Source organism: Danio rerio, chromosome 22, assembly GCF_049306965.1.
Source record: "Danio rerio strain Tuebingen ecotype United States chromosome 22, GRCz12tu, whole genome shotgun sequence".
In the NCBI taxonomy this organism is placed as follows: Eukaryota; Metazoa; Chordata; class Actinopteri; order Cypriniformes; family Danionidae; genus Danio; species Danio rerio.
Genome location: NC_133197.1, coordinates 39,698,334 through 39,770,422, shown reverse-complemented (window position 1 = coordinate 39,770,422; position 72,089 = coordinate 39,698,334). Strand labels below are relative to the sequence as shown.

The 72,089-nt window shown below is 36.8% G+C and overlaps 3 protein-coding genes across 9 annotated transcripts in view; 1 reads left to right on the top strand and 2 right to left on the bottom strand.

Annotated features, from left to right (window-relative positions):
• The window catches only part of psmd1 (proteasome 26S subunit, non-ATPase 1), a 198,210-nt gene extending 197,204 nt beyond the window's left edge, over nt 1-1,006 (bottom strand). For 4 of the 5 annotated variants that reach the window (XR_012397390.1, XR_012397391.1, XR_012397389.1 and 1 more), the window contains exon 1: nt 808-978. Coding sequence is in view for 2 of the 5 variants with exons in the window: in XM_017353144.3 (XP_017208633.1) it covers nt 808-823 (16 nt within the window). In the remaining 3 variants the exon portion in view is untranslated. Of the gene's footprint in view, nt 1-807 lie in introns of all 5 variants that reach the window. The other variant, NM_201184.2, reaches the window with a different exon arrangement.
• A 2,900-nt stretch (nt 1,007-3,906) lies between these two features.
• On the bottom strand, nt 3,907-8,616 carry LOC562053 (uncharacterized). Its single transcript, NM_001386817.1, has 3 exons — nt 7,864-8,616; nt 4,664-4,777; nt 3,907-4,284 (listed from the first exon to the last, which is right to left on the bottom strand). Exons 1-3 carry the CDS (start codon nt 8,492-8,494, stop codon nt 4,226-4,228), a joined length of 804 nt encoding a protein of 267 aa, NP_001373746.1. The 5' UTR covers nt 8,495-8,616; the 3' UTR covers nt 3,907-4,225.
• A 20,810-nt stretch (nt 8,617-29,426) lies between these two features.
• Nucleotides 29,427-50,168, top strand: ttc14 (tetratricopeptide repeat domain 14). 3 transcript variants are annotated; one of them, XR_012397367.1, is made up of 12 exons: nt 29,427-29,986; nt 31,035-31,153; nt 32,591-32,790; nt 35,333-35,417; nt 37,421-37,550; nt 38,608-38,763; nt 38,924-38,995; nt 42,032-42,151; nt 43,179-43,301; nt 44,232-44,349; nt 47,095-47,574; nt 48,178-48,205. XR_012397367.1 is itself a non-coding variant. In NM_001014314.2 (12 exons), exons 1-12 carry the CDS (start codon nt 29,853-29,855, stop codon nt 49,984-49,986), a joined length of 1,998 nt encoding a protein of 665 aa, NP_001014336.2. In that variant the 5' UTR covers nt 29,463-29,852; the 3' UTR covers nt 49,987-50,168. The 3 variants fall into 3 exon arrangements, 1 of the variants encoding a protein (NP_001014336.2); NM_001014314.2 differs by lacking the exon at nt 48,178-48,205 and adding an exon at nt 49,353-50,168 and having other exon boundaries at nt 29,463-29,986; nt 47,095-47,201; XR_012397366.1 differs by lacking the exon at nt 48,178-48,205 and having other exon boundaries at nt 44,232-45,273; nt 45,429-47,190.
• Nucleotides 50,169-72,089: the final 21,921 nt, after the last annotated feature.

Below are 72,089 nucleotides of genomic sequence, written 5' to 3'. Positions count from 1 at the left end.
AGTCAACGGTTACAGTTTTTTTAGCATTCTTCAAGCTTTATTTTGTTAGGAACCACTTGAAAGAGAGTATATTTAAATTTTGGGGTCAATTATCCCTTTATATTTGTAATCTGTTGTCTATATTTATTATAGGTGACAAGGCATAGCTGCTAAACATCAACCTTAGACTCTTATTTTCGTCGAAATTAACACAATAATATAATTTATATAACACTAACAGAATAATAGAATAGAGTTCTATTAGTACTTGTTCTTCTTACTATGGAAGTAATTGGTTTGTTTTTTTGTAGCATTCTACAAGCTTTAACTTGTGTTCAACAGAAGAAACTCATAAAAGGCATATCTGCTAAACATCAACCTCTTATTTAGAGCACATAACTAATTAGAGGTTAATTATCCATTTATTGTGTAAGTTAATTGTTAATTAACGTTATTTTTGTTAGCAGTGACACGGCATATCTGCTAAACATCAACCTCAGACTCTTATTTTAGTCAAAACTAACACATATATTGCTTTTACATAATACTAAAACAATCAAAACCATGTTGAGACACATGTACAGGAAAAAATAAGCCACGCTAATGTCATAATTTACATTGCTAACGTAAACAAACGACCGATTTAAGACGTGACTTGTATTTGTGAAATTTACACAATAAGTACTGTTGAAGACGCATATGTAGCGTTCGTATACAAGTAATTAAATCCAAATTAAACATAAATAAAGAGTTAAAGCTGATTGTAGTGAGTGGCTGTGGTAGCCGCTAGCTGTGTGACTCAGCTAAATCAAACTGTCATTCACTCACCGGCGGAGGTGATCATGTTTGTTTGCGAGGATCAACACTTCTCCTCCAGCACGAGGGTTAAGTCAAAAAGCAGAAATATGAATAAAAATGAAGACTTTATCGCTGTTAATGAAACAGTGAAGGGCTCGAGCGATCAACCGCTATCACTGCAGCAGCGGCTCAAACTCATCTGACAATGAGCGATTCTGCGCAGGCGCTGACCGTGATGCCTGAAAATGTAAAGTGTTATTTATATGTTATTGAATTCATAAGATATTTTGATTGTACGTACGTGTATTTATATTATTTATGGTTGTTATATTTGATTTTTTTAATGAATATGTGTTCGGTCGGATTGTAAAAAGTGGATGTTTTCAGACAGGCTTTGAAACGGTTGGCCCAATTCAGCGGGTCTTCTTCTCTCGCTGTCTGGTAAAGAGCAAACGGAGCAGTTGATGATTACGACACTCTGTGGTTCAAGCGGGAATTAGTTGACCTAAATTAAATTAATTTTCTTTAGACAATTAAATTGGGCAAAATCAATTAATTAAATAGTAAAATATTTTTAAAAATAATGCAAATAAATGATGCGACATAAAACAAAACAAAGTGAGCTACAAAAAACGAATAAAACACAATAAAATGTCAAAAGTAGAATGTAATAAAAAGGTAAAATAAAATGTTTAAAGATTTAAAAATTAAATAAAATGAAATGCCTGTCCAACTGCTTGTTAACGCAAATTTCTAATCAGCCAATCAGATGGCAGCAACTCACCGCATTTAGGCATGTAGACATGGTCAAGACGATCTGCTGCAGTTCAAACTGAGCATCAGAATGGGGAAGAAAGGGGATTTAGGTTGATGCAAGAGGTCAGAGGAGAACGTTTCAGCTGATAGAAAGGCAACAGTAACTCAAATAAGCACTCGTTACAACCGAGCTCTGCAGAAGAGCATCTCTGAACACACAACACGTCCAACCTTGAGGCGGATGGGCTACAGCAGCAGAAGAGCACACTGGGTGCCGCTCCTGTCAGCTAAGAACAGGAAACTGAGGCTACAATTCACACAGACTCACCAAAACTGGACAATAGAAGATTGGAGAAACGTTACCTGCTCTGATGAGTCTCCATTTCTGCTGACTCATTCGGATGCTCGGGTCAGATATTGGCCTCAACACCATGAAAGCATGGATCATCCTGCCTTGTTCACTGTACTCAAATGGCTTCCACAGTCACCAGAGCTCAATCTAATAGAGCAGCTTTGGGATGTGGTGGAACGGGAGATTCACATCCTGGATGTGCAGCCGACAAATCTGCAGCAACTGTGTGATGCTATCATGACAATATGGAGCAAAATCTCTGAGGAATATTTCCAGTAACTTGTTGAATCTCTGCCATGAAGGATTAAGGCAGTTCTGAAGGCAAAAGAGGGTCCAACCCAGTACTAGTAAAGTGTATCTAATAAAGTGGCCGGTGAGTGAATATTACTGAAATAAAATTTAACCAAAATAAATTTAGTACATTGAAACATAATAAAAATGAAATTACAATAAAATAATTTTTTTAGAAAAGGAAAATTAAACTGAATAAAATCTATTAAAGTTAAATTAAATAAAGTAAAAGAAAACTGTAAAATTAAATTACATTTTATTGGACAATTAAATAATGCAAAATCTATCCAGTAAAATTAAATTAGAGTTAGACAGACAGACAGATAAATGGATAGACAGATAGAAGTAAACTTTTTCAGCAGGAATTAAACTAAACTAAAATTAAATAAAATTTTGTTAGTCAATTAAATTAGGCAAAATCAAATGTAATTAAATTAAATTAAATTTAAAAAGTAGACTACAATAAAAATTGCAAAATAGGTAAAATTATTAAAAAAAAAAGTAAATTACATAAAAGTTAATAAAACACAATAAAATAAAAAAATTAAGGAGAGTGAAATAAAAGGTAAAATAAAAAGTAAAAAATATATATTAAAATGAAATAAAACATAAATAATAGACAAAATATAAAATGAAGCACCAAAATTAAAGTAAATTAAAACACAATAAAATAACAAAAGGTGGTACAACAAAATAAAACCGTCAAGTAACATTTAAATATGAAAAAATAAGCAGATTATTTAATTCGTTTTAGTTATATTAATAATAGTTATATTAATTAAAAGTTACATTCATTCATTCATTTTATTTTCGGTTTGGTCCCTTTATTAATCTGGGGTCGCCACAGCGGAATGAACCGCCAACTTATCCAGCATATGTTTATTACACAGAGGATGCCCTTCCAGCTGCAACCCATCTCTGGAAAACATCCATACACACTCATTCACACTCATACACTACGGACAATTTAGCCTACCCAATTCACCTGTACTGCATGTGTTTGAACTGTGGGGGAAACCGGAGCACCCGGAGGAAATCTACGCGAACCCAGGGAGAACATGCAAACTCCACACAGAAACACCAACTGACCCAGCCGAGGCTCGAACCAGTGACCTTCTTGCTGTGAGGCGACTGCTTCACCCAAAATGAAGTACAATAAAACACCATAAAATACAATAAAAAAATAAGTTTTATAAAGTTAATTTTAATAAAAAGGAAAAAACAAAAGAGTAAAATTAAATAAACATCGACATTTTTATGACACTGTTTTAGGTGACACAATAAATTAGGTGAAATCAAATACAGTAAATTAAACTTTATTTAATAAAATTTAAATATTAATTATGCAAATAAATGAGGCAAAATGAAATGTGAAAATAAAAATAATTAAATAACAAAAAGTACAATTAATTCAAATTAAAAAAATGAAAATGAAACTAATTAAATAACACAAAGTACAATGACAAAATTAAGTAGAATGAAATAAAAAAATATAGTATAAAATGAAAAATTCACTCAAATTAAAATAAAGTACATTAAAACACAATAAAATAAACAGAACTATCAAACTAAATTTTAATAAGACGTCAAAATAAAATAAAAAAACTTATTTATACTACATAAGTAAAGAAAAAGTTAAATCAAATAAACATCACTTGGCAAATATTTGAGAAATGATTAAACAGAAGGATGAATGATTCAAGTTCAATGAAATCAGCACAAACTCATGTGTTTTTTTCTGTCAAAGTTCGGTCAAATCAACAGTGTTTTTATTTAAAATAACAGCAATTAATGCATCTCAGTCAGTCACAGTGTTCAGCAGCGCTCACATTAGATTAATTAACCCTAATAAACTCTCTACGTCCGACATATCATATCAATGCATCATGAATAACGCAGCAGCAGCAGATTTTCTTTGTCTTCATTTCTCCATTGTCTGAATCCTCCAGCCGTAGTGCAGGAGTAAATGACCTGTGTAGCACACAGACACGCTCTCCGAGGGTTGTTTTTCTTCCATTGAGCTCTTTTTGTAGTGAAGATAACCTGGCGTCAGTGAGCCACGGCACGCATCTGCAGGGGAATCGCTTCTTCAGCTGGATTTGGATTGGCTGAGAGGGAAAAGAGTATGCGATTTAATCAATAATAGTGAAACAACTGATTTGATCCTGATCACGGTAATAATTTTCTATTAGTTATTGTATTTACTAACATGGAGAATACATTCATTACTGTATTTATTCATCTTAAAGTGATAAGTGCATCCATGCGGCTGTTATCGCAGATTATTACACGGTTGTCTGGAATACCTGGATTCTGATTGGTCAATCGTGATATTTCAAGGTGTGTTATTCCCAAATAACAACCACTGCAACTAATAACACAGACTCCTCTGGTTAGATCATCATCTTGGCTGTCAGTGAATACGTCTATATGCATATTTATATGTTTATCTGTCACGTCAACACGTATGAAGAATAAATGTCATACCTTTTTGCTGAATATTAGTGTTGAAGTCAGCCTGCCCTCTGTGTCCCTTCCTGAAGATTCCTGGTAAACACTTCAGGGGCCAAAACAAACTGCTTTTACTGCCAGCGCCGCTCTCTGGAACCGAGAAAGACCTCATTAAACGCTTTTCTTTCTCTCTTTCTTTCTTTCTAGGGGCTCAATTCATTATAACTCTCCAAATCATGTGACTCTGCCAGAGTTGTGACTAGGGATGCAACGATTATAGATTTTGGTTGTACGATTATAGTCGGAGGAATAATCACGGTTTCACTGTTATTGTGCATTCATTGATTTTAAAATGACTAGTTTCTAAAATCACATGAAAACTCCTTATATTGTAAAGTGTTATTTATTGCTGCTCAGTAACCAAATAATACTGTACAACACTAAATAATAATAATGAACATACAATAGTCCATTTCTCTTTGGACTTCAAAATAAGTGAAAAAAGTTTCTGAGATTTAAACAAGTAATAATTTTAAACTGAAAATGAATTAAAAAAATGAATAAACTAATAAATAATTAAACAAATAAATAAATAATACATAAATAATTCATTCATTCATTTTCATGTCGGCTTAATCCCTTTATTAATCCTGTGTCGCCACAGCGGAATGAACCGCCAACTTATCCAGCACGTTTTTACGCAGCGGATGCCCTTCCAGCCGCAACCCATCTCTGGGAAACATAAACAAATAATAAATAAACTAATAAATAAATAATTAAACAAACAAACAAACAAATAAATAAACAAATACATAAACAAATAATTAATAAATAAATAAATAAATAATAAATAGACAAATAAATAAATAATAAATAAACAAACAAGTAAATAAATAATGCATAAATAGATAAACAAATAAATAATAAACAAATAATAAATTAATTAATTAATAAACAAATAAATAAATAATAAATAAATGAATAATAAATGAATAAATAAATAAATGATAAATAAATAATAAATAAACAAATAATTTTTTTATTAATAAATAAACAAACAAATTAATAATAATAAATAAACAAACAAACAAATAATGAAAAATAATAAACAATTAAATAATTTACAAGTAAAAAATTAATAAATAAATAACCAAACAAATAAATAATAAATGAATAAATAATAAATAAATAATAAATAACTAAATAACAAATAAACAAATACATAAATAAATAAATAACAAATTAATTAATAAATAATAAATAAATAAACATTGAATAAACAATTAATTAATAAACAAACAAACAAATAAATAATAAATAAACAGACAAATAAATAAACAAATAAATAAATAAATAAATAATTAAAGACATACATAATAAACAAATAATTAATTAATTAATAAACAAATAAACAAATAATAAATAAACAAACAAATGAAAAATAATTAATTAATAAACAAATAAATAAACAAATAAACAAACAGTATTTGTCTAATGTAAATCTATTAGAAGTATTTCTCTTTTAAAGGGAACAAAAGCCATGCGCCTCTATTGGAAGCGAATTTTCCTGTGCAAAAGATGCAAAATGTGAACGGCCCTTAGTTAATAGTATAAGCCATAGTTAAACCTTGTGTGTGTGTGTGTGTGTGTGTGTGTGTGTGTGTGTGTGTGTGTTAATGTCGATGTACAAGCTCAGAACCTTAAACTAGTGCACAGTTGGCATAACTTTATCTACTTGCAGCAGTTTTGTTCCATGCCGCTGTGTTGAAAAGCGCTTACGATTAATTAACCTTAATTAATTAAATCGCAGTTAATAGTGAAATCGCTTAATCGTTGCATCCCTAGTTGTGACCTACATAGTAAACCAAAAATATCTCCATGATAAACAGAGGGCTCATTTACATCTGATGTTATTCAATTCAAGTTCATTCATTTTCTTGTCGGCTTAGTCCCTTTATTAATCCGGGGTCGCCACAGCGGAATGAACCGCCAACTTATCCAGCACATGTTTTACGCAACGGATGCCCTTCCAGCCACAACCCATTTCTGGAAAACATCCACACACTCTCATTCAAACTCACACACTACAGACAATCTAGCCTACCCAATTCCCCTCTAGCGCATGTGTTTGGACTGTGGGGGAAACCGGAGCACCCAGAGGAAACTCACGCCAACACAGGGAGAACATGCAAACTCCACACAGAAGCACCAACTGACCCAGCCAAGCCTCGAACCAGCGACCTTCTTGCTTTGAGGCGACAGCACTACCTAATGCGCCACTGCGCCGCCTCATATTCTTTTTACTCTACAAATGATGAGCGTTTCTGCAGGTTTCACAAAGTCAAAATGAAGACTTTAAAGACATTTTTAAGACCATTATGAATGAAATTTAAGACTTATAATATATTTTCTATTATAACTAGTTTGTATTAGCCGCATATTGTAAATAAACTGTCAAAACAAGCCAATTCTAGTTGTATGCACATAATATAACACCTTTAAAAACATCTATAAAAACTGTAATAAACTAAATGTACACACAGCAGTCTGTCCAGGTCAGAGTCCTCAGCATATGTGAATACAGATAACTTTCAAACAAATAATACTGCAAGGATGATGATTAAATCATACTGATAACAGAGTTATAAGTACAGTTTTACTAGGCGACGAAGTGGCGCAGTAGGTAGTGCTGTCACCTCACAGCAAGAGGGTCACTCGTTCGAGCCTCGGCTGGATCAGTTGGCATTTCTGTGTGGAGTTTGCATGTTCTCCCTGCATCCGCGTCGGTTTCCTCCAGGTGGTCTGGTTTCCCCCACAGTCTAAACACATGCGGTGCAGGTGAATTGGGTAGGCTAAATTGTCCGTAGTGTATGAGTGTGTGTGGATGTTTCCCAGAAATGGGTTGCTGCTGGAAAAGCATCTGCAGCGCAAAAACCAAGGTAAAAACATGCTGGATAAGTTGGCGGTTCATTCCGCTGTGGCAACCCCGGATTAATAAAGGGACTAAGCCAACAAGAAAATTAATGAATAAATGAATATAGCATATATGTTTTCATGGATATAGAAAAATTAAGACATGTTTACAATTATTAAAGACAAAATCTCAGTAAATTTAACACTTTTTTAAGCCTAAATTTTTGTTTTAAAACTCTTAAGACCCGCAGACAGCCTGAATGAACGTGCAAATAAACCACAGTTCAGTTTTGTCATGAAGCAATGAATGCTGAATGTCTAACCTGCAGACATTGAGCTCCTGACAGCCCTGCAGGCGTTCAGTCGGATGTCCTGCAACAAATCCGGGCGCTTGCTGACGTAGCGCCCGGTCCATATGGCCTGCTGCGGGTGTCCGATAAACACCGATCGCAGTGATCGATCCAGAATCAGCAGTGAATCGCTGCTCTCCGATCGATCACCGGACGACTGAACGAGTCCCAGAAGAGCCGGCGGGAGCGCGTTTCTCCTCAGCCGCGCCCGCACGTCCTTCAGGATCTCCCGCAGACACACTTGATTAGTTTTATCACACACGTAATCCTGCGTGAAGATGAATATGACGAGCGAGCACGTCATCGCTCTCTTCTGTCCGCCGGTGTTTCTGCTGACGGTTTTACGGTTTAACGGCTTCTCTGGGGGTTTGGGCGAACTCTGAACACACCCTTCAGGATTGCACATGTTTGTTTGGGTTTTGATTTCGCCGTTGGTGCTAGCCACGCTGATTTCTCCGTTGTTAAACATATCAGCGATGAAGTCCTTTAAGACGGGGTCTCCATCAGGTCCGCTCGCAGCGCTGACTAAATGAACGTTACTTTTCCCACCGATTTGATGCAGAATCTCCTGGAATGGATCGTCATGGTCGATTTCCGCTGCCATTAGCTGTGAAACGTATTTAATGCTGATTGTTTACGATTAGACAAAGTTGTCGTTATTTATAAAACTTCATTTTACGCCGAAATCTCGCTGTGAAAGTGGGAGAGGGAGGAGGAACGTCTCCGGCTCTCACGCGTGGGCGGGTTTATTTGCACATGATTGACAGGCTCGCCTTGAAGGTGGAAACTGTTCGTTTCTTCTGATTGGCCTAGTATATGTGTAGGCGGGGCTTATTTACGCATGAATGACAAGCTGGCTGGTATGTATGAAGTAGTGTGCTTCTTCTAATTGGCCAAACCGAGGAATGGGCGGCACTTGTTGCGAATATACTTAATATAATTTTATTTTTAATCTGTATTATCTTTTTATTATATCAAAGTTCTTGATTGCTTTAAAGTTTTATTGTTGTAAGTGCGTAATTTAATTAAAATTATTTAATTAAATTATTTTAACATTCATTCATTCATTCATTCATTCATTCATTCATTCATTCATTCATTTTCTTTTAGGCTTAGTCCCTTTATTAATCCATAAAGCATATGTTTTTACGCAACGGATGTACTTCCAGCTGCAACCCATCTCTGGGAAATTATTTTACCATATAAATCCTAAATAAAAGGAGGACAATTGTATTATTATGGATGCTCTCAATGATTTCTTCATTATTTTGAATGACAGCCTCAAAACAAAAGAGCCTTTTTATTTTGATGAGTTATAATTGTTATAATTAAGCCATTACACTTACATTATTATGAGCTATTTTCTTTAAATTCACTTATATCCTTCATTAAAAGAGAATATAAAATGTTACGGCTAATAAAATCTCTATTAAAAGGCATTAAGCAGATGGTTGTTGTTTTTTTAATAAATAACCAGCTTTGTAATCAATGATAAACTGAAGTCCTGGGTAAACAGTGCTGCTGACCTTTAACCAGTCTGTCTGTTTGCAGTTAAAATGTTTGATCAGAATGACATACGGTGATACAATCAGTGTGTGGTTATTGATACTGTAAATTTGCTGACATTTATTGTGACATCTAACAGTATCAAACCGTTCAGTGTTAACTATCAATATCAAATACATTACAAAATAATAATGTTTCTTTGTTTTAACACAGCTAAGTCAAATGCATGCTCAAAAACAGTGCCAAGACAAAATGACCCATAAAAAAGCCACTAAATTATGCTTGGTTTGACCCACGTCGCGTAATAATAATACGCAAGTCTATATGTCTGCATTTGATTCAGAAGTCAGACTTTTGTGTGTAATAGTAACTGCACCATTAAGCTGATTGATATATATACATACATACATATATATATATATATATATATATATATATATATATATATATATATATATATATATATATATATATATATATATATATCGCTTAAAGTGACATTTAAAGGCTTAACTAGGTTAATTAGGTTAACTAGGCAGGTTAGGGTAATTAGGCAAGTTATTGTAAAACTATGGTTTGTTCTGTAGGCTATCAAAAAAAATCTAGCTTAAAGGGGCAAATAATATTTCTTTCTTGATCCCGAAAAGTCAGAGTTTGCTTGCCTGTGTATAAACAGGTGAAACACAGCTCTTCAGCTCATAAAAATAGAGCATTTTGAAATGCTGGTAATCATTGACATAGTAGAGCAGAAATAAATGACAAAGTTAGTTCTTAACCCAGACTCATTCTGATTACGTACCCATTTCAGAAAAAAAAAGTATGTCCCATGAGCTACTTTTTTGCAGTTTTTGTTTTCGCGAATCCACCAGAGGCCGCTGTGTATGCTTGTTTAGATCTCAAATTTCTCTTGCGAGTGCCATTCACGCCTGCTATATTCATGTAAAACCACCAGAGGCCGCTGTCGACTGACTGACTGACTTACTGATCCCCCCAGTCTCCCCCTTGCCTAAACCCAATCAATAAAAAGCACTGATTGACCTGCTTACCCACTTTCCTAAACCCAACCAATAGTGTTTTCAAAAGTAGAAAATGAAAAGCCCTCTCTGCAGCCTGATTTTACCATAATTTCAGAGTTAACCACATTCTCACCCTGTTATTTACTTCATCGTGATTTGCTCTGTTCTCAAGACCGCCACTGTACGTGTCGAGCTAGCAAACTGGTAACAGCGAGAAATCCATATGGAGGTAAGCAGTCAGCTGGTAAGCGTGAAAAGGAACGGCCTCACACCGCCCCGTAGCATTCATTTTAAAGATAAAATGTAGCCATACGTACTTCTGGCTACATAATTCGCGATCTCCAAAAATATAAATAGGGCTACGCTTTCAGAATGAACCTGTGTTGTTATTACTAGTACATTTACATGTATGCTACATCCAGAATTTTTTTATTGCACTTTTTACCTATAGTCCTAAAAGACTTATCTAACTAATATGTCAGCTTTACATCATTACACACTACACAACTAAACATATTAATACAATTAAATTAAATAAATACATTGAAAATATGATGTTAACCCTTTTCCCCTCATTGCAAATGTAAGATGTACAATTATTATCACAGTCAAACAATATATATATACAATAGAAATAAATAAATGACATTTTAGTGCTTTAAGCAGAAACTAAAAATATTTGGGGCGACACGGTGGCTCACTGGTTAGTCGCCTAACTGCAAGAAGGTTGCTGATTCAAGTCCCGGCAGACCCAGTTGGCGTTTCTGCGTACAGTCTGCATGTTCTCCCTGTGTTGGCGTGGTTTTCCTCTGGATGCTCCGGTTTCCCCCCCAGTCCAAACACATGCGCTATAGGGAATTGAACAAGCCAAATGGCCGTAGTGTATGTGTGTAAATGTGAATGTGTGTGGGTGTTTCCCAGTACTGGGCTGTGGCTGCATAAACATATGCTAGATAAGTTGCAGATTATTCTGCAGTAGTGACCCCTGAAAGTAGGACGGCACATGGTCGGACAGAAGTTTTCTGTATCAGGTCAGCAATTTTTTGGATTTCTTCACAGTTATCTTGATGGTCCCAGTGATGTTTGTTTGAAGGTGCTTGACAAACTGCAATGAAAATGATGTATGCATTACGGTTAAATACACAGTATTGTTTCTTAAGTTATCCCCAAAATAAAAACAAAAGTTTCTACAAATGATTACTGGGCAAATAATTCCAGCTCTATTTCCAATATTGGAAATTAATATACATATTTGAGTAAAAATGAGTGTATACAAATGATAATTAGGATAATACTATGAATCTTGCATATGTAAGTGATTGCTTGATAAATGTATTGTATTGTTTGCAAGTTAATGCTTCTAATTGCACAAAAAAGTGTCAAAGCTTACCTTTTCGATAATTGTAATGATATCGTCATTGCTCAGCTCAGCAAAAGACCTCATTTTGAAAGTTGCATAAGCCAGTGCGGTCATATCTAACAAAAAATAAATAAATCACATCAGCATAAATGATGAAACATACAAAATAATATAATCAAAATGAAGTGAACCACAAAAACTTCAGTAAACAGTTCAAGAGGTCATAAAGTTAGCTTACTTCTTGAAGTTGCTGTTTGAGGTGCAAAAGTTAATGCGGTTGATTGAGTGGTAGATGCTGGTGCAGCTGATGTAGATGTTAACAAGGATGTTGGTACAGTTGTTGTTGGAGCTGTAGATGTTGATGATGTTGGTACAGTTGTTGTTTGAGTTGTAGACATTGATGATGTTGTTGGTACAGTTGTTGTCTGAACAGTAGATGGTAGTAACAATGCTGGTTGAGCTGTAGATGTTGATGATGTTGTTGGCACAGTTGTTGTCTGAACTGTAGATGTTGGCACAGTTGTTGTTTGAGCTGTAGACATTGATGATGCTGTTGGTACAGTTGTTGTCTGAACTGTAGATGTTGTTACAGTTGTTGTCTGAACTGTAGATGTTGGTACAATTGTTCTTTGTGTTGTAGATGTTGATGTTGTTGCTGCTGTTGTTGTTGTTGTTTGAACTGTAGATGTTGGTACAATTGTTTGAGTTGTAGATGTTGGTACAGTTGTTGACTGAGTTGTAGATGTTTGTACAATTGTGGATTGAGTTGTAGATGTTGATGTTGGTTCAGCTGTTGTCTGAACTGTAGATGATGGTACAGTTGTTGTTTGAGCTGAAGATGTTGATGATGTTGTTGGTTCAGTTGTTGTCTGAACTGTAGATGTTGGTACAGTTGTTGTTTGAGCTGTAGACGTTGATGATGTTGTTGGTACAGTTGTTGTCTGAACTATAGATGTTGGTACAGTTGTTGTTTGAACTGTAGACATTGATGATATTGCTGGTACAGTTGTTGTCTGAACTGTAGATGTTGGTACAGTTGTTGTCTGAACTGTAGATGTTGATGATGTTGTTGGTACAGTTGTTGTCTGAACTGTAGATGTTGGTACAGTTGTTGTCTGAACTGTAGATGTTGATGATGTTGTTGGTACAGTTGTTGTTTGAGCTGTAGACATTGATGATGTTGTTGGTACAGTTGTCTGAACTATAGATGTTGGTAGAGCTGTTGTTTGAGTTGTAGATGTTGATAAGGTTGTTGGTACAGTTGTTGTCTGAACTGTAGATGATGGTACAGTTGTTGTTTGAGCTGTAGACATTAATGATGTTGTTGGTACAGTTGTTGTCTGAAATGTAGATGTTGGTCCAGTTGTTGTTTGAGCTGTAGATGATGGTCCAGTTGTTGTTTGAGCTATCGATGTTGATGTTGTTGGTACAGTTGTTGTCTGAACTGTAGATGTTGGTACAGTTGTTGTTTGAGCTGTAGATGTTGATGATGTTGTTGGTACAGTTGTTGTCTGAACTGTAGATGTTGGTACAATTGTTATTTGTGTTGTAGATGTTGATGTTGTTGCTGCTGTTGTTGTTGTTGTTTGAACTGTAGATGTTGGTACAATTGTTTGAGTTGTAGATGTTGGTACAGTTGTTGACTGAGTTGTAGATGTTTGTACAATTGTGGATTGAGTTGTAGATGTTGATGTTGGTTCAGTTGTTGTCTGAACTGTAGATGTTGGTCCAGTTGTTGTTTGAGCTATCGATGTTGATGATGTTGTTGGTACAGTTGTTTTCTGAACTGTAGATGTTGGTACAGTTGTTGTTTGAGCTGTAGACGTTGATGATGTTGTTGGTACAGCTGTTGTCTGAGCTGTAGATGTTGGTACAGTTGTTGTTTGAGATGTAGATGTTGATGATGTTGTTGGTACAGTTGTTGTCTGAACTGTAGATGATGGTACAGTTGTTGTTTGAGCTGAAGATGTTGATGATGTTGTTGGTTCAGTTGTTGTCTGAACTGTAGATGTTGGTACAGTTGTTGTTTGAGCTGTAGACGTTGATGATGTTGTTGGTACAGTTGTTGTCTGAACTGTAGATGTTGGTACAGTTGTTGTCTGAACTATAGATGTTGGTACAGTTGTTGTTTGAACTGTAGACATTGATGATATTGCTGGTACAGTTGTTGTCTGAACTGTAGATGTTGGTACAGTTGTTGTCTGAACTGTAGATGTTGATGATGTTGTTGGTACAGTTGTTGTTTGAGCTGTAGATGATAGTACAGTTGTTGTTTGAGCTGTAGACATTGATGATGTTGTTGGTACAGTTGTCTGAACTATAGATGTTGGTAGAGCTGTTGTTTGAGTTGTAGATGTTGATAAGGTTGTTGGTACAGTTGTTGTCTGAACTGTAGATGTTGGTACAGTTGTTGTTTGAGCTGTAGATGTTGATGATGTTGTTGGTACAATTGTTGTCTGAACTATAGATGTTGGTAGAGCTGTTGTTTGAGTTGTAGATGTTGATAATGTTGTTGGTACAGTTGTTGTCTGAACTATAGATGTTGGTACAGATGTTGTTTGAGTTGTAGATGTTGATAATGTTGTTGGTACAGTTGTTGTCTGAACTATAGATGTTGGTACAGATGTTGTTTGAGCTGTAGATGTTGATGATGTTGTTGGTACAGTTGTTGTCTGAACTGTAGATGTTGGTACAGTTGTTGTTTGAGCTGTAGACGTTGATGATGTTGTTGGTACAGCTGTTGTCTGAACTGTAGATGTTGGTACAGTTGTTGTTTGAGCTATCGATGTTGATGATGTTGTTGGTACAATTGTTGTCTGAACTATAGATGTTGGTAGAGCTGTTGTTTGAGTTGTAGATGTTGATAATGTTGTTGGTACAGTTGTTGTCTGAACTGTAGATGTTGGTACAGTTGTTGTTTGAGCTGTAGACGTTGATGATGTTGTTGGTACAGCTGTTGTCTGAACTGTAGATGTTGGTACAGTTGTTGTTTGAGCTGTAGATGTTGATGATGTTGTTGGTACAGTTGTTGTCTGAACTGTAGATGATGGTACAGTTGTTGTTTGAGCTGTAGACATTGATGATGTTGTTGGTACAGTTGTTGTTTGAGCTGTAGACATTAATGATGATGTTGGTACAGTTGTTGTTTGAGCTGTAGATGTTGATGATGTTGTTGGTACAGTTGTTGTCTGAACTGTAGATAATGGTACAGTTGTTGTTTGAGCTGTAGACATTGATGATGTTGTTGGTACAGTTGTTGTCTGAACTGTAGATGTTGGTACAGTTGTTGTTTGAGCTGTAGATGTTGATGATGCTGTTGGTACAATTGTTGTCTGAACTATAGATGTTGGTACAGATGTTGTTTGAGTTGTAGATGTTGATGATGTTGTTGGTACAGTTGTTGTTTGAGCTGTAGACATTGATGATGCTGTTGGTACAGCTGTTGTCTGAACCATAGATGATGGTACAGTTGTTGTTTGAGCTGTAGATGTTGATGATGTTGTTGGTACAATTGTTGTCTGAAATATAGATGTTGGTACAGTTGTTGTTTGAGCTGTAGATTTTGATGATGTTGTTGGTACAGTTGTTGTCTGAAATGTAGATGTTGGTACAGTTGTTGTTTGAGCTGTAGATGTTGATGATGTTGTTGGTACAGTTGTTGTCTGAACTGTAGATGTTGGTACAATTGTTCTTTGTGTTGTAGATGTTGATGTTGTTGCTGCTGTTGTTGTTGTTGTTTGAACTGTAGATGTTGGTACAATTGTTTGAGTTGTAGATGTTGGTACAGTTGTTGACTGAGTTGTAGATGTTTGTACAATTGTGGATTGAGTTGTAGATGTTGATGTTGGTTCAGTTGTTGTCTGAACTGTAGATGTTGGTACAGTTGTTGTTTGAGCTGAAGATGTTAATGATGTTGTTGGTACAGTTGTTGTCTGAACTGTAGATGTTGGTACAGTTGTTGTTTGAGCTGAAGATGTTGATGATGTTGTTGGTACAGTTGTCTGAAACGTAGATGATGGTACAGTTGTTGCTTGACCTGTAGATGTTGATGATGTTGGTACAGTTGTTGTCTGAACTGTAGATGTTGGTCCAGTTGTTGTTTGAGCTGTAGACGTTGATGATGTTGTTGGTACAGCTGTTGTCTGAACTGTAGATGTTGGTACAGTTGTTGTTTGAGCTATCGATGTTGATGATGTTGTTGGTACATTTGTTGTTTGAGCTGTAGATGTTGGTACAGTTGTTGTTTGAGCTGTAGACGTTGATGATGTTGTTGGTACAGTTGTTGTCTGAACTGTAGATGTTGGTACAGTTGTTGTTTGAGCTGTAGATGTTGATGATGTTGTTGGTACAGTTGTTGCCTGAACTGTAGATGTTGGCACAGTTGTTGTTGGAGCTGTAGATGTTAATGATGTTGTTGGTACAGTTGTTGTCTGAACTGAAGATGTTGGTACAGTTGTTGTCTGAACTGTAGATGTTGATGATGTTGTTGGTACAGTTGTTGTTTGAGCTTTAGATGATAGTACAGTTGTTGTTTGAGCTGTAGACATTGATGATGTTGTTGGTACAGTTGTCTGAACTATAGATGTTGGTAGAGCTGTTGTTTGAGTTGTAGATGTTGATAAGGTTGTTGGTACAATTGATGTCTGAACTGTAGATGATGGTACAGTTGTTGTTTGAGCTGTAGATGTTGATGATGTTGTTGGTACAATTGTTGTCTGAACTATAGATGTTGGTACAGATGTTGTTTGAGCTGTAGATGTTGATGATGTTGTTGGTACAGTTGTTGTCTGAACTGTAGATGTTGGTACAGTTGTTGTTTGAGCTGCAGACGTTGATGATGTTGTTGGTACAGCTGTTGTCTGAACTGTAGATGTTGGTACAGTTGTTGTTTGAGCTATCGATGTTGATGATGTTGTTGGTACAGTTGTTGTCTGAACTGTAGATGTTGGCACAGTTGTTGTTTGAGTTGTAGATGTTGATGATGTTGTTGGTACAGTTGTTGTCTGAACTGAAGATGTTGGTTCAGTTGTTGGTTGAGCTGTAGATGTTGATGATGTTGTTGGTACAGTTGTTGTCTGAACTGTAGATGTTGGCACAGTTGTTGTTTGAGTTGTAGATGTTGATGATGTTGTTGGTACAGTTGTTGTCTGAACTGAAGATGTTGGCACAGTTGTTGTTTGAGTTGTAGATGTTGATGATGTTGTTGGTACAGTTGTTGTCTGAACTGTAGATGTTGGCACAGTTGTTGTTTGAGTTGTAGATGTTGATGATGTTGTTGGTACAGTTGTTGTCTGAACTGAAGATGTTGGTTCAGTTGTTGGTTGAGCTGTAGATGTTGATGATGTTGTTGGTACAGCTGTTGTCTGAACTGTAGATGTTGGTACAGTTGTTGTTTGAGCTATCGATGTTGATGATGTTGTTGGTACAGTTGTTGTCTGAACTGTAGATGTTGGCACAGTTGTTGTTTGAGTTGTAGATGTTGATGATGTTGTTGGTACAGTTGTTGTCTGAACTGTAGATGATGGTACAGTTGTTGTTTGAGCTGTAGACATTGATGATGTTGTTGGTACAGATGTTGTTTGAGCTGTAGATGTTGATGATGTTGTTGGTACAGTTGTTGTCTGAACTGTAGATAATGGTACAGTTGTTGTTTGAGCTGTAGACATTGATGATGTTGTTGGTACAGTTGTTGTCTGAACTGTAGATGTTGGTACAGTTGTTGTTTGAGCTGTAGATGTTGATGATGCTGTTGGTACAATTGTTGTCTGAACTATAGATGTTGGTACAGATGTTGTTTGAGCTGTAGATGTTGATGATGTTGTTGGTACAGTTGTTGTCTGAACTGTAGATGTTGGTACAGTTGTTGTTTGAGCTGTAGATATTGATGATGTTGTTGTTACAGTTGTTGTCTGAACTGTAGATGATGGTACAGTTGTTGTTTGAGCTGTAGACATTAATGATGTTGTTGGTACAGTTGTTGTCTGAAATGTAGATGTTGGTCCAGTTGTTGTTTGAGCTGTAGATGATGGTCCAGTTGTTGTTTGAGCTATCGATGTTGATGATGTTGGTACAGTTGTTGTCTGAACTGTAGATGTTGGTACAGTTGTTGTTTGAGCTGTAGACGTTGATGATGTTGTTGGTACAGTTGTTGTCTGAACTGTAGATGTTGGTACAGTTGTTGTCTGAACTATAGATGTTGGTACAGTTGTTGTTTGAACTGTAGACATTGATGATATTGCTGGTACAGTTGTTGTCTGAACTGTAGATGTTGGTACAGTTGTTGTCTGAACTGTAGATGTTGATGATGTTGTTGGTACAGTTGTTGTTTGAGCTGTAGATGATAGTACAGTTGTTGTTTGAGCTGTAGACATTGATGATGTTGTTGGTACAGTTGTCTGAACTATAGATGTTGGTAGAGCTGTTGTTTGAGTTGTAGATGTTGATAAGGTTGTTGGTACAGTTGTTGTCTGAACTGTAGATGTTGGTACAGTTGTTGTTTGAGCTGTAGATGTTGATGATGTTGTTGGTACAATTGTTGTCTGAACTATAGATGTTGGTAGAGCTGTTGTTTGAGTTGTAGATGTTGATAATGTTGTTGGTACAGTTGTTGTCTGAACTATAGATGTTGGTACAGATGTTGTTTGAGTTGTAGATGTTGATAATGTTGTTGGTACAGTTGTTGTCTGAACTATAGATGTTGGTACAGATGTTGTTTGAGCTGTAGATGTTGATGATGTTGTTGGTACAGTTGTTGTCTGAACTGTAGATGTTGGTACAGTTGTTGTTTGAGCTGTAGACGTTGATGATGTTGTTGGTACAGCTGTTGTCTGAACTGTAGATGTTGGTACAGTTGTTGTTTGAGCTATCGATGTTGATGATGTTGTTGGTACAATTGTTGTCTGAACTATAGATGTTGGTAGAGCTGTTGTTTGAGTTGTAGATGTTGATAATGTTGTTGGTACAGTTGTTGTCTGAACTGTAGATGTTGGTACAGTTGTTGTTTGAGCTGTAGACGTTGATGATGTTGTTGGTACAGCTGTTGTCTGAACTGTAGATGTTGGTACAGTTGTTGTTTGAGCTGTAGATGTTGATGATGTTGTTGGTACAGTTGTTGTCTGAACTGTAGATGATGGTACAGTTGTTGTTTGAGCTGTAGACATTGATGATGTTGTTGGTACAGTTGTTGTTTGAGCTGTAGACATTAATGATGATGTTGGTACAGTTGTTGTTTGAGCTGTAGATGTTGATGATGTTGTTGGTACAGTTGTTGTCTGAACTGTAGATAATGGTACAGTTGTTGTTTGAGCTGTAGACATTGATGATGTTGTTGGTACAGTTGTTGTCTGAACTGTAGATGTTGGTACAGTTGTTGTTTGAGCTGTAGATGTTGATGATGCTGTTGGTACAATTGTTGTCTGAACTATAGATGTTGGTACAGATGTTGTTTGAGTTGTAGATGTTGATGATGTTGTTGGTACAGTTGTTGTTTGAGCTGTAGACATTGATGATGCTGTTGGTACAGCTGTTGTCTGAACCATAGATGATGGTACAGTTGTTGTTTGAGCTGTAGATGTTGATGATGTTGTTGGTACAATTGTTGTCTGAAATATAGATGTTGGTACAGTTGTTGTTTGAGCTGTAGATTTTGATGATGTTGTTGGTACAGTTGTTGTCTGAAATGTAGATGTTGGTACAGTTGTTGTTTGAGCTGTAGATGTTGATGATGTTGTTGGTACAGTTGTTGTCTGAACTGTAGATGTTGGTACAATTGTTCTTTGTGTTGTAGATGTTGATGTTGTTGCTGCTGTTGTTGTTGTTGTTTGAACTGTAGATGTTGGTACAATTGTTTGAGTTGTAGATGTTGGTACAGTTGTTGACTGAGTTGTAGATGTTTGTACAATTGTGGATTGAGTTGTAGATGTTGATGTTGGTTCAGTTGTTGTCTGAACTGTAGATGTTGGTACAGTTGTTGTTTGAGCTGAAGATGTTAATGATGTTGTTGGTACAGTTGTTGTCTGAACTGTAGATGTTGGTACAGTTGTTGTTTGAGCTGAAGATGTTGATGATGTTGTTGGTACAGTTGTCTGAAACGTAGATGATGGTACAGTTGTTGCTTGACCTGTAGATGTTGATGATGTTGGTACAGTTGTTGTCTGAACTGTAGATGTTGGTCCAGTTGTTGTTTGAGCTGTAGACGTTGATGATGTTGTTGGTACAGCTGTTGTCTGAACTGTAGATGTTGGTACAGTTGTTGTTTGAGCTATCGATGTTGATGATGTTGTTGGTACATTTGTTGTTTGAGCTGTAGATGTTGGTACAGTTGTTGTTTGAGCTGTAGACGTTGATGATGTTGTTGGTACAGTTGTTGTCTGAACTGTAGATGTTGGTACAGTTGTTGTTTGAGCTGTAGATGTTGATGATGTTGTTGGTACAGTTGTTGCCTGAACTGTAGATGTTGGCACAGTTGTTGTTGGAGCTGTAGATGTTAATGATGTTGTTGGTACAGTTGTTGTCTGAACTGAAGATGTTGGTACAGTTGTTGTCTGAACTGTAGATGTTGATGATGTTGTTGGTACAGTTGTTGTTTGAGCTTTAGATGATAGTACAGTTGTTGTTTGAGCTGTAGACATTGATGATGTTGTTGGTACAGTTGTCTGAACTATAGATGTTGGTAGAGCTGTTGTTTGAGTTGTAGATGTTGATAAGGTTGTTGGTACAATTGATGTCTGAACTGTAGATGATGGTACAGTTGTTGTTTGAGCTGTAGATGTTGATGATGTTGTTGGTACAATTGTTGTCTGAACTATAGATGTTGGTACAGATGTTGTTTGAGCTGTAGATGTTGATGATGTTGTTGGTACAGTTGTTGTCTGAACTGTAGATGTTGGTACAGTTGTTGTTTGAGCTGCAGACGTTGATGATGTTGTTGGTACAGCTGTTGTCTGAACTGTAGATGTTGGTACAGTTGTTGTTTGAGCTATCGATGTTGATGATGTTGTTGGTACAGTTGTTGTCTGAACTGTAGATGTTGGCACAGTTGTTGTTTGAGTTGTAGATGTTGATGATGTTGTTGGTACAGTTGTTGTCTGAACTGAAGATGTTGGTTCAGTTGTTGGTTGAGCTGTAGATGTTGATGATGTTGTTGGTACAGTTGTTGTCTGAACTGTAGATGTTGGCACAGTTGTTGTTTGAGTTGTAGATGTTGATGATGTTGTTGGTACAGTTGTTGTCTGAACTGAAGATGTTGGCACAGTTGTTGTTTGAGTTGTAGATGTTGATGATGTTGTTGGTACAGTTGTTGTCTGAACTGTAGATGTTGGCACAGTTGTTGTTTGAGTTGTAGATGTTGATGATGTTGTTGGTACAGTTGTTGTCTGAACTGAAGATGTTGGTTCAGTTGTTGGTTGAGCTGTAGATGTTGATGATGTTGTTGGTACAGCTGTTGTCTGAACTGTAGATGTTGGTACAGTTGTTGTTTGAGCTATCGATGTTGATGATGTTGTTGGTACAGTTGTTGTCTGAACTGTAGATGTTGGCACAGTTGTTGTTTGAGTTGTAGATGTTGATGATGTTGTTGGTACAGTTGTTGTCTGAACTGTAGATGATGGTACAGTTGTTGTTTGAGCTGTAGACATTGATGATGTTGTTGGTACAGATGTTGTTTGAGCTGTAGATGTTGATGATGTTGTTGGTACAGTTGTTGTCTGAACTGTAGATAATGGTACAGTTGTTGTTTGAGCTGTAGACATTGATGATGTTGTTGGTACAGTTGTTGTCTGAACTGTAGATGTTGGTACAGTTGTTGTTTGAGCTGTAGATGTTGATGATGCTGTTGGTACAATTGTTGTCTGAACTATAGATGTTGGTACAGATGTTGTTTGAGCTGTAGATGTTGATGATGTTGTTGGTACAGTTGTTGTCTGAACTGTAGATGTTGGTACAGTTGTTGTTTGAGCTGTAGATATTGATGATGTTGTTGTTACAGTTGTTGTCTGAACTGTAGATGATGGTACAGTTGTTGTTTGAGCTGTAGACATTAATGATGTTGTTGGTACAGTTGTTGTCTGAAATGTAGATGTTGGTCCAGTTGTTGTTTGAGCTGTAGATGATGGTCCAGTTGTTGTTTGAGCTATCGATGTTGATGATGTTGGTACAGTTGTTGTCTGAACTGTAGATGTTGGTACAGTTGTTGTTTGAGCTGTAGATGTTGATGATGTTGTTGGTACAGTTGTTGTCTGAACTGTAGATGTTGGTACAATTGTTCTTTGTGTTGTAGATGTTGATGTTGTTGCTGCTGTTGTTGTTGTTGTTTGAACTGTAGATGTTGGTACAATTGTTTGAGTTGTAGATGTTGGTACAGTTGTTGACTGAGTTGTAGATGTTTGTACAATTGTGGATTGAGTTGTAGATGTTGATGTTGGTTCAGCTGTTGTCTGAACTGTAGATGATGGTACAGTTGTTGTTTGAGCTGAAGATGTTGATGATGTTGTTGGTACAGTTGTCTGAAACGTAGATGATGGTACAGTTGTTGCTTGACCTGTAGATGTTGATGATATTGTTGGTAAAGTTGTTGTCTGAACTGTAGATGTTGGTCCAGTTGTTGTTTGAGCTGTAGACGTTGATGATGTTGTTGGTACAGCTGTTGTCTGAACTGTAGATGTTGGTACAGTTGTTGTTTGAGCTATCGATGTTGATGATGTTGTTGGTACATTTGTTGTTTGAGCTGTAGATGTTGGTACAGTTGTTGTTTGAGCTGTAGATGTTGATGATGTTGTTGGTACAGTTGTTGTCTGAACTGTAGATGTTGGTACAGTTGTTGTTTGAGCTGTAGACGTTGATGATGTTGTTGGTACAGCTGTTGTCTGAACTGTAGATGTTGGTACAGTTGTTGTTTGAGCTGTAGATGTTGATGATGTTGTTGGTACAGTTGTTGCCTGAACTCTAGATGTTGGCACAGTTGTTGTTGGAGCTGTAGATGTTAATGATGTTGTTGGTACAGTTGTTGTCTGAACTGAAGATGTTGGTACAGTTGTTGTCTGAACTGTAGATGTTGATGATGTTGTTGGTACAGTTGTTGTTTGAGCTGTAGATGATAGTACAGTTGTTGTTTGAGCTGTAGACATTGATGATGTTGTTGGTACAGTTGTCTGAACTATAGATGTTGGTAGAGCTGTTGTTTGAGTTGTAGATGTTGATAAGGTTGTTGGTACAATTGATGTCTGAACTGTAGATGATGGTATAGTTGTTGTTTGAGCTGTAGATGTTGATAATGTTGGTACAGTTGTTGTCTGAACTGTAGATGTTGGTACAGTTGTTGTTTGAGCTGTAGATGTTGATGATGTTGTTGGTACAGTTGTTGTCTGAACTGTAGATGTTGGTACAGTTGTTGTTTGAGTTGTAGACATTGATGATGTTGTTGGTACAGTTGTTGTTTGAGCTGTAGATGTTGGTACAGTTGTTGTTTGAGTTGTAGATGTTGATAATGTTGTTGGTACAGTTGTTGTCTGAACTGTAGATGTTGGTACAGTTGTTGTTTGAGTTGTAGATGTTGATGATGTTGTTGGTACAGTTGTTGTTTGAGCTGTAGATGTTGGTACAGTTGTTGTCTGAGCTGTAGATGTTGGTACAGTTGTTGTCTGAACTGTAGATGTTGGCAAAATTGTTTGAGTTGTAGATGTTGATGTTGCTACAGTTTTTGATTGAGGGGTAAATGTTGATGTTGGTTCAGTTATTGTCTGGACTATAGATGTTGGTAAAGTTGTTGCTTGTGTTGTCGATGTTGATGTTGGTTCAGTTGTTGTCTGAAATGTAGATGTTGGTACAGTAGTTGTTTGAGCTGAAGATGTTGATGATGTTGTGGGTACAGTTGTTGTCTGAACTGTAGATGTTGGTCCAGTTGTTGACTGAGTTGTAGATGTTGATGGGGATGTTGGTACAACAGTTGATTCAGGTGAAGATGTTGATGTATATGTTCGTTCAATTATGGATTGTGTTGTAGATGTTAATAGGGACAATGGTACAGTTGTTGTTTGAGTCGTAGATGTTGATGTTGTTGGCACAGTTATTGTTGTCTGAACTGTAGTTGTTGGTACAGTTGTTGTTTGAGATGTAGATGTTGATGGGAATGTAGGTACAACAGTTGATTCAGGTGTAGATTTTGATGTATATGTTGGTACAGTTATTGATTGAGTAGTAGATGTTAATAGGGACATTGGTACAGTTGTTGTTTGAGTTTTAGATGTTGATGTTGGCTCAGTTATTGTCTGAACTGTAGCAGGGGTTGTCGTTGATTCAATTGTAAATTGTTCTGTAGTTAATGTAGATGTTTCTGTAGGTGATGTAGATGTTGAAGTAGGGGTTGTTGTTGATTCAGTTGTAGATGTTTCTGTAGGTGATGTAGATGTTGAAGTAGGGGTTGTTGTTGATTTAGTTGTAGTTGTTTCTGTAGGTGATGTAGATGTTGAAGCAGGGGTTGTTGTAGGTTGAGATGTAGATGTTTCACTAGTTAAAGTATATATTTCTGCTGGTGTTGTTGGTGATTCAGTTGTAGATGTATCTGTAGTTGATGTAGATGTTGAAACAGAGTTTGTTGTTGACTCAGTTGTAGATGTTCCTGTAGTAAATGCAGTTGTTGAGGCAGGGGTTATTGTTCGTTCGGTTGTAGATGTTTGTGTAGTTGATTCATTTGTTGAAGCAAGGGTGATTGTTGGTTCAGTTGTAGACTGTGCATCTGATGATGTAAAAATGAGTTTAACAAAGAGCTTAAATGAAGAAATTAACAAAACAGGAAAAAATACAAAATGTATATGAAATGTTACCTAAAATAATTTTTTGTAAGGGTTTCACATTAAACTGTTTTAGCATAAGTTACATGCATTGGTAAACACTGTAAACAGGATGTACATACTTTTAAATTTAAGTTGCAATCAAACGATACAACTTAAAATCAGGAACTTAATTGCCTTTAACCTTTAATAAACAGTCCAATTTCAGTGAAAGAATTAATAAATCATGTGCTAACCAGAAAAAATATATATATTTTGCAAAAAAGAGAACTTAATTATGAGTATTGCAAAGCAAAAGTTTTGAGAATGTTAAAAATCTAGTGATGCACCGAAATGAAAATTCTGGCCATAACCAAAAATTCTGGATGCATTTGGTGAAAAACAAAACTGAAAAATTATTTGTAATAATTATTTGTTTATTTAATATTTTTTTATTGTTTAATGAATACACTGAAATTCCTCCGGATTTCTTAAACCTTTTAATTATGTTATGCACTTTTGAAAGTGAAGTCTCCAAATGTCTTCCTATCATTTTTTGAGGAACATTGTTTTTCAACTTTGCTTTATTTCAGCTAGAATAAAAGCAGCTTTCAATTTTTTATGAACCATTTTAAGGTCAATATTATTAGCCCCTTTAAGCTATATATTTTTCGATAGTTTACAGAACAAACCATCATCATACATTAACTTGCCTAATTACCCTAACCTGCCTAGTTACCCTAATTAACCTAGTTAAGCCTTTAAATGTCACTTTAAGCTGTATAGAAGTGTCTTGAAGAATATCTAGTCAAATATTATTTACTGTCATCATGACAAAGAGAAAATAAATCAGTTATTAGAGATGAGTTATTAAAACCTTATATGTTTACAAATGTGTTTAAAAAGTCTCTCTGTTAAACAGAAATTGGGGAAAAAATAAACTGGGGGGCTAATAATTCGGACTTCAACTGTGTATATATAGCGCTTTTCTGGATATGCAATCATGAATTGTCTTCCATTCTCATCATATATACTCAAATAATTATAGACGTCTTACCTGTTATCGTTGATCTGCTGATCAGTAAAGCCAATCCAACATATAAAATCAATCGAAGCATCCTCCAGGAGTATTGCTTCTAAGCGTAATGCAAGAAAAATTACCCTTGGGAAGCAACCGAACATGAGTATTACTCTCTCACTTAGTAATGAAACATTCTCTTATGCTTAGATTTGACAGCTGACAGATCCTTAAACCCCACCCACCATATTTTATACTAACATAACAGGTTCTCGGAATTTCTATAGAATTTGTTGAGATTTTTGCAGTAAAAACTACAATTATAGTTTAAGTTTGAAAAAGAAAATGCAAGCACTAAAATAGATTTATCCAGCAACTTAAATTATAAGTTTTGAGTTTATTATTAAAGCCATTAGCAGTAGCATATTATTAAGTAGCCATTATCACTATTTTAGGTATAAACAGTTTCACTTTCAGACTGCATTGTTGTGTCAATATACAATGCCACAGTTCCTGCTAATTACAGTAGCTATAACCAACCACACCTGTACGATAAGGATCAAAAGTGTCAACATTGATATTAGGAGATTTAGATTTTAAGATTTAGTTAAAACAATTAGTTAAAATTAAGTTTCCTAACATGTTTATATTCACAATACCAATATTTCAACTTCAGAAGAGATAAGAAATCAATATTAGTGCACTGTAGCTGTGATTTTAAGACAAACGATTACATATATCATCGTGTTTTTGAGTGATTTAATCGTTTTTTTATTCGTTTGCAGGTGAAATAATCAGAATAACTTGCATAATATCTTCTCTTTATAGTTGCAGCCCACATTTTTCCTTTGGCATTTCTTGTCAGTTGGGTTTGGAAATCCATGCACACTAGTTTGTCTACTTTTGCACGTAGAAGTTTCAAGCTTGTACTCTGTTTCATCATTACTATGCTTAATTTACTCCTCTTTGTTTTGTGAGCAACACTATAGGTGTTGTGAATGTATTTCCAAGAAGTGCTACTGAACACCAATCAGGTAAAATAGTGCTTTTACATCCTGAGAATTTTACAATGAGAATTTTCAATTGTTTTCGCCACACACACAATATTGCACGGTTGATGGAAATGCATTGGAATCAATTGTTCAATAAGCAGCATTATTCAGCTGTAACGTTATCATGATCTGAGGAGAAACCTCTCCTGCATTTCATGCTTTTGTGTAAATAATAAACATGAATGTGTGTTTTGTGTTTCTGCTGATACAATTGAAGGCCTCTTGCTTGGATGATCTCCACATTCCAGTAAACCTGAATAATGACAATGTGTTAAAGTGTGTCAGCAGTGTCATGCTATATGCGGAACGAGTAATATTGTTATGAGGAAATAAAATTTGCACCCAAACTTGATGCAACAGCATGACCTGTGATAAACATTATGGCCACAATAATTGTTTTCTCATTCTTTCACAACATTGAAATGCAATGAGAGACATTAAATTCTTTTCAAAAGGAGCTGCTGCCTTAAAAATGTTGTCTAAACTAACACCAAAAAAAGTGAATTTATAGGATTAGTTAGTAGAAAAAGGTGCAGAAATATAACATAAACATTGTTAAAACAGTCCAAATGAAGCTTGATTTGCGCACCAAAAAAACAAACTGTAAAATGACTACAAAATGCTGTGCCTGAGTGTGAAATCATAGAAGTTTTAGCCACTAGAGGGAGTGTATTCACAACAAACAAAGGCGTAGTTTGAAGAGTGCATGACTGAGTGTGAAATCATAGAAGTTTTAGCCACTAGAGGGAGTGTATTTGCAACAAACAAAGGTGTAGTTTGATGAGGGCCTGACTGAGTGGGGAATCATTAGAGTTCTGGCCACTAGAGGGAGTGTATTCACAACCAAAATAAGGCGTAGTCTGATGAATCTGTGACTAAATTCGGAACCATTAGGGTTTTGGCCACTAGAGGGAGTGTATTCACAACCAACAAAGGTGTAATTTGATGAATCTGTGACTACTGATTTTTACTTCTGAGTCAAACGCTGGCGTATGCTACGGCGCTGATGCATAGCCTTTCGTCGTGGCTGTCGGCGTCGCTGATGTGCACCTCTCAAAAAATGTAACTACATGTCGCAACAACGCGTAGCGCAAGCTCTGTGATTGGTCAGCTTGGTAGTGCTGACGAGTCTGGGCGGGACCTGGGCGGGACCGCGCCAGTGTGGAGTCCCATGAAGGAGCTCCGGATGGAAAGTTTTGTTCTGTGTTTACCTCATAGTTAAAGTTGTTGCACGTCCGCTGGATCCTGCCTCAAAATGAGCGAGTTTGAGCCACTTATACATCCAGGAAGTGTTCACGAAAAGCAAAACAGCAGCGAAGAAACTCGACACAGAGGAACATTTACACCTCACTGCCAACTAGAGTTTCGAAAGTGTTAATGCAGACCGACAGAGACAGCTCGCAGAAGTATAAACGCACAGCTACGGGCGTTGCATGCGCCGTGGGTTACGCCGGTCACTTGACGCAGAAGTATAAACCAGGCTTAAATGTGAAATCATTAGAATTCTGACTATTAGAGGGAGTGTATTCACAACCAACAAAGGTGTAGTTTGATGAGTCTTGACTAAATGTGGAATCGTTAGGGTTCTGGCCACTAGAGGGAGTGTATTCACAACCGACAAAGGCCTAGTTTGATGAGTGCATGACTGAGTGTCGAATTATGGGAGTTTTGCCTTTATGTTTTCACAACCAACAAACATGTATATTGATGACTCGGTGACTAAATGTGGAATCATGGGAGTTTCAGCAACTGGAGGGCTTAAATTCACAACAAACAAAGATGTAGTTTAAAGAGTGCGTGACTGAGTTTGGAATCATGTACTTCTGGCCATTAGAGGGAGTGTATTCACAACAAACAAAGGTGAAGTTTGATAAATTTGACTGAATGTGTAATCATGGGAGTTTTTGGCCACTAGAGGGAGTGTATTCACAACCAACAAACGTGTAGTTTGATAACTCTGTAACTGAGTGTGGAATCATGGGAGTTTTGGTCTTCATCAACTCATCAATTTCATCAACTCTTCTCCTGATGATGAGCATCATTTCGGTTTTCACTGAATTTCTACAAAGTATGTTGTAGACTGTAAACTCTCAGACTACTCTGCTCTCATCCATGTTTATTTTCCTCATTTAAAATATTATACAAATTATTAATTAAGTTATTGATATTTTAGCAGTTAGTAGTTTTGAGAAAATATAAACAGATGTTTTAATATAATCCCAACATATACTGTATTTTATAATAAAAGTGATTTGATTTGAGGAACTCCAGCATTATGGGATCAGAAAAATATCAATAATAATAAAAGTTTTATTGTCACTTCACCAGCAGGATGTTTGTTAAGATGCGGGTAAAGCAATGCAAATAAACAGTGACATAAGACCATATACAGCAGGGGTGGCCAACCCTGTTCCTGGAGAGCCAGCTTCCTGCAGATTTCAGTTGCTACCCATATTAAACACACCTGAACCAATTAATTAGGACCTGAACACCTCGTGATAATTACAGGCAGGTGTGTTTGACATGGGTTGCAACTGAAATCTGCAGGAAGCTGGCTCTCCAGGAACAGGGTTGGCCACCCCTGATATACAGAATACAAATATACATAATACCGTGTAAACAAGCATTGCAACCAGCAAAATTAGCATCAAAACCTACTTTACCAGCATATGCTGTTTTTTAAGCGGTTAAGATAGCATATTTTAATGACATATTTATAGATATATAGTATGAAATTCTTATTGCTATTTTTTTACCCGACTGTGACTTTTATTTTGGAAAACCTGCTAGTTTTTAGTCGGTGACTTTAATTTTGAAAACAAGACAACAACAAGCCGTTTCACGCTAACCGCCGCCTCTCGTGCTTTCTTGTTTGTCTTGTGCTCTTGTCGAGTTTAAACAAACTGAATTCAGACTATCACATTTAATACATTGCTGAAGAATAAAACTAATATAATGTTTTAGTAATTTCCGAAGTGGTTAAACGCTTTTTTTCCGGTTAGCTTCCGGTTTCCACGTCTCCCATTTGGCTTTAGCACGTTTACGTTTGCAGCTATTTCTGCAAGAATTCAGACACTTTTATAACTTCTTTAGCGTTTGAGAGAATAAACAAACGATCAACATATCTCCTATTACTTATCTACTGATTACTATTACTTATTCAGTCAGTTCTGAGTCTTTACTCGACGTCTGTGGTGGTATTGCAGCACACAGGGGTGTAAATATGTGTGTTTGCAGACACTGAAGATGGACAGAGATTTACTCCGACAGTCTGTGTCGTTTCACGGGGAAAACCTGCTGTCGCTGTTGAAATGTGAACAGAATGAAAACCCAGACTTTAAACATTTGGCCTCTGATCTCTACAAAAGCCTTAACCAAAGGTAAGAGGAGTTCACAACTGCTGCACGTGGCTATTTTTTATCCCTCATGCCTGCGCTGTGTTGACAAAACTCAAGACTCCTGAAATAACCCATAAAGCACAACTGAAGTCAAGAAAAACATATCGCATGACTTCATTGATTCGTAGTATTTCTGTGTAATGTAATTCTGTATATTCTAGATAAATAATATAAATATTTACACTTTAGAGTCTATATATAATATTATATAATAAGTGTGTGTGTGTGTTTGTTTGAGAATGACCCAGTACCCCAAGACCTACTGTAAGTGTCAATTTGTTTGGATATTAGATTTCTATATTATCTAAAAGCTAAAATAAGCCACATAAAATAGAGGTAACGTTGGTTTTATATTTGCACATTCAGACTTTCCCCTTAATAACATTATTTCATAAAAGTAATATTTCCAAACTCCAAATAGCAAAATCATGTTAGCAGCCAATGACTATCAAAGTATAACATTGTTCACAATCAAATAAACAGTATTAATGTTGTTTTCAAGTCATGCTTGCATGCTAATTCCGATCGAATATTCAAAGTAACATGGTAAACAATATAGAGACTTATAAATGAACGAATGTGTGAATATAAAACCAACTTTACTTCTATCCACATAAATAAGTTTTGTTTGCTTTTTTCGTGATAAAACTATAGCAAATCTGTAATCTGATCCTGAAAAAAATTTACATTTTAGTCATCCAAATTAAGAACTTGTCAATGCATGGTGATAAATACAAATGTAAATATCTTGACGGAAGATGTTCACCCCTCACAGATCTCTCTTTTAAATGAACATTTTCCAAAAAAAAAAATGCTTTTACAATAATATATTTGTTCATATACGTTGGATTAGTCAGTACCAAAGCTAAAACTGTATTTAAACTAACAAAATAACTTAAAATCACAGATGAGTACTCTTAAATATTGGGGGAGAATATTAAATAGAAATTAAATAATAGGAAAAATCTAAATGTATAGTTTGTATGTGTGTATAAAGAAATTTAATTAAATGTTCTTTGTTTTTAATCAGGGATAAAGATGAGCAAAGTCCCGTTCTGGAGCAGTTTATAGCAAGGAAAGCCGATCTTCTGTTCGCGCCGTCATGGAAAATCTCAGAACCAGCAGACGAATGGCAGGAAGAGTCAGGAGGTTCTCAATTATTCATAATCAGATTTCTGCTGTATTCGTTCTTAAACATCTTGAAAAATGAGTTTGCTGTGTTTTAGGAAAGTAGTCAAACATGTGTATAAAAGAATCCATTAATTAACCGTTTGCCATAGTTTGTGATTCATGTTTTTTTATTGAGTTCATCTCTGTGCCACCGACTTTTAATATTGAACACCATCAACTTTTTAATGTTGAAATTAAAGCTGTCACTTACTAGTGAGCATCTCTCTCTCTTTAGCGTGAACAGCCCTGAGAGAGAAGCAGCCGTCTGCCATTAGAGTGTTTGATCTACCTAAGATAATGTCACCAATTAAGAGGATAATAAATGTGGAACTTTAGATGAAGCACAAATGAACAGCGACAGGAGTCATCATAGACACCAGCATTTGACCCTTTTCACACATATAACATTCATTCATTTTCTTTTCGGCTTAGTTTCTTTATTAATCCGGGGTCGCCACAGTAGAATGAACCACCAACATATCTAGCATATGTTTTACACAGTGGATGCCTTTCCAGCTGCAACCCATCACTGTGAAACATCCACACTCGGTCAATTTTAGCATACTCAATTCACCTGTACCACATATCTCTGCACTGTGGGGGAAACCCACACGAACATGGGGAGAACATGCAAACTCCACACAGAAATGCCAACTGACCCAGCCCAGGCTCGAACCAGCGACCTTTTAGCTGTGTGGTGAACGTGCTACTCACTGTGCCACTACACAGATAACAGTAGTCTTGTATTTGAATCTGCCACTATGCTGAAACAAAGGCATTTGTAGCTCCGCCCTCTTTTAAAAAGAGCCCAATCTCATTTGCATTTAAAGCGACAGTCACCAAAACGCCACAATTAGGATCAAAGCCTAAAAGGGTCAGTTTTAGAAAGTTATGAAACGTTATTTGCGTGGTATTTTGAGCTGAAACTTCATATACACACTCTCTAGGGGCATGTTTACGTCTTATTAAAAGGGGCATAATAGATCCCCTTTAATTCTGCATTGGCGTGAATCATGCATAAAAGACTTTTGGCGCTGCCAGTTGGTCCGGGATGCCCTTAACCTGTTTCACTGTGCGTTTTCTTGTATGGACAGAGATGTTTTTTATTTATTTTTATTTTTAAAAAGTCATTGATAATAATACCTGTGTATGAGTGGACTTATAGAGTATAAAGGATGAGCAAAGGATTCATACGGTCCTAGAAAGCCTGGAAAATGCCTTGTCAAAACTCCAGCACTTTTCCAGATTTTCTAGGACCGTATGAACCCTGTGCTCGTCATTTACTCTCTTGGAAATAACGTCATCATTCAGCGTTCACCATGTGCATGTAGACGTATAACATGACTGAATATTTACCTGAAAGTAATGGGATTTTAGTAGTAAAAATGTGTCTGAAATATTGTGCTGCTGTTTCAGAGGCGTTTGCCGTCATGCCTCCGCTGGAGCAGTTCATGGAGGTGTCGTTCGAGGAGAGACGCGAGCTCTTCTACCGAGATGTGGAGCGCGGAGACATGGTCATCGGCAGAATCAATTCAGTGCGAGACTTCGGCTTATTCGTGACGCTGCTCTGCACCGCTGGTGGACTGAAGAGAGACATTGAGGATCTTGAGATCAAGGTGTGCTTGCATAGTTTGTCTCTTTATTGTTGTACCTATTTATTAGACATTCTGACTATATGATGATCTCACAATATTGTGATTTCCACTCTAAGATATGCTCTTTTTAAATGTCTGGGTAAAAACACAACTACCCCCCCCCCCATTTAACACAATATATTTTATTTTAAAGGGCACATAGGTTACCCCTATTTTCATATTTATTATAAGTCTTTTGTGTCTAGTATTTGTACACCTCTAACGCACCATTCACACGGGGCGTCAGCGTCAACGCTTCCCATTCACTTTGAATGGGTGATGTCAGGCGTTGCCGAACTGCATTGTGGTTCCGCCGGTGCCGCTTCAGAGGCGTTGCTCGCTGCAGAAGTTGGGACTAGCTCAACTTTTCAAGCGCCAATGCAAGCATCAACCAATCAGATCGCTGTATGCAAATACATTAACTAGACAGTGGCCTATTGCTGACTGAATTTCATTGGTTGATGCTGCTATGACGATCGCTTCAGCCCTAACTTCAGACACGCCTTCAGTCAAGCGTTGATGCTGAAGCCCCGTGATAATGGGGCGTAATAGCAGCACACACACACACCACTCACATTAGTTTTTGTGAATTGTGGGGACGTTCCATTGGTAAAAAGAAGCTGCACACTGACACTTTAGCAAGCCGACAAAGCCACCAAAACAGCCCTAGCAGGAAAGCTGAAGAACTGTAAAATCCCACCTTCAAATCTAAAGCCACTAATAAAAGGCTATATTCTTAACAAATGGCAAACACAATGGGATCAGTGCCCAGAAAACAAACTTTTTGAAATTCAGCCTGAAATAGGAAAAAAATCTCATTTATTTTTTAAGTCAAGACACGATGAGATTGTTTATAGAAGATGAACCACCAAACCACCAAAATGTCTTTATTGCAGCAAAAACCAAACTGTTAAACATATCGTTGAGGAATGCCCCATTTTTAATGTTATCACACAACAATATTTATCTAGAGAGACTTTATAGGAAATATTTTTAAATGTGAATTCATCTAAAATTGTACAGTTTTTATCAAAAGGAAACCTTAAAAAACTGTTTTAGATTTTTATCTTATATATTTTCATTATTGCTATTTATGTATTTTACCTTGGACATTATTTATTGCTGTTGATGACTTTTAATTGTTAGAATATTTTTATAATTATAGAAAATTGGTATTTATAAAACGTGATAAACTTGATCTATTTTCTTTTTGCCATGACATAGCCATAGAAGCTGAAATGGCAATAAAATTAAAACTCTCTCTCTCTCTCTGACACTTTAGCTCTCAAAAGTCAATTCAATTGGACAACGTTAGACCTTCAAGGTCTACTTCATCAGGTCACATCCCATATATGTTTCCATTGGTTTTTTATGCTGTACAAAAACTGTATTTTCTAACGCACCCTACACCAACCCTCCCCGTCACAGTGTATTTCCACTACAGCACAAAGTCTATCCTTAGTGCTGCTAGTTGGGATAAAAACACGTTATTAAATGTTGTATTTCTTTAATGTTCAGCATCTGAAAGCACATTCATTCAATCATTTTCTTGTCGGCTTAGTCCTTTTATTAATCCGGGGTCGCCACAGTGGAATGAACCACCAACTTATCCAGCAAGTTTTTATGCAGCGGATGCCCTTCCAGCCACAACCCATCTCTGGGAAACATCCGCACACACACACTTATACACTCATACACTACGGACAGTTTAGCCTACCCAATTCACCTGTACCACATGTCTTTGAACTGGGGGGGAAACTCCACACAGAAACACCAACTGAGCTGAGGTTCGAACCTGCGACCCAGCAACCTTCTTGCTGTGAGGCGACAGCACTACTTACTGTGCCCCTGCATCGCCCTGAAAGCACATGCATGACTAAAAACATAACTAGTTAAGACAAAATATGCTTTATTTAAGTTCTTCCTCTTTTAATTTAGCTGATAATAAACTATTTAATGCAGTTTATCACTGCTAAGAATGTGTTGTGTGTCTCATTCTGTGAATCATTATTTCCAACACTCGACTGAAGTCAGTTTGGAGTAAAAACAAGTCTTAAAATGAGTGATTTTCACATTCAGCATCTAAAAGCATATGCTGTTGATGTAGTATTGATTGCAGAACTGGCTTTACTGGTAAAACATCCATGAAAATGACCTTTTATTAATCCCTTTTCATTAATCAAAGCAGCGGCAATTAAAAAAACAACTTTAAGTTTCACATTAAAGTGTCTCTCGGGTGTTCGTTCTTGATTTTAAAATGATTTAGAAGTCTATTTACAGAAAAATAGTAATAGTTTCTGGTGTAAACATTTCTATATTCATAAGGAAATGATTGATTTAAGGGTTTTTCTGGGAAGTTACAATATTGATGTAAATAATGTCAATATTATCAGTCAGAGTGTGCAGTATACACAAGTTTTTCCACTATTATTTATACAATTCTAAATGAGTAGCTTTCTAAACTGCATTGTGGCTGTTTTGTTGAATTGAAAGTGTTTTAATAATGAATATTCTCTTTTCGAAGGCCCTCTGTCCAAAAAGAGAAGTGCCTTCAACCGGAAACCACGATGATCCTTTGTCGTATTACCAGATCGGGGATTTAATCAGAGGTGTGTTTTTTATATTTATTTTCTCGTTCTCAAAAACTTGTATTTGAGCGTTTAATATGTAAAAACATGCTCATATGTTCTGTCATGTTCTTTGATTGTGTGCTCACCTTCAATGTTTAAGCGATATTTAAAACTGTTCAACTTAATACAGTTTTTAGCAAAGAAAAATAGTAGCGTAATGCCTCTAATTTTATAATCAGACTTGATATAAACAGTCTGCAGAAACACTTTGATTGACATTCTCCCTTTGTATGATGTCATCAGAGGACGAAAGCCCCGCCCACTAGTGACCATCTCTCCCTCATTAGCATACAGCTATGCTAACACTCTTTCCTCTAAAAAAAAAAAAAAGCACAATCTCACTTGCATTTAAAGCGACAGCCATCAGAACACCACAATTAGGATCAGACCCTAAAGGGGTCAATTTTAGAGAGTTAGAACATTATCTGTGTGACATTTTGAGCTATAATTTCACACGCACACACACATGCACTCACTCTAGGGAAATCAGAGACTTTTTTACATCTCATAAAATGAGGCATAATAGGTCACTTTAATAAAATCTAATCGCAGTATACGATTTCAAATGACTCTTTATTATAAATTTTTACACTTTAAACACATTTTAATTTAGTTTAATATTAATTTGAGGGTTTTCAAGGTTTGAAAAGTGCTGAGATTTTGGATAAATTGCTTGTTGTTAAAATGCAGCTGTGTCGCTTCTATATTAATTTATGTTACCAAATAGTTTCCCATTTAAACACAATGTTAAACGTGATTCGTTTTTGCTTTTGCATGAAATTAAAGTGTAATTTAACATTTTGAAATAGTAATAATAATAATAGTAATATTTTCTATATTCAGTATTTCGAATAATGTAAAAATAAATAAAGGCTCAATTAAAATGAAAGATGACATTTAAGTAAATGAGGCAATTATTTCCCCTAGAATACTACTCTGTAAAAAAAAAAAAGTTGATTCAACTTAAAATTGTAAGACAACTTGCTGCACGGCTTTTGAGTTGACTCAACTTTTAAGCCAAATATTGTATTTGACTCGGTTTGAGTCGACCTAAAAAGCTCTGCAGCAAGTTGCCATTGCTGTGGCGTCATTTTAAAAGTGGGCGGGACAGCTGTATGAAATCCAAAAATTTGCATTCCTATTCACCTGTTTCTAAATAGTCATACTCTAAAAGTGAGGCAGATGCAACCCCTCATCCCACCCGGTGGCTACGCCTCTGTGTCCAGGTATATTTTCTGGAGGAGTTGATCTGGTGCACCTCTGAAAGCATCTAGTGGACTCAGACACGGCGCCGAACAAATATACGCTGTTTTTCAGCCTTTCTAAAGCACATAAAGCACAGCTATCCTCTCAATAAAATCCATGTTAGCCATTTAGCATTGAAACTAGTGTCGCCAGACAGACAGAAGCCCCGCCCATCATGCAAATCCGTGTCTTCTGTGAATTTAATGCGGTAATGAAGCGAGTAAACTCAAAATGTTGACTCGTCTATTTACGCATGATTATCGATATTTATTCGCGCATGCCGTGTCTGGTGTGAACAGCATAGCAATTGCTTTGCATAATCAGCACTTGCCTCTTCTCGTTGAATCGCTGAATGCCTGCTCAATTGTAAGTCACTTTGGACTAGTGATATCACAACACTGGAATTTCTGAACCAATTTGATACTGAATTATAAAACGTCTATTTCCCGCTAACATTTGAGCGCTGTTGAGCACGTACTTAAACACCGCTGAAACAAATGACTTGAGAAATGACTCGCAAAGGTCATCAGTATACCGCTGTTCACTGAGTGCAAACACAGATACATGGACTCTGGGGCATCAGCAGATCGCTCATATGTCAGGTCACAGACAGAGCAGCTGATAGACGTGGCTTTAATATGCTTCTTGTATCTGTGCTTGCGCTCTGAACAGTATCCTATGAGATGGCCCTATGAGATTCAGATATGATTGGTTAAAGTGTTGGTTTTGTGTTCCAGCTGGAGTGAAAGACATCGACCGCTACCATGAGAAGTTAACCTTGTCTCTGCACTCGTCCTCTGTGTCTCCGCACATGGAGAAAGTCAAGCTGGGCGTGCTGAACAAAGAAGATCTGCCTCTTCACTACACGTACGTCCAGCGCTCTACACTGTGTCCGTATTTTCTGTTCATTTACGTTGTGAATTGCATTATAAGATGTCGACTTTTAATGTTGAATATTTAACTCTTCCGTTTAACAAAGTGTCTTTCATTGTCATTTTTGTAGTATTAGTTAATAATATCTAGAGAAATACGCTTGTAAAATAACAGAAAATCTGCTGCAGTATATTACAAGGTTTTTGTAGCGTATCATACAACACTAACCCAGACAATATAGCACTGGAAACTATTAACAGTGTTCATTAAAGTCACTTTTTACACCATTACCAGTTGTTGGAAGTAAGATCAAGCTCTCATAATGCAATTCAAAAGCATAAAAAAAGCGAAAACTGCAGATTTAAGGATGTTTTGCTGTGTATATGTAACCCCGCGGGTCTTACACCAGCCAACCTGCTCCGAGCTGGTATCGAACCAGCGACCTTCCGCATGGGAATCGGTTACTCTATCAAGCAGGCTAAAGACCATGGCCTCTAGCATCTGTCGCTAGAGCACCTTTAGAGTTCAGAGGAGAGAGGTTTACCTGCATAGCACTTACTGGCTAGCCTCCGTTACACTCACCCCCCTAAACCTCACTCCCATCCGGGTCACGGCACCAATGTAACCCCGCCGGTCCTACACCACCCAACCCGCTCCGAGCTGGTATCGAACCGGCGACCTTCCGCATGGGAGTCGGTTGCTCTATCAAGAAGGCTAAAGACCGTGGCCTCTAGAATCTGTCGCTAGAGCACCTTTAGAGGTCAGAGGAGTGAGGTTTACCTGCACAGCACCTACTGGCTAGCCTCTGTTACACTTACCCCCCTAAACCTCACTCCCATCCGGGTCACGGCACCAATGTAACCCCGCCGGTCCTACACCACCCAACCCACTCCGAGCTGGTATCGAACTGGCGACCTAACCCTAGCTCCATTACATATATTTGCTTTCTATTGCTTTTAAATGATGTATGCTGCTTCTTATACCTTCATATATATGGGGTGAAATGGTTGACACATTCGTCACTTGGATGTTTGTGCTTTCTCATCTTCAGTCGAGGTGAAATCGTTTCCTCTGACAGCAACGAGACCTTCGAGAAGCTCCTGGACGATTCACTGGGTTTGTCGAACCCGTTAAACGTGGATTTCCTTCTGGGCAAACTGGGAATCAGTGACACACAGACTCCTTCACTCATGAGGGGTTTGCAGAGGTGTGTGTTTGGCCTTTATAGATGCTTTTATTTCAGTTAAGCTGGTTTATATATGGTTGAAGTTGGAATTATTAGCTCTCCTGAATATAGAGAGGATTTTCTCAACACATTTCTAAACGTAATAGTTTTAATAACTCATTTCTAATATGTCTGTTCACAGTAAGCGCTTTAAAGAGGAGGATTTTGCTACGACTATCAGAAAGAAGCAGTCTGTTTCCTGGGCCTTAAAATGGTTTGTTTTTAATCTGCTTTTCTACATGATTTTCAATTAGATCATTATTTTATCGATTGACTGGATTTTTTTGCTTACATTTTTACTTTACATTTTGTCATAAAGTAACTTTTAGACATAGTTTTATGAGACAGAATGAATCCTATAGAAGCAAAAAAAAAATCCAAAACAAAGTTTTTATAACCTTGCTTCTCTAATGTGAGACGTTGCTCTACTTTGTGTCTTTAAAGACTTGTTTTTAGTGGTCGACGGGTTATTAAAACTTGGTTTTGGATTTATTTAGCTTGTCTGCTTTACATTTTGTCACATAGTGAGACACTGCTTTAATTATTTATATTTGTCAGAAATGACAAGAAGGCAAGTTTTTATGATCTTCGTTCTCTAATATGTAAGGGTATCATGATCCTCCAAATCCTCGATTCGATTACATTTTCAATTCTAAAGGCTTGATTCGATTTTCGATTATGAATAATTAATTAATTAATGACCAATTAATTATTAGTAGCCTACCGTTTAAACTACCTGACCTGCAAGGTCTTTGTTTTACCCATAAACAAATCATACAGTAAATGAATAAAGGCAAGATACACACATAATTACCATCTGTCAATCACTTTTTTCTGTGGGACTCGTGAATAGGCAGTGATCTGTGTCGTTATAATGGCGTCGGTAAAAAAGACACACAACCAACAGGAACCAGCCAACAGTATCTGAGGTGTTCGCTAAAATGACTAAGTACAAGTGAGTGAAAGATTGAAGCAGTCCTCTGACTGCCTGGACCTGCTGTCTCGAGCGCATGGCTGTGTGTGCGTCTGTGTCTGTGTGGTCACGTGATGTGCATTTTCAGAGGTAGAGAGGAAGGAGGGCTGCTCAGAAATGCTACACGCCACTGTGGATGTCAAATCGTTGTCGTTCTAAAATGCCATTTAAAAACAAAGACAGTGTAAACAGGGCCTGAGTGTGTACTTTTCGCGAGCGGATTTGCAACGGGGGCGGACGGAGGATTGCGATGCCGGTGTTGTCTATTGGGTAATACGTACATAGCAGAGCTTGCAAAACTGTGTTTTTTTTTGTCGACAACACGAACGTTGTCAACATAACTCACTGGAAGTCCAAAATGCTTCCACAGCGGTGACTTCATTGAAAGAGGAGAGGGTTTAAGCTCTGTCGACGGGTCTCCTGCTTCTGCAGTTCAACAAGCACTTCAACAAGCCTGTTTTTTCCCCGCTTGGCAAGCCAAGCTGACGTGACATGGGGGCGTGGCAGCATCGACAATTTTATTTTTTGATTCGATAATCAAAATTGAGCATAAATTTCGATCGATTTCGATTAAAAATCGAAATCGTGACACCCCTACTAATATGAGACGCTGTGCCATTTTTTTGTCCTTAAATTTTTATTTTTTTTGTGGTCGACAGGTTATAATATCTTGGTTTGTGATTTTTTTTAGCTTACATTTTTACTTTACATTTTGTTACTACACATAGTCAATTTTAGACATTGATTTATGTGACAAAATGAAACCTAGACAAGCTAAAGAATCTAGAAAGAAGTTTTTATAACCTTGCTTCTCTAATGTGAGACGTTGCTCTACTTTTGTGTCTTTAAAGACTTGTTTTTAGTGGTCGACGGGTTATTAAAACTTGGTTCTGGATTTTTTTAGCTTGTCTGCTTTATATATTGTCACATAATGACGTTTAGATACTGCTTTAATTATTTTTATTCCACAGAAATGACAAGAAGGCAATGGAAACTGTTTTGATTGTCCAAAATTGGCATTGCTTTGAGTCTCTGATTGCTTTAAAGTCCACATGAACCCGCATTTGTTCTGCATTGTGACGCAGTTCCTAGAGAAATGGAATATTAAATGAGGAAACAGCAGTGGGCGTGGCTTGTTTTTTTCTGTTGTGAGCTGATTGGGTGGAGTAAAGTAGGCGTTTCATTCAGAAAGATGGAGAAAAGGCTTTGTGGAGAGTTATTACAACCTAACAGACTCCTCCAGCTCCCCATTTCTGTTTGTTCACTAAACTGACTGCTGGAGGGGCGTGCTTAAGTGTGTTAGCCCCGCTCAGTAGACTGTAGGAACTATGACGTCAATTTGTATGCAAAAACTCGGAAGCGAGTTAGCATTTTAGCAGCTCCAGTTCCCTCATGCCAAAGTCAACAGGTTTTTTTCCATGGGATTTCAATGAAATCGCTTAAATAATGCAAGATGCATTCACGTTTTTTTCTACGACATAAAACACATCAGTTACAGCACACTCTTGATTTATTAAATCGGTTGCGCTTCTTTTAAACGACGGTAGCTATCAAGTTGCTAAATGGGACTGCAGGCGGTGTCGGGGACATTATACGTCATCAAGCTGAGCTGGTCTGGAGCTCAGCCCGCTTGTGTTGGGCATTTGGATTTGTCTGTGATTTAAGCATTTTCATGAATAGTAGAGTTTGTAGTGTTTTTTTAATTGGGATTTCATATTGTGTGTAGATAATGCCTTCACATGTGACATTTAGTTGTTGATCATTTATTTTAATTAAACGATATAATGAAGAGACAATAACTTACCAGTGCAGCCTGTCTCTCTCCTGCTCTCAGCAATGCAAACGTGTGAATAAATGTGTAAAAATACTCACATATTAACTGTCTTTTTAACGTGATTGAGTGATTTTTCGGCGGTTTTTCAGCATCTAAACACATTTAACTCTGTCATTACTGCAATATTTACACTCCTCTTTAAAATGTATAGCAGATGTGACTGTATGGGCTGCAATTAAACTGAATTTAACTGAAAACAGACAAGAAGTGCATTTTCAGATCTCGATTGAAGATTACAAGGACAAACTTTTTCTTAATGATATGCACAGATGAATTGTTCACAAAACTAGCTATGTGAGCTAACAAAGTCAACATGGTTAGTTTTAATTTCATGTGTACTTTAAATAACCTTAACCTGTATAATCCTGTATAGAACCTGTGTTTTACTTAATAATTGCTGAAATATAAAAGTGTTTGACAGTATGATTTCTTCATGATTTCAGTGTTAAAACCGGCGTGGGTCATTTTAAGTCTGGCCGTCATGTAGATGCGATGAACGAGTACAACAAGGCTTTGGAGATCGACACCAACAACGTGGAGGCTCTGGTGGCCCGCGGAGCTCTGTGAGTCTCCACAAACCCACCATCATATTCACACACATTCTATTCCAAATATTTCCCAAACGATGTTGAACAGATTCAGAAATTTTTCACAGTATTTCCTCTAATATTTTTCTTATTTGTTTTATTTTGGCTAGAATAAAAGCAGCTTTTAGTAAAGTGGTTTCGTTTGAAAGTATAGAATCTATATTTTATGCACATATGAAACTCAAATTTGAAAGTGTACCTTTTAGGTTGTGTGTGGTCTAGCGTGCTGTAATTAATGTTGGTGGTTCCTGCACATGTCTGTAATCATAGGACAAAAGACAAATGTCTCCACTATAATCTATGCAGAAGTTATTGTATTCCAACTGATGAGAGGTGCTGTACAAGCCACAGGGAGCGATCATTGTTTACATATTTCACTATTCTTTTGTTTGATCAAACATAATTCACTGTGTTTGGAGCACGTCAGACATATAAAAGGATTACTTATGCACATCAGCTCAAAAACAGAGGAGAATGGCCCTGAAGCGCACAGCATAAGGTGAGAGATGACAGCTGTCTGTGCTATCTGGGGCTGCTTATTGATCATAAATGTATTGTTTTCACTTCTGCACCATGGAAACACCGAGATTCATTCAGCAACTGTTTGATATGTGAATATAATTCAGTAAAAAGAACGCTAGAACCGTATGAGCACCGGCAAGAGCTTTCATTTGAGCTATAACTTGTTCATGTGTCATATGAAAAATATGAAAATGAACCAATGCTCAATACCCAGCTCGGGTATTCAAAATACTGTGTATTTAAGTGTAAATAACTTTTGTACAGTAGATTAAAAACCAAAGTGATGCATATGTGCATAAAATATAGATTCTACACGTTCAAACGAAACCACTTACAGGGGTCTGGTGCAATGCAGCCCTTTAAATCTGAAAGCGAAAGTCGATGACGTCACAGACCTGGTACCGGGTCTGCAGAGTTTAACTGGTTAAAGGGTTAAAACATAAATTAATAAGTGGCTGAAAGTGTGTTTTTTTTTTCTCAGATACGCCACCAAAGGCAGTCTGGTGAAGGCGATTGAGGACTTTGAGCTGGCTCTGGAGAACTGCCCCACACACAGAAACGCTAAGAAATACCTGTGCCAGACGCTGGTGGAGCGCGGAGGACAGTACGTCTGTTTATTCCCGCTTTACATCTTTTATACCTCACCAAACACAGCAGAAGATACGATTTACAGTCACTTCATTTACGCTAAATTACACTGAATCATTCTGCTTTCTTTAAATATATAGTCAAAACACTACTATCATTAATAATGCTATAGCCCAGCATGCCATGCTATCGAGTCATAATATTTATATGTCTTTCTTTTTTTTGATACTGTATATTTTTAGATGTGATGCAGATGAGTTTATGAAATCTTGCAGCCTATAATGACTGATTTTACAGCAACTTTTCTCAACCTTTGTGGAATTTCTAGTATGATTTGCTGTAAAAATGCACAAAATAAGCTTATAATATTAATGTTTTGACCCACTGTATATATTTTTAGACCTGATTCTGACAAGTCATAGTTTTTGCATGTCTGTCTTTACATTTAATGAATTTTGGCGTGCAAAAACATCAAATTTTGCAGAGACTTTTCCAAAATTTGTGCATTTTTTAATATGTTTGCTGTAAAACTTCAGACAATTGTCAAATTTTTACTTTTTTAATGCAGATTTTTTTACAATTTTCTGCATTTTCAGTGTAATTTGATGTAAAAATACAGAAAATAATCTCAATATTTTTCTTTCTTTGTATGTACTTCATATTATTAAAGTGATGCTGATTAATCATAGCTATTACAATGATGTTACACAATACCTGAAAAGTGACTAACTTCCCTGCATTCTGTTTTAAATAGATACGGTAAGTAAATGTGTTCTGTCACAAATGTCTCCATTAGGCTTGATAATATATTGTTTTAGCTAGAGCCCTGCATTTGAGTCCCTCCTTTTTTAAACCCCTAGTGCCGGGTTTTAACTTAATGAAATGATTGAGAACATTCAAACTTGCTTATATGTGTTTTGCTATCTCTCTGATGATTTCTGCACAGAGTTGAGGAAGAAGAGAAGCTAGTGACGGCAGAGAGTCTCTATAAAAGAGCCCTGGTTTTAGACGACACGTTTAAAGAGGCGGCAGAGGTTCTGGAGAAACTGCAGATCCGCATCCAGGTGAGCTGGAGAAACCTGTCCGCCAGTCCGCATTCACTCAGACAGTCAGCTTCTGGTATGCCTCAATTTAGGCACAGGCTGTACTGTATCTCTTGGTTAACACAGGGTTCCCACACTTCTTGAATTTCAGACATGTGGATTCAAGGCCTGGAAAGAACTTAAGCGCAAATAGTGCTGGAATTAAATTCATTTTATTATTTCAATAACTGTACTTAATTGTCTAAAACTGATTGGAAAAATGCAGAAATTCCTAAACTGAAAATCTTAAAGGTGCTTTATGTAAGTTTCTGACTTTTCTAAAGTATAAAAACACCATAATATGTTTGCAGATATTTCAGAAGCATGCTCAGTGAACATTCTTGTTTATCAAAAAAACATGGCTGATGTCCAATATTCTGCTTTGAACGTGCTTTCTGTGCCAGAATGGTTGTTTTTGTTTTGGCCATTTAACCCGCCCAATGCCAGTTTAGCCAATTATATTTAAGCATGCCGGGTTGCCTTGCTGGAAAGCTGCACATTTCATTCATCCATCCATCCATCCATCCATTCATTCATCCATTCATTCATCCATCCATCCATCCATTCATTCATCCATCCATCCATCCATCCATCCATCCATCCATTCATTCAACCATTCATCCATCCATTCATTTATCCATTCATTCATCCATTCATTCATCCATTCATTCATCCATTAATTCATCCATTTAATCATTCATTCATTCAAAGTATGTGTCCGTGTCTGAAATGCGACCTCAGGTGGACATTAGCAGACTCCGAAATGAGACACAGATTCAGAGTTCCACATGAGGTGGTTATTAGTTAGCGAAAAATATAACCCATACAAGTGTAAACATCAGGTGAGCAGGTTACACTGTACCCGCTTGTCCTAACAACATGTTACGTCAGGGGTGTCCAAACTCGGTCCTGGAGGGCCGGCGTCCTGGAGAGTTTGGCTTCAACCCTAATCAAACACACCTGAACAAGCTAATCAAGCTCTTACTAGCTATACTAGAAACTTCCAGGCAGGTGTGTTGAAGCAAGTTGGAGCTAAAGTCAGCTGGGCACTGGTCCTCCAGGACTGACTTTGGACACCATGTGCTTTGTGATGAGATTTGCAGTTATAAGCAATTTGGTTGTTTGCACTAGTAGAAATGTAAATACAGCCATTCAGAAGCACAAAATAGTGCACTCACTGCATTCCAGCCGCATGGTAAGGTTTATAATCGAATTAATACATATTAAATGTCTTTAACATTAATAAATGTAGATGCTGAATCACTGATATGTGCTGGTTTGCACTGAGTCACAGTTTTAAAGTTCAATTTCAAACAGTTTATTATATTGTCAAGATCTGAGGTGAACTATCTGCTGCTGCTTTCAGTAGTACGGCAATAAATGTCCTGTAAAATGCCATTAAAACTCACATTATTAGCATTTAACACTGAGTAAAGCACATGAGGTGTACCTGAACTGGTCATTGTCAGTTTTCTGTTGTTCACGTGAGAAACAGAAGCAGATTCTAAAATATAAATTTCAGGTGTTGATTAGGACACAAACTCCTTTTAATATGGAGAATATGTATTAATTGCATGCTTTTTCTTTATAGTTAGAACACGACTTGAATCAGCCTTTAGGCTTGATAGTTAGGCACACTGCTGTTGATATTGTCAATCTGGCAACCTGTGCTTGCACGTGTTTCGAACCAGGCATGCAATACCTAGTTCAACCACTGGGTGTCAAACTTGCATACTGCACCTTTAAGCGCAATAACACTGACAAATAATGCACATTTCAGCAATATTTCAGAAACCACATTTAAATATCACCAGTTTTGGGATCTTTGAACATGCCTTGTTAAAATGGTCAACTTTTGAAAATACTCCAACATTTTTATGTTAATATTAAGTGTAAGTGAAATGTTAAGTAAAGACTTCCATGGCGCGACATATGCTGGGGTGTGGATTACAAAAGTGCTGGGTTTAAAATGAATGAAAGTCCTTCCATGAAAGTGTGGGAACCCAGTTATCAGTTTATAAAAGTTTATATATATATATTTGAAAGTTTTTTTAAGACTTTATGTCCCTCTAAATGTACAAATAATTAAACAAAAATGCTTTTAATTTTAGTATTCCCAATTAATATCCTAAGGGACCAGTTATGTAGTTAAAATGGACTTGAATCAAGTGTGCATGTGTGCTCTGATCTATTCTACCAGTATTCAAGTACAGAAGTTAAACAGTCATACGTAAAATAACACTCTAAACGGTTTAAAAATAAATCTGTTAATCTTTAATAGATAATCTAAGCCACATTGTGATTATCAATGCTCAAATGATATATTGTGCAGCCCTAGTCTGAGAGTTTGACTCAATCTACTTTGTGAAAAGCTTCAGAAATAAAGATGAATTGAATGCTCAGTATTGAAGTACTGATGAGGTATTCTTGTCATCTATGTGTCTACCTGATCTCGGACCTGTGAAACCTGACTGATGGGACTTTTAACACTGGGTTAACATTAACGCCCCATGTGGACTTGAAACCCGCCACCTTTGGTTTGTATTCTGTTCCTGGCTCTACGGTAAATGCATCTTCCGATCATTGATACTTGTAAAATGTTTTGTCATTGCTTACCATCCTGAATGCTTCGCCTGGGGGTGTGAAAAATGGTGTAAATCAATGCATGCTTGACGAATATGCTGCAAATTATTCCCCATTTTACCCTGTCAACGAACTGCTTTAAAGAAATCACTTAAATTGAAAGAGCTGGAAGCTGCGAAAGAGCAGGAAAAAGCTAAGACCGCGGAGACGAGTGCTGAGAAATTGCGTAAGATCCTAAAAGAGGAGAAAAGGTAATGTTTACACCACCCTACACACACACACACACACACACACACATGAATGATGTTTACTACTTTAATGCTCATGTTTGGTCACATACACACACCGCAGGTCAATATATAATTAATTTATTTAGTCAGTTTTCATTGCAAAATGTTCAGCGCATGCGCGTGTTTATGGAGCTAATAATACGCCAGAACAATCTGAATTTGAACTGTGTTAAATTGAACAATTATAAGTTAATAATACTGATTATGTCCTATTAGAAATGTTTTGAATTTGTATTTCTTAACTTGATAATTGAACATCTGTAATTGAAGACAACGGCTGCGTCCGAAACCACATACTTCCATACTAAATAGTACGCTGTATGCGAGCAGAGTAGTATGTCCAAATTCATAGAATTCGGAAATCAGTATGCGAGAAGTACCCGGATGACTTACGACTTCCGGCAAGCTTCTGGAGTGCGCATCCCATGCACGCTGCGCTATCCCATAAAGTTTTGTTTTGTGTTTACCTCATAGTTAAAGTTGCTGCACGTCCGCCGGTTCCTGCCTCAAAATGAGCGAGTTTGAGCCACTTGTACATTCAGGAAGTGTTCAGGAAAAACAAAACACCAGCGAAGAAACTCGACACAGAGGAACATTTACACCTCACTGCCAACTAGTGGTTTGGAAGTGTATTGCAGAGCAAAAGAAACAGCATGCAGAAGTATAAATGCACAGCTACACGCGTTGCATGCACTGTGGGTCATGCCGATGACTTGACGCAGAAGTATAAACCAGGCTTTAGGTGGACATAGGAAACTTACTGAATTTACTCAAACACATAGTAGGAAGGTCTCTGTTGTGCTTGGGGTTGAAAGAGTGAGAAATGAAGATTACACGGATATATAGCTTGCCTGAGACCCGCAAGTATTTATTCAGAGAATAAAAGGTCATCTGTACAGTGCATCGTTGTGTATGGAATATGGTTAGTCTGCGTCAGGGGTGTCCAAACTTTTTGGGCCGAGGGCCAGATGCAAAAAAAAAAAAAAAAAAAAAAAAACGTTGCGGGCCAGATTTTACATACATCACACAGACACGCATATATATATATATATATATATATATATATATATATATATATATATATATATATATATATATATATATATATTTATTTTTTCCCCAATTTCTGTTTAACGGAGAGAACTTATTTTTTTTATTTAAATTTTTTTTCCACACATTTCTAAACATATTAGTTTTAGTAACTCATTTCTAATAACTGATTTATTTTATCTTTGCCATGATGACAGTAAATAATATTTGACTAGATATTTTTCAAGACACTTCTGTACAGCTTAAAGTGACATTTAAAAAGCTTAACTAGGTTAATTAAGTTAACTAGTCAAGTTAAGGTAATTAGGCAAGTTATTTTATAACAATGGTTTGTTCTGAAGACTTAAGGGGCTAATAATATTGACCTTAAAATGGTTCATAAAAAATTAAAAACTGCTTTTATTCTAGCTGAAATAAAACAAATAAGACTTTTTCCAGAAGAAACAATATTATCAGACATACTGTGAAAATATCCTTGCTCTGTTAAACATCTTTTGGGAAATATTGAAAAAAGAAGAAATAAATCAAAGAGGGACTAATAAATCAGACTTCAACTGTGTAGATAGATAGATAGATAGATAGATAGATAGATAGATAGATAGATAGATCATAACAAGAACTGCTGCTTAATTGAATGCATGTGATAGCGACACCCGGTGGTTATTTATTGAATTACGTTCATCTTTTGTATAGCGGGCCAGATTCTATTGATATTTTTAAAAAGCCTCGCGGGCCGCCACAAAACTGATTGTGGGCCGCATATGGCCCGCGGGCCGTAGTTTGGACACCCCTGGTCTACGTTATTGCGGATTATTTTTAGAACGTAACTCTCGTGAATAATGAGGCACCACTGTACTTGTAGAACCATCCAGGAGGATCAATTAAAAAGTCATGTGGTATTGTCTAAAACCGTATAGTGTGTGTGTGATCATACAAATCTGTGAGTATTTCCTCCATCAGAACATGGTAAGAACTCATTTCTGTTTTACTTCATAAAGCATCACTGCTGCTGCTTTCCCCTAAATCTGCTGGTTTCACTCTTTGTTTTGGCTTTTCTCACAGAATGAAGAAAAAGCGAAAGCGTTCGACCTCCTCCTCCACATCCTCAGACTCGTCTTCCTCCTCATCGAGCGACAGCTCTCCGTCAACCAGTCGCAAAAAATCCAAAAAGCGCAAGCACAAGCGCAGACGCTCGTCCCGCAGCAGCAAAAAACACAAGCGGCGAGTTTCCTCCTGCAGCGATAAAACAGCAGAGGACGATAGAGACTGGTTTCCGGCTCCTGCAAACACCTCAGCCTCATACATCAACCAGAATCAGTCGATCAGTAAACTAATGAGCGAATCGGAGCCGGTTTGGGGGGCTGAAAGCAGAGGTAGGTTTGAAGAGGATCTGGAGAGAGGTTCAGATCAAGTCAAACCTGCGGGATTCAGATCTGGAGTCAATGGGGAGCCATTGAAAGTGAACGAAAGAGTTGGAAACCGTAGAGATTCATCCTCCTCGACTCAGTCCGAATATTCACACAAGTCTGAGCGCCACTCTGAGTTTTCAGGCAGAAATCCGAGTCGGTCAGAGCGAGCCGGGAATGATGGAGGGAAAACCAACAGCGCAAACACGAAGAAAGATCTTCCTTTAAACCTGCTGGACATCTTCAGTCAGATCGCAGAGTTTCAGAAGGACAAAAAGCAGAAGAAGTGAAAGCAATAGATGTGTGTTGCGTTCAGTTTGGAGGAGTGAACTAGTTTTCATGACTGGTACTAACAGGGTTAAAGGGATAGTTCACGAAAAACTGAATTTTGCCATTATTTGCTCTTGCTTTAAATTAGTTTGAGTTTTTTGTTGAACACAAAAGAAGATATTTTGAAGAATGTTGGAAACCTGCAACCGTATTTGTTCACTTATGGTGGCTGAGAGAGTGTAATGCTCTGCAATTTAAGAAATAGCATGCGATCACAAAAAAACACCAGCAAATTAAGAAAAGATCTGTGTTAGTCTGACAGCAAATGTGCTGCAAATCCTTACAACACGAGCAAGTTGAGTAAACACACTGCAATTTTCTCACAACACATGTAAATAGCATGACGGAAATGTTTCAAGGGGACCCTAAAACATGACGGACCCGGATGTTTACGTTGTTTATTGAGGATAATAATACTAAGACTAATAATTTGCATATGTTGTGTAAAAATGCAGCAATTTTTTTTATTTGTTTATTTTAACATCCCGATTACACAATTCCCTTAAAATAATGGTTATTTTGGAGGAGTAAAACTAGTTTTCATGACTGGTACCAAACAGGTTAGGGTTAGTTCACACAAAAGCTGGATTTGTCATTATTTACTCACTCTTTACTTGGTTTAAATTAGTTTGAGTTGCTTTTGTTGGTCACCTGTAACCATTGACTTCCATAGAGTTCGTGTTTTAAGGTGGCGGAGAGAACTAAACATGCTACAATTTAAGAAAACATGTGCGATTACAAAAAAATGAAAGAAAAGGTCTTCGTGTGTCACAAATCCTCACAACACAAGCAAGTTCAGGAAATCTGCTGCAAACTTTAATAATGCAAACAAATGAATCAAATGTGCTGCAATTTCTTACAACACATGTAAATAGCAGGGAACACAATGGAAATGTGTCAAGGTGACCTTAAAACATGACGGACCCGGATGTTTATGTTGTTTATTGAGACTAATAATACTAATACTAATAATTTACATGTGTTGTGTAAAAATGCAGCAATTTTGTTTTATTTGTTTGCATTTTCTTTGTTTATTTTAACATCCTGATTACACCATTTCCTCAAAGTAATGGTTATTTTGGGCGAGTAAAACTATTTTCATGACTGGTACCAAACAGGTTAAAGGGTTAGTTCACACAAAAACTAGATTTGTGATTATTTACTCACTCTTTACTTGTTATAAATTAGTTTGAGTTTCTTTGTTGAACACAAAAGAAGATATTTTGAAAAATGTTCGACACCTGTAACCATTGACTTCCATAGTACTTGATTTTTTCGATAACTGAGGGAACTTAACGCGCTGCGATTTCAGAAAATGTATGCGATTACAAAAAAAATAAGCAAATTAAGAAAAGATCTTCATTAGTCTGACAGCAAATGTGCTGTAAATCTTCACAACACAAACAAATTAAGAAAATGCGCTGCAATTTCTCACATCACATGCAAATACAATGGAAATGTTTCAAGGGGACACAAACACGTGGCGGAGCCGGCTGTTTTGGTTATGCTTACTGAGGCTATTAGTATACAAAAGTTATTTTTTGTGTTGAACACAAAAGAAGATATTTTGAAGAATGTTGGACACCTGTAACCCTTGACTTCCATAGTACTTGCTTTTTACGATAGCCGAGGAAACTTAACGTGCTGCGATTTTAAAAAATGTATGCGATTACTAAAAAAAACATCAACAAATTAAGAAAAGATCTTCATTAGTCATTGACTTTCCTAGTATTTGTTAAATACTTTAGTCGAACTTAAGTTTAAGAATAAACATGCGATTACAAAAAAAAAAAAAACATGCTGCAAATCCTCACAACACAAGCATTTAAGTTGAGTGTAAATTTACACAACGCAAACAAATTACGAAAAAGCGCTGCAATTCCTCACAACACATGCAAACAGCACGTGTTTCATGGGGACCCTAAAACATGACGGAGCCAGCTGTTTAGGTTATGCTTATTGAGTCGAATGGTGTCATCAGGATGTTAAAAATAAACAAACTCGCCTTTCAAAGATCAGCTACAACTGCACTGAGCAATATTAGCTCAGTATAGCTATTGATATTAGCCCTCTCGTTCGCACACACATAGCAATAAACAATCCAAACACAGCATCACGCTGTCTCATTCACACACATACGTACGCATGCTCGCTCGCTCGGGAGCGATATTGTTAGAATGGCCACTCCCATCCAAAAATACACCAGTTACTGACCGCTCCCACGCTTCATTCAGAAATTTATTTCTGCGCTGCAAGAAATCTGGTCGGGTCCCGTGGCTACCGCGGTACAGGCGCGGGTATGCAGACCCCTAACAGAAACTCATTCAGCGTTTGAAACCAATTTAAAGAGAGTAAATACATTTTTTGGGGGGGGGTGAACTATCCCTTTAATCAGTATTGTGATTTACATATGCTAGATGATTATAAGTTGATCAGAAGCGTTGAATTCGTTAATTTGAGGATGGATTAGATTGATGTCGGGAGAAATCTGAAGCAAAAGCTGAGCGGTTGCCAAATGTGCTGCGAATGACGCCTCAGTGTTTTGAACTGCATTCAGTGTTCAAATAAACCAATGTGCTGATGAAGGAAACGCTGCTGTGCCGTTTTGATTTTTGTCTAAGATAAACACAAGTAAGTAAATTCAGATTTCCACTGATGTCATGTACACATGCTGGGGGTGTAAAATACGGTGCTTGATTTATTTTGAATGTGTTAGTGAGGGAGCACTCAATCTAATGTGAGTCCTAATGCCCGAGTATAGTGCAGGGGATGCTGTACTGTTAGTAAGCGCCATCTTGAGGTCCTGACTCTCTGTGGTCTTTTGGCAGTTCTGGTAAGGAGTAGGGGTGTAACCCCAGTGTCCTGGCCAAATTCTTTCCATTATCGCCTCCCAATCATCCCCATTCACAGAATTGCCTCTACCATCGGCCTAACCCCAATTCTACCCCTTTGCCCTTCCCAATTCTCTTTAGCTTGAACGCATAGGGCTAAGGGGAAGGGCTGGATAACCCTTCAAACTATTTTTCAGGACCAAACCTGAAACCAAGGAGTAAAAAAAATGTCCCAGAGTACACCAGCTTCAACTGCACAATGGCTGCCCACGGAAGGAGACCCACAAATTAGTATTTTTTTTGTCATTATTACAAATTTTCACAACAAACAAGCACATGTTTTAATATATTCATAACCACATTCGTGTTTTAACGTCGTGTATGGTAATATAATATATGCCTTCAGTGATTTCCTGAAGATAAACATCAGAAAATAACACAATAACTACAGCAGTCGCCATCGTCTGACCTCATATGAAGCAAGAGATCATGATGACGTGTGCAGGTGCTGTCTCATTGCTTAGGGGTACATTTTGAAGCCCTCCCCTTCACACTCTGTTTCAAGGGCCAGGGGGAAGGGGTACAAAAATAGAACTGGGACTGGGCCACTGTCGCTCCACTCCACCTATAGCAGGCACTGGCGCCTTTGTCCTGTGGCTGTCCTCGCATCATTCAAGTGGATGCTGCACACTGGTGGTGGTGTAAAGAGAACACCCAGCCCCTACCCACCCACCCCAAATAAAAATTTGAATTATGACTAATTTATTTAAAATTAGGACAAAAGCGTGAGTCGAAATTTCAAGATAAAAGTCCAAATTATGATTTACTATGTTAAAATTAGGAGAACACTTAAAAGTATTAGCAAGTCGAAATTAGCAGATAAACATTGAAATTATGACTGTCAAAATTATTAATTGTCAAGTAGAAATTAGCAGATAAAAATCAAAATTATATGCAAGTCTAAATCAAAAGATAAAGTCCAGATTATGACTTAAAAATTAGGAGTTAATTTAAATTATGTCGTGGAAAGTCAAAATTATGACGCATAAAGGCAAAATTATGACTTAGCAAGATGAAATTAGAACATATAAGTCAAAATTAGAAAGTCGAAATAATGACTAAGTCAAAAGTCAATATTAAGTAAAAATTAGGAAATAAAAGTCAAAATTATTCATTAAAAGTAAAAAAAAATTAGGAGATAAAAGTCACAAATATTAATTTAAGTCTAAATTAGTAGATAAAAGTTAAAAATATTAATTAAAAAGCCAAAATTAGCAGATAAAAGTAATAATTATTATTAATTATCAAGTTGAAATTGAAGATAAAAGACCAAATAATGACTTAAGAATTTAAAATTAGGAGACTAAAGCCAAAAATATTAACTATTAAGTCAAAATTAGCAGATAAAAGTCAAAATTATTCATTAAAAGTTGAAATTAGTAGATAAAAGTCAAAAATATTGATTAAAAAGTCAAAATTAGCAGATAAAAGTAATAATAATTTATTATCAAGACTAAATTAGGAGATAAAAGTCAAAAATATGACTAATAAAGACACAATTAGGAGATAAAAGATGAAATGATGTCTTAGTGTGATGATTAAAGTCATGAGATAAATAAGACATGACATGTTTTAAATGACACCCCTGCTGAAAAATCCAGCTTAAACCAGCCTAGGTTTTGGCCATTTCCAGGCTGGTTTCCAGTCATTTCCAGCCTGGTTTAAGCTGGACATTGCTGGTTTTGGCTAGGCTGGTCAAGCTGGTTTTAGCTGGTCATCTCTCAGCCTGACCAGCTAAGACCAGGCTGGAAATGGCTGGAAACCAGCCTGGACGTTGCCAAAACCCCTCTAAAACCAGGCTCGTCCATCCTAGGCTGGTTTAAGCTGGATTTTTCAGCTGATTTTACAGTTTCTTAAAGGGATAGTTCACATATAAATGGAAATTCGCTTTCTGTTTACTCTCCTTCAAGTGGTTCTAAGCCTTTGAGTTTCTTTATAATGTTAAACACAAATAAATGTATATTTTTAAAGAAAGCTGAAAACCTGTAAACACTGACTTAAAACTACCATTAAAAAATACTATGGAAGTCCGTGGTTTCCGGTTTCCCGAACATTCTTCAAAATATCTTTTTTTTTTACATTAGTTTAACAGAAGAAACAAACTGATAAATGTTTGACAGAATTTTCATTTGTGGGTGAACTGCCCCTTTAATATTCATATTATTCATTAGATCATTGCGGTTGGCTGTAATGTCAAGCATGAATATAAAATGTTTTTCCCTCAGATGCGGTGTGCAGTCCATCAGAGGGCAGTGTAGCGCTGAACACCGCTGGCCTTTGCCCTTTATTGCCCAGAGTCAACACACTGAAGGCATTACTGAGCCGAAGACATGACCCACAGAGAAGATCATACACTGCAAAACATATCTGTTCATCAACAGCTTCAGGATTGTGTGTGTTTTAGGTTTATTTACGGTGGTGAATTGTATTATGGGATGTTGATCGACTTTTTTGTCAGACATGAACATTATTGAGCATGTCTGGGGTGAGATGAAGGAGGAGGCGTTGAAGATGAATCCAGAGGATCTTGATGAACTCTGGGAGCCCTGTAAGAAGGCTTTCTTTGCCATGATGACTTTATTAATCAGTGATTTGAGTCATGTCAGAGATGTATGGATGCAGTCCTCCAAGCTCATGATGGAGTCAGACACAATATTCATTCTGTCTCCACTGCAGCAGGACTTTATATTCTATACTGGAGATTATTTCTGTTCAGTGATGAGACTTTAGTCTGAGCAGAGTCAGACCGCACTGCCCTCATCAAATCATTCATAATCAAAGCATGATCAGATTTTATTGAGCTCAAATAAGCAAAATCTAGAGGCCTTTGCCTTCCATAAGACACTTCTGATACCAAATCACCAACTAGAAGTCATTATTAGCTGCTCCTTAAACTACTTGGATCTGCACAAGACTTTAGTCAGGCAGTGTATGTTCAAAAACGTCCAAAAGAAAACACTTTTTTTTTAGTAAAACATTTTTAAAAGAGTTCAATTTGACAGGAGGGCGAATAACTTTGACTGAAGGTCCATCAGTCCTTGAGTCCTCATAATGGCTGCGGGTTTGAGGACAGACCTGACTGCGTTTGATGAAACGACAGATTCTGCGCACAGGAATTACCCGTCATCCTCTCTGCCACTCAGTGATGGAGAACTGGAGCTTTCAGAGGAGAAATGTGGTTTGTATGAGGTTATTCGGATAATCGGACGGAGAACATGCTGACGACGGAGAGGCTTTCAATTCAGGCTGAAACAGGGAAAAGTCCACTTCTGCTCCAACTGAACTCCTGGAGCATGACTGTCTGCTCAAAGTCAAATATTACCTGTGCCTTAAGGATTCTCCTCAACAATGAGAAAAGGTGAAGGCCTTTTTTACTTCTCGGACAAAAGAATACATTAGATATAAATAGCAGGAAAGAGCCGCTTTGTTCTGCAGACTTTGGTGAAGCAAATCTCACGTTCGTTCCTTTATGAGTTGTTTTCAGCTGAAAATATCTCGATGGATATGTTGAGTTAGATATTGAGGCCTGCTTTCAGAGATCTCGGATTTAGGTAAAGCTATTGAAAATGCTAGATCCACACAATTCCCACATGTTGGTTAATATAAATTAGAAGATAAAAGTCAAAATCATTTATTATCAATTCAAAATTAGGAAACAAAAGGCAAACTTATGACTTATCTATTTAAAATTAGGAGATAAAAGTCAAAAATATTAATTATCAAGTCGAAATTAGGAATAAAAAGACAAAGTTATGACTTAAGACTTTTAAATTAGAAGACTAAAGCCAAAAATATTCATTAATAAGTCAAAATTAGGAGATAAAAGTCAAAATTATTCATTAAAAGTCGAAATTAGGAGATAAAAGTCCAATATATTAATTTAAATGTCCAAATTAGGAAATACCGGTAAGTCAAAAATACTAAATAACAGGTCGAAATTAGAAGATAAAAGTCACAAATATTAATTATCAAGTCAAAAATAGCAGATAAAAGTCAAAAATATTAATTAAAAAGTAGAAATTAGGAGATAAAAGTCACAAATATTAATTATCAAGTCAAAAATAGCAGATAAAAGTCAAAAATATTAAATAAAATGTCGGAATAAGGAGATAAAAGTCACAAATAATAATTATTAAGTTGAAATTAGGAGATAAAAGTCACAAATATTAATAAAAATGTTGAAATTAGGAGATAAAAGTCCAATACATTAATTATCAAGTCGAAATTAGGAGATATAGGGCAAAATAATTAATTATCAAGTCAAACTTAGGAGATAAAAGTCAAAAACATTTATTAAAATGTAAAAATTTGCAGATAAAAGTATTAATTATTAATTATCAAGAATTATCATGTCCAAATTAGGGGATACACGTCAAAAATATTATTCAAAATGTCGAAATTATGAGACAAAAGTCAAAAATATTAATTATCCAGTCGAAATTAGGAGAAAATTTTCAGAAATATTAATAAAAATGTCGAAATTAGGAGATAAAAGTCAAAAATATTAATTAAAATGTCGAAATTAGGAGATAAAAGTCAAAAATATTAATTAAAATGTCGAAATTAGGAGATAAAAGTCAAAAAATATATATATAGAGGGTGATGCGGTGGTGCAGTAGGTAGTACTGTCGCCTCACAGCAAGAAAGTTGCTGGTTCGAGCCTCGGCTGGGTCAGTTTGCATTTCTGTGTGGAGTTTGCATGTTCTCTCCGTGTTTATTTCAAACACATGCGCTATAGGAAAATTGAATAAATTTGAAGTGAATGGAGTGTATGGGTGTTTTCCAGTACAGGGTTGCGGCTGGAAGGGTATCCGCTGTGTAAACCATATGCTGGAATACTTGGTGTTTCATTCCGCTGTGGCGACCCCTGATAAATAAGGGATAAGCCGAAGGAAAATTAACAAATTTTAGAAAACAAATGTTTTACATGTTTATCGCCTACTTACCTCATAATGCACGCATTATTAGAGATTTATGATTAAAGTGTTATTAAAATCGCTGAACATATTTACACATATTGATGTTAATGACCCAGAACATGAACTGTAAAGCAGGTAGTCCTGCTGCTTAGCAAAAACCGCATCAACACACATGTATGAAATCGCATTCAGGACGTCCAAGCGTGTCCTTTCTGTCCAAATACGTCCTCTTCTTATCAGCAACACACTCTTTTACCAGGCGAGCTTCAAAAGCACATTCACACGTTTTATTTTAAACTCCTTTACCTCAAAATAAGGCGTCCGGAATTATTACAGTAAGCAAATCCGCGCGTCAAATCGTTATGCAAATGAGCAGATATTGTGGCGTCGCGCCATGTTGTTGTTGTGGTCGATGACGCAACGCGATTGCCGCCAAAGCACGCATTCAAGCGCAGGTGAATACACGGGTTCAGAAAAGTTGTAGCCTGGAAAAGATTTGGGTTAATTTGGCAAACACAGACGCTCTTTCTGTCTGTCTATAGAAAAGGATGGAGAGCTGAAATTTCCAGAGGAGAAGGAAAAAAAAAAGTGCTGACTCCAGTTGCCGGGCTAAATCCAGCACAGAGATATGAAGACTTTCTAATTTGCTTCCCCTCTTTTTAATAATAGCTGTGCATAAGTAATTTATGAAAGGCCAGCCAGGCACCGGGCATGGGAAAATTAAACTCATTTTATCGTAAAGCAGGTGGATTTCTATTTATCATTAGCATGCATACAATTTCCCCCAATGTTATTCCTCATACTGATGGAATGTAGGGGTTTGGGGTGTTGGGGGGGGCTTGTGCACAAGTGAAATTCAAAGATAAAAGTGCCTGGCGCTTGCAATTTTCTGCCCTCCCACAGCCTCGCTTCTTATTACAGCACGGATTCATTTGAGTTAAAATGACATTAGGATTCAGATCAGATGAAATGTCGTTAGGCGAAGCTTGAAACTGTGCCATCTACAAAAAAACAGAGCATGTTTTCTATCAAAATGTGCATGTTTCGACCATGTGGAAACGCTAATTCAGAATATATATATAGAAATGAAGCGCAGACATAAGCAGATTACGGGCATTTAGAATGGGTTGTTATCATAATATTCGGCGCAGCATTTTGCAAACTTGTGTTGGCCAGTTTTAAGCTCGCCGTCGAAGATCATAGTTAATTCTGCTGATTTATGGTAATTCTGCCGCGCGCTATCACACGTGGCATCAGAAACACTAACAAGCTTAGCATAAGCTTCTGCTGAAACCTTATGAGGTTTGGATTCCCGGACGCGCCGCAAAATCCCGCTTCAGCAGAAACCAGGCCACTCCGGCTGCAGAAATTAGTGCTACTGCATATACTTTTTCTCGTTTTGCAAGGAAAGGTAGTCTGAGGCCGGCCTGCAGAAATGACAATTTGATATATTAAGCAGAAAGTCAACTCTTCTCGACTCAAGCCCATAGCCCGCCTGGTGAAGTGCTTCTTTTTTTTCTCAAAAAGTCGACCTTTTTACAATTATAGCCTCATTTTCTATTTATTTATGAGATTTAAAAACATCTTAAGCACTATTTTTAGCTGAATTAGCTTGTCGGATGGACATCAGAACCACACTTTTTAATGTACCAAACATATTTCATTTAATTTTCCTTTGGCTTACACTCTAAAAAACACAGACTGGGTTGTTTTTAACCCTACTGCTGGGTAAATAGGGGACAGAACATATCAGGGGTTAAACTAACCTAAGTAATTGGGTTATTATTTTTAACCCCGGCAAGGCAGTAAGTAGTGCTGGCGCCTCACAGCAAGAAGGTCGCTGGTTCGACCTCGGCTCAGTTGGCGTTTCTGTGTGGAGTTTGCATGCTCCAGTTTCCCCCACAGTCCAAAGACATGCGGTTCAAGTGAACTGGGTTGGCTGAATTGTCTGTAGTGTATGAGTGTGTGTGTGAGTGTGTGTGTGTGGATGTTTCCCAGGGATGGGTTGCGGCTGGAAGGGCATCCGCTGGCTAAAAACCTGCTGGATAAGTTGGCGGTTCATTCTGCTGTGGCGACCCCGGATTAATAAAGGGACTAAGCCGACAAGAAAATGGATGAATGAATTTTTAACCCCATAAATGGGTTGTTTTTCTACCTAATTTTTGGTTATTTTTTACTTAAATATTTGGTTAATTTGATCCAAAAAATGTCTGCGCAAGATGACCCAGCAATTGTGTTGTTTTGACTCGGCATCATTGAAGTACGGTGGGGGATACAGGTGTACAAAAGGTGCTAGTAAGAATTTTTTAATTCAGAAAGGTCTGACTTAGGGCTGCTATGAGCATACATCTCATTTTAATCATCTGAAAATGCCAGGAATCTGCGTTTATTTGCATTGCTTTTAAACAAATTAGTACATAATATGTGGTATCCCGGTCAGCCCCTGCTGTGAGTTGATTTGACCCAAAGAGCTGGGTTAAACTACCCAAGACTCTGAAAATAACCCCCCAAAAAACTACCCAAATGCCTCAACCCAAGGTAGAAAAAATAACCCCATATTTTTTTAGAGTGTAGTCCCTTAAATATCAGGGGTTATCGCAGCAGAATGAACCGCCAACTATACCAGCATATGTTTTACGCAGCGGATGCTCTTTCAGCCACAACCCAGTATTGACACTCATACACTCTCATTTACACACACACTCATACACTAAAACCAATTTAGTTTACCCACTTCACCTATAGGACATGTGTTTGGACTGTGGGGGCAACCGGAGCACCCGGAGGAAACCCACGCCGACACGGGGAGAACATGCAAACTCCACACAGAAATGCCAAATGGCCCAGCCGGGACTCGAACCAGCGACTTTCTTTTTGTGAGGCCACAGTACTAACACCTGAGCCACTGTACTATGGAGCCAGTAATAATAGCAATAATTCATACGCCCATGACACGATCCACGTTTATGAAATCCAATTCGTAAATTCAAAATATGATTCAAACCTGCACAAATTAAATTCGTAAATTCAAAACACGACTTGTAAATACACAAATTAAATTCGTAAATTTAAAACACGATTTGTAAATGCACAAATCCAATTCGTAAATTTAAAACACGATTTGTAAATACACAAATCCAATTCGTAAATTTAAAACACGATTTGTAAATACACAAATCCAATTCGTAAATTTAAAACACGATTTGTAAATACACAAATCCAATTCGTAAATTTAAAACACGATTTGTAAATACACAAATCCAATTCGTAATTTAAAACACGATTTGTAAATACACAAATCCAATTCGTAAATTTAAAACACGATTTGTAAATACACAAATCCAATTCGTAAATTTAAAACACGATTTGTAAATACACAAATCCTGTTCGTAAATTTAAAACACGATTTGCATTTTCTTCTGGTCGGCTTAGTCCCTTTATTAATCCGGGGTCGCCACAGCGGAATGAACCGCCAACTTATCCAGCATGGTTTTACGCAGCGTGTGCCCTTCCAGCCGCAACACATCTCTGAGAAACTAAAACACAATTTATAAATACACAAGTCCAATTCAAAATTCAAAACACATTTTGTAAATACACGAATCAAATTCGTAAATTTAAGACACCATTTAAAAATAAACAAATTCAGTTTGTAAATTTAAGACAATTTGTAAATACACAAATCCAATTCATTTGGCGAAAATATGTCAGAATTTCACTTGTGAATTCACGAATTGTGTGTTGTATTCATAAATTTTGTTTTGAACTTGCTAACTGGATTTTGTAAATGTGAATTGTTCTCTGAATGTTTAAATTTCATTTTGTAAATCTTTTATTTTTGATACTGATCTGGCTTCATACCGTGCCGCCCCTTTAAAAATATATTCATTCATTTTCTTTTAGTCCCTTTATTAATCAGGGATTGCCACAGCGGAATGAACCACCAACTTATCCAGCATATGTTTAACGCAGCGGATGCCCGTCCAGCTGCAACCCAACACTGGAAAACACCCATACACTATCAATCACACACCTACACTACGGACAATTTAGCCTACCCAATTCCTCTACAGCGCAAGTGTTTGGACTGTAGGAGAAACCGGAGCACCCGGAGGAAACCCACACAAACACAGGAAGAACATGCAAACTCCGAAATGCCAACTGACCCAGTCTGGACTCGAACCAGCGACCTTTTGGCTGTTAGGCCACAGTGCGCCACCGCGCCACCTTAAAATATATACAAAATATTCAAAACATGTTGTCTGATGAAGGTCATGGGACCAAAGCATCATATATAATAAGATATTACTTATCTTAAGATAAGTACTTTGCTTGTTTGTTTTCCCTTTCCTTTGTAAATTTCTAAACAGTTTAGCACTAAAACAGCCACCTGGATTATACTACTACTCAATATAAGTGCCCTAACAACCGTTTACAGTATTACCACCCTAGCAACGCTACAGCATGCATCACTCACACCATGGTGAGCTCTAAGCAATGCCTTAACAACCATAACAAATGCTTTGAAAATGCATAGAAATGCCTTCCCTGCATACTCACCGGCCACTTTATTAGGTACACCTTACTAGTACCGGGTTGGACCCCCTTTTGCTTTCAGAACTGCCTTAATGCTTCGTGGCAGAGATTCAACAAGATATTGACATGATAGCATCACACAGTTGCTGCAGATTTGTCGGCTGCACATCCATGATGCCAATCGCCCAGTTCGCCACATCCCAAAGGTGCTCTATTGGATTTGGCTCTGGTGACTGTGGAGGCCATTTGAGTACAGTGAACTCACTGTCATGTTCAAGAAACCAGTCTGAGATGATTGAGCTTTATGACATGCTGCGTTATCCTGCTGGAAGTAGCCATCAGAAGATGGAGACACTGTGCTCATAAAGGGATGGACATGGTCAGCAGCAATACTCAGGTAGGCTGTGGCGTTGACATCATGCTCAGTTGGTACTAATGGACCCAAAGTAAGACAGTCCTAAAAACCACCAAAGACACCCTAGCAACCACTTAGCACCACCCTAGCAACCAGTTAGTAACACTCTAGCAACCACTTAACAACATCCTAGCAATCATGATTTGTTAATGCTAAAATAAGGACAGTCCTAGAAACCCCCAAGAGCACCCTAGCAACCACTTAGCAACACCCTAGGAACAACTCTTTAATTCTAAAGTAAAGACAGTCCTGAAAACCACCAAGAACACCCTAGCAATCACTTAGCAACATCCTAGCAATGATGATTTGTCAATGCTAGATTAAAGACCGTCCTAGAAACCACTTAGCAACACCCTAGCAACCATGTAACCAAAAGAAGAGCTCCTACGACTAAACGAGATCACATATTCCGATTGGAAACTTCATTTCAAGGACCTTTAACCCTTTCCCCCCTCATTTCCCCGGCCGCGTGCAGTAACTCGTCAGTCACTTGTAGCAGGTTACTCAGAGATGTGATTATTATGAACTCTCCGCATTATCGAAATTATACATTTTGGAGCCGTTCTGGTGAGACTCCACAGAAAAAGACCAGGGGAAGGACGAGGACAGTCTCATCTCATTAAAGGAGATGAAATAGTGGAATTAGCTTCAATCTAATTACAAGCCACACTATGTATTACTTGTAGAGTAAAGACAGTCTTAGCAACCACCAAGAACATCCTAGCAGGCACTTAGCAACATCCTAGCAACAATTCATTAATTCTAAAGTAAAGGCAGTCCTAAAAATCCTTAAAGACACCCTGAAAACCACTTAGCAACACCCTAGCAACCAAATAACAACATCCTAGCAATGATGATTTGATAAAACAGTCCTAGTAATACAGTCCCAGAAACCCTCATGAGCACCCTAGCCACCCCTTAGCAACACCTTAGCAACAACTCATTAATTCTAAAGACAGTCCTGAAAACCACCAAAGACACCCTAGCAACAACTTAGTAACACCCTAGCAACCACTTAACAACATCCTAGCAATGATGATTTGTTATTGCTAGAGGAAAGACAGTCCTAACAACCCTCAAGAGCACCCTAGCAACTCCCTAGCAACAACTTATTAATTCTAGAGTAAAGACAGTCCTGAAAACTACCAGACACTCTAGCAACCACCTAGCAACACGCTAGCAACAACTCACTAATTCTAGAGTAAAGACAGTCCTGGAAACCACTAAAAACACCCTAGCAACCAATTAGCAACACCGTAGCAACCACTTAACAACACCCTAGCAATGATGATTTGGTAATGCTAGACTAAAGACAGTCCTGGGAACCCTCAAGAGCACCATAGTAACCACTTAGCAACTCCCCAGCAACAACTCAATAATGCTAGAGTAAAGACAGTCTTAGCAACCACCAAGAACACCCTAGCAACCACTTAACAACTCCCTAGCAATGATGATTTGTTAATGCTAGAGTAAAGACAGTCCTAGAAACCCTCATGAGCACCCTAGCAACCACCTAGCAACACCCTAGCAACAACTCATTAATTCTAAAGACAGTCCTGAAAACCACCAAAGACACCCTAGCAACAACTTAGTAACACCCTAGCAACCACTTAACAACATCCTAGCAATGACGATTTGGTAGTGTTAGACTAAAGACAGTCCAAGGAACCCCCAAGAGCACCATAGCAACCACTTAGCAACTCCCTAGCAACAACTCAATAATGCTAGAGTAAAGACAGTCCTGGAAACCACTAAAAACACCCTAGCCAACAAAATAGCAACATGTTAGCAATAACTTGTTAATTCTAGAGTAAAGACAGTCTTAGCAACCACCAAGAACACCCTAACAACCACTTAACAACTCCCTAGCAATGATGATTTGTTAATGCTAGATTAAAGTTAGTCCTAGAAACCCTCATGAGCACCCTAGCAACAACGCATTAATTCTAAAGACAGTCCTGAAAACCACCAAAGACACCCTAGCAACAACTTAGTAACACCCTAGCAACCACTTAACAACATCCTAGTAATGAGGATTTGTTAATGCTAGAGGAAAGACAGTCCTAACAACCCTCAAGAGCACCCTAGCAACCACTTAGCAACAACCTAGCAACCATGTAACCAAAAGAAGAGCTCCTGCGACTAAAAGAGATCACATACTCCAGCCGGAAACTTCATTTCAAGGACCTTTAACCCTTTCCCCCCTCATTTCCCCGGCCGCGTGCAGTAACTCGTCAGTCACTTGTAGCAGGTTACTCAGAGATGTGATTATTATGAACTCTCCGCATTATCGAAATTATACATTTTGGAGCCGTTCTGGTGAGACTCCACAGAAAAAGACCAGGGGAAGGACGAGGACAGTCTCATCTCATTAAAGGAGATGAAATAGTGGAATTAGCTTCAATCTAATTACAAGCCACACTATCTAATGTAAAAACATGCCTGTTTTTTCCCCTCCGCTCTCATTCATTTGGACTAGTAATTAGTTTTGGCCTATAAAATGCCACCCTTTAATCATCCAAAGGCAGATGTGATTTGCAGTGCAATTTAATCTTGCTTTAATGAAGAACTAATGGATGCATTGCAAATTACTTTTTTTTTTTTTTTTTTTTTGCTGCCGTACAGGAGGGAGAAAAAAAATCTATTTCCTGCTTTTTGAAAAGATCAAGAGTATCTTTGATAATAGCCGGAGAGGGCCGAGAGCTCCACTGCATCGAGCCAACAAGCTCTTTTACTCGACGCACTATTCAATAGAAAGGAGGCCACAATTAGCAACAAAGCAGCGAAAATGCATCCGTCCAGCAGAATTGCTCAAACCCTCGGCTCCCGGAGCCTTGTTAGCGGCAGGGCTAAAGTGTCACGCAGGAACAATAGCACATGATAAATTACCCTCCCCCCGAATGAAAAAGATGTACGGCTAATTTTCAATTATAGCTAAAAATTCGGGAGAAAATGGACGGATAGATACATGCCTGCCTCTTCACTTTGGTCTGATTATAAAGAAATAATTAGCATTTTTTGAGTATTTGGGTCTCATATTTGGGTCTCGCTAGTGAGAACATTCGTGTTTACAAACTACAAGCCAAAGTGTGGATGTTTAAGATGTGAAATGAGTTCATTTAGTAATGATAGGGCCTTTTGCTTGATAAAGGATGTTAGCAAAAAAATATAAGCGCGCACTTTTAGTTTACTTCAAACTTTAATCATTTAAAATACGTTACAAAAGCAAGACTTTTATTTTGAATATACTAAAAAGTCTATTTTAAAACAAAAATCTTGCTTTTGTTATGCATTTGAATGATTCAATTGCAATATTTTGTCATGATTTTTGGTATTCAAGTGTCTGCCTCTTCACTTTGCTCTGATTATGAGGAAATAATTAGCATTTTTCATTCGTTCTGTGAGTTTCGTGCTCCATATTTGGGTCTTGCTTGCAGGAAACACTCCTGTTAACAAACTACAAGTCAAAGTGTGAAGATTTAAGATGTAAAATGCGTTTATTTAGTATTGATAGGACGTTTTGCATGATAAAAAATGTGTTGTATGCTAGCAGATTGAATATAAGTGCGCACTTGTAGTTTACTTTAAACTTTATTAATTTAAGATCCATTACAAACTTTTATTTTGACATGGCCTAAAAGTCTGTTTAAAAACAAAAAGTCCTGCTTTTGTTATGTATTTTAAACGATTAAACTAAATTTATACATACAACCATTTCATTCTTTAATTTCATGCCACAGTAGAATGAACCGCCAACTTATCCAGCATACGTTCTATGCAGAGGATGCCCTCCAAGCTGAAACCCATCACTGGGAAACCTCTATACACACACATTTACATACATGCAATACAGACAATTAGGGCTACCCAGGTCACCTACAGCACATGTGTTTGGACTTGTGAGGGAAACCAGGAGGAAACCCATGCGAACATGCAAACACCAACTGACCCAGCCAAGGCTCAAACCATCGATCTTATTGCTGTGAGGCGACAATGCTACCCACTGTGCTGCCCCCTTTCGAGACTATTTCAGTTAATTTTATGCATTATAGAGCAATTTTTTGCTTTCTCTGAGTTTTTCAGCACCGCCTTTCCTTTTTTAGGGTCCGTCTCTGACAATTAGCTTGTGTTGCACTTACTGTTTGTTTGACATTCTTGCCAGATTTTGATTGCGTCCATGTAACCTCTGATTGGGTCGGCCCATCTTGAAACAAGCCAGCCATTGCCAATTGGGCCAATGGGGTATATGCCGAAGCATGCTAATAGGACTTTTAATTTGCCAGTAACCTGGGTTAAGCGCTTCCGGCGAATTGAATGGCATTGCAAAATCCAGTGCGTTTAAGGTCTGTTTTCTTTAAAAATCAGTGATCTCCACTGGCTGAGTGATATCCGATATAAAGTGGGTTTCAGATTGTACAAGAAGCACTGCATTACATTACATTTCCTCCACCATGTCTTTATAATATGAGCATTTATTTTACCCCAGTATATTTAATGGAGCTTCTGCAATAGCCTGCCGATTCTGACGGGCGCGTGCGAGTAAACGGCTTTTTGTCTTGTTTTACGCTTGAGCAACTAAATAAATGCTAAAGTTTATTTAACTGAATGTATTTTAATGACATTACAACATCAATGCTGTAAAAGGAACCGTATAAAATGAGAAAAAGTTCACAATAACAGCTCACCGGAAGTGTATCAGCATGGGAACAGCACTAGCTCGGCATATACCCTATACTTAACAATTATTATTATTACTTGTATCATCGTCATCATCATCATCACCATCATCATCATATTCACATCTTGCAAGAGATTAAAGCTGCCTGCATTTAAAACAATACATATATAATTTTTTTTTTAAAAATAGCATACCAACCCACATTTAAAAAATGGTCCAGCCCTTCTGGCATTTGACAGAATTACCAGATGGCCAGTCCGCCCCTGCCACTATTTTCCCACAAAAATAAAGGCGAAAACTCCTAAACAAATTTAAAAGTTATTCATTTATTACTTATTTATTTAAAATAAGCTTTTGTTGTGATGGCTTTTTTTGTCATATTATTTTTTACACATTTTAAATTCAACTCGAAAGGGTTGAAAACACCCTAGATGCACTTAAAATAAATGTACCCTACATTAAACGTATATTTACATGCAAGTATTATGAAATGACTTCAGTTTGCTCTTTAAAAAGTAAGCTTTTTTTCCACAATAAAAGTCTAGATTGTGTGTATCTGTTGCTAATTTTTTTTTTTTTAAATTTTGATAGCAGGTAATTCAGTTTTATTACATTCTACTTGTAATCACGTCAATTGTGATCAAACAGAAGTAAAAAAATATATCACTAAAGTCATTACAAACAAAATATATACATAGAAAACGTCATATTTTGCATAGATCAACAATTCGTTTTTTTTTTTTTTTTTTTACATAATTACGGTTTTACATAATGTCCCAACAAGACAACACACTCAAAGAAGATAAAATAAAATAAAAATAAATAAATTAATTAATAATATAAAAATATATCTTTGTATTATTAATATAAAAAAATTTAAATTAAGTGAGGGACATTTAACATAGTCAACACAAGATTATGAATTAACAACAGAGTAAATTCAGTCATTGTCCAGGACCGTCAGCACACTGAAATATATAGATTTCAGCAAATAAACGCATTAAAAGCGTTGAAACTAAGGACAGGGTTTGTCCAAAAAAAAAAAATATGAGCCCTGGAGAATCTCGGTGTGTTCCCTAAAAAAACGAGAGAAGACGAAATCCTAATAGAAGTTGGGCTTAACTCCAGAAACAGCCCGCCTGTATATCTGATTACTGGGGCGCCGGTAATTTCTTTTTTAAATAAGGGAAAAAATTGGATCGAATGAATGAAATTTCCCTGTCGTAGTGCAATGATGGCAGCACAGGAGATTATGTATTTTTTTTATAATCATTCATCAGCGGTGCGAGTGCTCGGGCTTAGCATAATGGAATTCGTAAACTGGTTTAAGTCTGAACGCGAGGCTATACTATCAGTCAGGCCATATAAACGCTTATATGGCAGACACTTTTGGGGGAGATTTTACACATGTGGGCTGAGGGTGATTGTGCAGACTTTGCCCCAAATATTTATTGCCAGAAACATGATGAATCACATTTGCCTGAGGCGCGCTCGGCCGCCAAAACATGCTAATACACGTGGGCTAAATGCTTAGCATGTCAAATATGACTGTAAATACAGCGGAGGAGTGTTTACTTGCATGTTTTAGGTGATTTATTGTGTGAACAGACAACATATTTTTGTATTTCTTTATTATTGTTAATCATTAATTTTCTTTTCAGCTTAGTCCCTTTATTAATTTGGGGTCGCCCTTCCAGCTGCAACCCATCACTGGGAAATCCATACACACTCATTCGCACATATACATACACTACGGAAAATTTAACCTATACCCAATTCACCTGTACAGCATGTCTTTGGACTTGTGGGGGAAACCGGAGCACTCAGAGGAAACCCACGCGAACAAAGGGAGAACATGCAAACTCCACACAGAAACACTAACTGACCCAGCCGAGGCTCAAACCAGCGACCATCTTGCTGTGAGGCCACAGCACTACCTACTGCACCACTGCATCTGCATTATTATTATTATTATTACTACTATTATTATTGTTGTTGTTGTTACTATTGTTATTATTTATGTTATTATTATTATTATTAATGTTATAATTGTTATTTTTATTGTCATTATTATTATTATTATTATTAATAATAATAATAATAATTTTTGTCTTTATTATTATTATTGTTATTATTATTATTGTTGTTATTATTAATGTTATTATTATTACTGTTATTATTATTATTATTATTGTTGTTGTTGTTGCTGTTGTTATTATTAATGTTATTATTATTATTATTATTATTATTGTTATTATTAATTTTATTATTGTCATTGTTATTGTTATTATTATTATTATTGTTGTTGTTGTTGTTGTTATTATTAATGTTATTATTATGTTATTATAATATTATTGTTATTATTAAATCAATGTTTTTATTTGTGACCCTGAAAGCTTGTAACTATTTGTAATAATAACCTATGAAAGCAAAATAATATATATTTTTTTATTATAACCAAAATCACTATAATATTAAATAAAGATTATACTCGATTAAGACTTTTTGTAAATTAATTTGATATAATCAAAACTTTAATAGATAATTCCCTACTGTAAATAGAAACATAATTTTAATAAGCAATATAACAACTTAAAGGTGATTTTCTTGATTTGTTTTTTTTAAACCCTCATTACACATTTTCTAACAGTTTTATCTCTGCAAATTATTGTCCTATATTAGGATATAACTAAACATAAATGGAAAGCATGCTTATTCAGTTTTCAGATTAACTAAATTTCCAAAATATGAACCTTTATGACTGGTTTATTTTAAATGTAGTAAATAAATATTATCGGTAGTTTGCAGAAGAAAACAAAAACAAGTATTAATTGTAAATCCAGAAAAACTGAGAAATGGTGGTATATAGGCCTATATGGTGTACTATAATAAGTAATATAATGTATTCACATGCATCTTAAGTAAAACTAAAGTTACTGGAGACATTTTGTATTACAATAACCTCAGCGTAATAATATTATATCTAGTAATAGGTGCTACATATATTTTCTAGATAGGCCTACATACTATGAAATTGCTTTTGCATAAGTATAATATTAATAGTTCATTGTTTTGTTTGCTAATGTTTATTCTTATAATCAAATATTAGAGCTGGTATTACTGTAATACCCAAAAAGTTAAGACAACTCAAAGGGTTTAAAGGAAACCGATTCTAACAAACCATTTGAGTTCAAAAACTAATATGAGTGCTGTGAACTTATGTTGAGAAGCAATTTGAGCACAGTAAATCCAATAAATGAAGAGAACTCAAACAGACTGAGTGCTGTAAAACCCTATAAGTTAAGGCAACTCAAACGGTTTGAGGAAACCCGATTGCAACAAACCCTTTGAGTTACAAAACTAATCTATATGAGTACTGTGGACTTAATTTGAGTAAAAGAAGCAATTTGAGGACAGTAAACCCAATAAATGAAGAGAACTCAAACCAATTTAGTACTTCAAAACTCAATATGTTAAGGCAACTCAAACTGTTTGAGTTAAAAAAATGAATCTATATATGTACTGTGAACTTAATCCATTTGAGTAAACGAAGCAATTTGAGGAAAGTAAAACCCAATAGATGAAGAATAACTCAAGCAGAGTATTGTAAAACCCAATATGTTAACTCAAACGGTTTAAGGGAAACCGATTGCAACAAACCATTTGAGTTCAAAAAGTAAGCTATATGAGTACTGTGAACTTACTCTATTTAAGGTGAAGTAATGAGGTATTTAATTAACTTCATTACCTCAACACTGCCTTCAAAACTCTTTTCAAATGAGTAGAATCAACTTTCAGTCAATTTTGAGTTACCTCCACTCATTTCATTTGATAAAGTTGACTGTTGGGTCTTACAGTGTATCCCTGAGAATGATTAATGTAAGTAAAATACTGATATTTCACCACTAGATGTCAGTGTCAGATTTTCCCCAAATCCTTGGACTTGGTTTCATCCTGTAAGTGAAAATGTTCATATTTCAGACACATCTATCAATATTTGAATATTAATTCATAAATATCTGGTTTGGACTGCTCATGCTTTTTTTAATAGAGAATGCCTCATAACAAAGGCTTTGTATTAGTTCATCTACAATTAAAAACACCAATATTGTAAATGGAACAAGATAAAACGATGATATTAATGTATAATTCTGAAGTAATATGATGCCATTTAAAGTTAACCAGATAAAATATGACATGGCTAAACTAAGATTCTGAGATATTTGTACTTTATGTTGTTGATGAAACCTTCATTCAAAGTTAAGTTATTTAATTGTGTGTGTGTGTGTGTGTGTGTGTGTGTGTGTGTGTGTATAAAGCTATGGAAATTTTATTTATATTGTTTGTATTTATAGGTTTGAGTGTTTTTAAAAATTGGTTTATTATATAGAATTATTATTGTTGTTATTTATTGTTGTAATTATTATTGTTTATTGTTATTTTTTTATAGTTATTCATTCATTTTCATTTCCCTTTATATATCAGGAGCACCTGGAAGAAGCCCACGCCAACATGGGGACTACATGCAAACTCCACACAGAAATGCCAACTGACCAGCCGGGGCTAAAACCAGTGACCTTCTTGCTGTGAGGCAATTGTTCTACCCACTGCGCCACAATCTATT

Bases quoted from the DNA above. Each gene is read 5' to 3' on its own strand.
- LOC562053 (NM_001386817.1), bottom strand. From the start codon at position 8,494: ATGGCAGCGGAAATCGACCATGACGATCCATTCCAGGAGATTCTGCAT. The intron at 4,778-7,863 runs GTTAGACATTCA...TCTCGGTTCCAG, and splicing joins CAGGAGCTCAATGTCTGCAG to AGAGCGGCGCTGGCAGTAAA. The intron at 4,285-4,663 runs GTATGACATTTA...TTTCCCTCTCAG, and splicing joins CACTAATATTCAGCAAAAAG to CCAATCCAAATCCAGCTGAA.
- ttc14 (NM_001014314.2), top strand. From the start codon at position 29,853: ATGGACAGAGATTTACTCCGACAGTCTGTGTCGTTTCACGGGGAAAAC. The intron at 42,152-43,178 runs GTGAGTCTCCAC...TTTTTTTCTCAG, and splicing joins CTGGTGGCCCGCGGAGCTCT to ATACGCCACCAAAGGCAGTC. The intron at 43,302-44,231 runs GTACGTCTGTTT...ATTTCTGCACAG, and splicing joins CTGGTGGAGCGCGGAGGACA to AGTTGAGGAAGAAGAGAAGC.